This window comes from Muscardinus avellanarius (genome assembly GCF_963383645.1).
Source record: "Muscardinus avellanarius genome assembly, chromosome: 8".
In the NCBI taxonomy this organism is placed as follows: domain Eukaryota; kingdom Metazoa; phylum Chordata; class Mammalia; order Rodentia; family Gliridae; genus Muscardinus; species Muscardinus avellanarius.
Window position 1 is genome coordinate 17,631,298 of NC_137794.1, and position 72,089 is coordinate 17,703,386.

At 39.1% G+C, this 72,089-nt stretch overlaps 1 protein-coding gene across 1 annotated transcript; it reads right to left on the reverse strand.

Moving 5' to 3' along the window:
- Positions 1–15,483: 15,483 nt before the first annotated feature.
- On the reverse strand, positions 15,484–58,689 carry LGSN (lengsin, lens protein with glutamine synthetase domain; the record flags this gene model as incomplete). The annotated part of the gene is made up of 4 exons (XM_080699731.1): positions 15,484–16,683; positions 22,626–22,792; positions 37,017–37,149; positions 58,660–58,689. 4 exons carry the CDS (start codon positions 58,687–58,689, stop codon positions 15,484–15,486), a joined length of 1,530 nt encoding a protein of 509 aa, XP_080555857.1.
- Between the last annotated feature and the right edge of the window lie 13,400 nt (positions 58,690–72,089).

Genomic DNA, 72,089 nt, shown 5'->3' on the forward strand with positions numbered 1-72,089 from the left:
CCAGAGGATCTTGTGTTTCTCTATGGTAACAAAACTTTACATTTTATTAATCCACTTTGAATTTCTCGATTAGAAGCCATTCTGGAGCCTGAGCCTTGATTATCTGAACATGGACAGTGGTGAGTGCCATTACTACATGGAAGCCATCAGAAAAGGGTCTCATGGGGGCAAGTGCTGCTCTAGGTCTGTGTGTCACCATGCTTTCTTTGGTAAAAAGATTAAAGGCTTTACTCTCATTAAAAAGTATTAATACAAGCCAGGCGTGGTGACGCACGTTTGTAATCCCCACGCTTGGGAGGCGGAGACAGGAGGACCGCACAGGTTCGAAGCCAGCCTTGCTGGCTTAAGAGACCCTGTTTCCAAATAAAATATAAAATAGGTCTGGGAGCGTAGCCTGGAGGTAGAAGGGTTTCATACCCAATACCACCAAAAAAAAAAAAAAAGTATGAATACCAGCTAATCATGGTAGGTGCACCCTTGTAATATCAGTGCTTGGAAGGCTGAGACAGGAGGTTTGAGGACAGCTTCAATAAAGAATGAGACTCTCATTAACCTAGTTTCAAAATAAAATAAGGCTTATGGTATAGCTCAGAGGTAGAAGGTTTATGGTGTAGCTCGGGTTCAATCCCCAGTGCCACCCACTCAAAAGTATACTTAATACCAAAGTTCATAGTATACATACACCAAATCTGAAAGAGAAAGTGACCTTGTGATCATATTTAGTGTTTGTATTTCAAGATGAGCTGTGCTTCATAAATATTTGGAGATTGTGTGTGCATTGCTTGATTAGTTCACATTTTGTTTTCTCTTTTAAAAAAGTGTGCCCATCATGTTTTGAACGACAAAAACCAACGAAAGCAGTACAAAGTAAATTATTATTCTAGGGATAATTTTTAAGGTCTTGGAGAGAGGAAATGCATCATCTTTGGCAGGATTTTTAAATTTGAAAATTACATTGCAGAAGCTAAAAGATGTATAAAATTGTGTGATGTTTCTTGGTCTAAATGCTATTATTAATTTTTATTTCTTTCTAAATTAAATTATAGATAGTCTTCATTGGGAAAGAATTTTTGTTTAAAAGGTTATCAAAAATCTGTTACTCTTTAGAATGAGCTTACTTCCCTAGAAATCTAATAAAGCAAGCTCTTTTCAGAAGAAACCTCAGTGTCAAACATCATTTTTTGTGTATTTTAGGTTTTTGTCCTTTATATAAATTATTCAAATCTGTCTTTCTTTTAACCCTTCATATTTATTTTATAACTTATCATAAAAGTGTACTTAGTAGTAAGAAACTGAGTGAATAGCCCTGCATTTCAGAGTTTTTTTTTTTCTATTGTTCAAGGAATACATTGTGATTTAGTGTGCTAGTAAGATTTCTTTCAACTTTCCAGGCAGATGAAAATCCAGGCTATATAGCATTCTTCCAGAAAGTTTCATTTCCACATGTTGTCATTTTAATAAATGTATATAGAATATAACTGTGAATAATGATATTCGAAGGACTGTTTGAATCTGATATACCATTATATTCTCTGTCAAAGACTAAATACTTCTAAAATCTATTGGAAGTAATTAAGTACATTTTTAAAAACCACACATACTCAAAACTGTTTCTTATCCTATCCAGAGCAATGAGACAGGAGGATCACACAGGTTCGAAGCAGCCTCACGCGCTGGCTTAGGAGACCCTGTTTCCAAATAAAAAATGTAAAAATAGGTCTGGGAGTGTAGCCCGGAGGTAGAAGGGCTTCCAGGAACCCCACTACCACCAAAAAAAAGAATGGTCCCTAAAGAACTTATTTTCTAAGCTATAACCCCATTTGGGAAGGGCTCGATCTGTATGGATAGGTTAAAGAGAAGTCCATGTTGTCTCTCTTGTCATAAATAGGAATAATTTTGTAATTCACTTGCACATACTTAGTGCATTCTTAACAAATGTCAGATACTATTTCAGTGACTGTTCACGCATTTACTAATTTAATCTTCACATTAACTGTTGCGAGGGGGGGGATGTGCATGGGGAGAAGTAATCCCCCCCCCACCACACAAACAGACAAACAAATAAAAAACCGTGGATTCTTGTCCTAAGCTAAGAATAAGTATTCATCGCTTGGACAGCTGCTGAAGATTTAAAGGAGTTTATTAGAAAGATAGAAATACAGAAAATAGAAATACAGCCCCATGCCAAGATGGCATGAGGGGATGACTCGAATGAGTACACCAAAGGGCTTACACGTGGACTTGGCCTTTTATATCCATGACCTCCATCTTGTTTGCGTGACTCTGAGTAGTGAACACCTCCCCTAGCAAGGTGTGGCAAGGTGTCTCCTTTCATGAAGGGCAAGGTCAAACCCTGCCCCATCCCCCCTAGCTCATCTTGTAGATCTGTCTTTAGAAAGAGGAAGCCCTAGCTTTCCTCTATTGACTTGTTAAGTACTTTGAGCTAGGTTGATTTACATTGGAATAGCTGCCTGTTTTTAGGCCAAAACCAAAACCAAGTTCTATCTTTATCCATGTCTGCCTCCACTTTGACACAACTAATTTTGAAATATACCAATTATTTTCTTTTGAAATATATTAATAATCAGAGTTTTCCCAAATCTTCCTAGGCCATTCCCCATACTGGCACATTAACTTTTGTGGTTTTCTTATAATCCTTGCTGAGCACAGACATTGTTAGAAACCTGCCCCAAGAGCCAGGTACTGTGGTGCACACCTGTAAACCCAGTGCTTGGGAGGCAGAGATCTCAGGATCGCAAATTCACAGCCAGCCTCAACAACTTAGCAAGGCCCTCCACAACTTAGTGAGACACTGTTCCTAAATACAAAATAAAATAGGGTTGGGGATGTAGCTCAGAAGTAGAATGATTTTGTATTCAATCCCCAGAACCACACACACACAAAAATAAAAAAATATCCCTGCCCAAGGAGACAGTAGGAGAGATAGTAAGTTGTGGGGTAAACTAAGCATCTACTTCCAGAGACAAATCTCTAAGACTCTACAACTAGACTTCCTTGATAGGCATAGTGGCTAAACTTATTTCCAAATTGTGCTTTGTGCACGTTTTCATGTACAAGTTTAAACCTATTCTGGATAAATATGTTTCCTTCTCTCCCATTATGTGCATATGTGCATGTGTGTATGGAGGTTGTGTGTGTGTGTGTGTGTGTGTGTGTGTGTGTGTGTGTGTGTGTGTGAATCTAATATAAATAATGCATTTGGGTAATTAGGACAAATACAATGTGTAAAATGTTTTCCTGTTATGAGTACATTTCCAGACCTGTTTGTGTCCTATGAAATCCTGAGCTTATTATAAAGAGAATTAAGAGGCATTTGCTGCCTCCAACCAGTACCAAATAAAACTCACATGACCTCTTGATCATGCAGGAATTTTCCCTCCTGGGACTGTTGGATAGCTCAATAAGGTTAAATGTACTGCCAAAATTCTTTTCTTAAAAATATCCAGAGCCAAAAAAGGTATAAGGCATTCAATCAGAGACCATTTTTTATCATCTCTCTCCTTCCTCAAAGGAGTAAATGATGGAGTGAAGTGAGATCATTCACATGTCAAGAAGCTTTTAACTGTCTTCGCTGCAAACTTGATTAATAGTCATCACAGTGGACCTAATAGCGCTGCAGATAACATGCTTTTTTCAAGCGTGTAAAAAGCCTTCCCTGGGTATTAAAAACCTATCCTAGGTGTGAGAACAGCTGTTTGGCTTCTGTAGTAGTTTAGAATAACAAACGTTAGCCCCAGGGGCATGAGAAACAGGGAGGTATGGCAGTGGCATCTTGGAGTAGCAGAAGCCTTGGAGATTTCTTTCCTTTAGAAGCAAGGCTTATAGAAATCTCTGTGAACTGTTGGACAGGTCTTGATCTTGCAGGACATGCTTCTCAAAAGTGAGCATGCAGGGGAATTGCCTAGAGCACTTGAGAAAACACACACTTCTGGGCCTGAGAGTTTGCATTTCCAAAAAGCTCAGAGGTGACATTTCTGCCACTGCAGGGACCTCCTCTGAGTCACTTTCAACCTCCTTGCAACTACTGCAATTCCTGACACTTGACACTACCTCCCTTTCTCACTAGTCTTTTTTTCTCATGCCAGGAGATGGAAAAACAGCCCTGGAAGACACACACTATGTGAAATCTATTTTTGACTCATGATCAAAAAAGAAGAACTATTGGATCACTGTATAACATATAACATAGTGTTTGCTGGATGAATATGTAAGTATAGGAAATGAGTATCCCTAAAATGGAGCATTCATTTTATCCCATCCTCTCTAAAAGTCTTCAGTGGGGCAGGGAAACTCACCTATTAAATCTTGGATTGTGGCTTCACTCTTTTAAGAGAAGTAAAGTAAATTTGAAGAAGAGTACATGAGGAGTCCAATTTAGATGCTCTCTGAATTTTTCAGTCAAGTGTTTCCACTTGACTTATGCTTCTATTAATCCAACTCACAGAAAAGTTTTCAGTTTAAGTGCTGAATGATTAAATCATTCAATCATTTGCTTTAGCATCTTTTTTAGAAATGTTCAAAGAAATTTAACACAATATATTGGTGAAGCTTCTTAGCAACATGGTCCTTGATGTGTAGCACTTATAGCTAAAAAAAAATAAAAATAATTACTTCAATAGGTTTGCTGCTGTGAAGAAGAATACCCTCATTTTAAATACTTTTACCCACTCATTGTACATCATAATGAGGTTCAAAGTGATACATTCATATATGTATATATCATTTAATACCAAAACTACTGGTGTGCGATGTAGCTGCAGGTACTTGTTCTGAGCTATTTTAGAAAAAGAATAGCCTGAACTCTTCTGCTGTAAACTTAAGTAATTTTATTATTTCAAAGCAGAAAAAAGGAACAGAAATTATATTAAAAAAAAAAAAAAAGCACTGCACCACAGGGGGTTTAGTGGAGTAACTTGAAAATAAGTTACTGAAGTTTTTGGATATAGAACAGTTTTTATGAAGAACTTTAAACCGTATCTTTGCTTAACCAATCATCTTCCTAACCTGACTAGATCCGCCCCTTCTTTTGATGTGGGGATTCACGATCTTACATCCTATCTGACCAAAAGTCTTCTTCCTATAAATGTACACTCAAATCTTTAAGACCCCAAAATATGTTACTTGATTAAAAGTCAGGGATCTCTTGAAGACTTGTGTCATCCTCCCACATCCTAGCCTATCTGCTAGAATTTATTTTCCCTGTAAACCTCTCTTTAAAATGCAAAGGCCCCGGGCTACCTCTATTTTCTTGCTAATCACCCTTGGTGCCTGGAACTCTACTGGGTTCCTTCCCTGTCTGAGTGCCTGCACAACACCCAAGCTCTGACTATTTTCTCATTTTAAATTTAATGCCAAAGCATTTGAAGTCAATACATTTTGAAATTAGTATCAAAGACATTTCTGAAATTAGTTCCCAATACTGACACAGTGTATACTTTCACATATATGGTAGTGAGGTTGGTGGTGATACCTTCCTATATGGACATAACATTATTTGAATTCTTTCCTTCTTTTATCTCTCCCCACATCCTTCCCTGAACCCTTGTACTCTCTTCTACTGGCCTCTTTCTTCATTCATTTGAAATACCTTTTGTTTCCTATTTTCTCTCTAACTTCCACATATGAGAAAACATTAGGGCCCTTGACTTTCTGCTACTGACTCATCTCACTTGGCATAATATTATCTGGTTTCATTTATTTTTGGGAAAAATGGCATCATTTTGTTCTTCTTTATGGCTGAGTAACACTCCATTGTATATACCACAGTTCATTCATCTGTTTACAGACACCTAGCCTTGTTTCATAATCTAACTGTACCAGTATTGGGAATGGCCTAGGAAGATTTGAGAAAGCTCTGATTATTAATAGATATATTTCAAAAATAATTGTGTAAAAATGGCAGACCTGGGGGGAAAGACTTGGTTTCAGTTTTAGTCAGGAAGCAAACAGCTATTGAAACTTAAATTGACTTAGCTAAAAGTAATTAGCAAGTTCACAGGAGAGGGGAGCTAGGACTTCCTCTTTTTAAAGACAGAGCTACATAATAATTGGATGATCTAGTTTGAATGGGAGGAGGGGGATCGACCTTGGAGAAAGGAGAAAAATGGGCGTAAAACTCAGTTCAATGGGAGAAGTACAGGAGCTTCTTATGTGAAACAAGATGGAGGACACCATGTATAAAGTCTGTTCCATGCTTTGTATTTCAGTGATTTCGGTCGAAGCACCCCCTCGTGTTACCCTGGGAAACATGAGGCTGTAACTGTCTTCTGTATTTCTCTCTTTTTAATAAACTTCTTTAAATCTTCGGCAAGAGTCCGGGCTATTGCATATTTATCCTTAGCTCAGGACAAGAGCCCACGCTTTTTGTGGGTTTTTTGGGAAATTATTCCCAGGGGTCTAACAAAGGTTCCTGAGGACAGTTTGCCAAACCATAACATCTTCTTCAAAACCATAACATTAACTATAGTGAATTAGGCTGCTATAAAAAAATGTGATGTGCCCATTTTATAGATAGGGGAACTGAGGCTCAAAATATAGGTTACTTGCCCAAGATTGCAAGTCAAGAGTATAGAGAGTCAGCAGGGCCCCTGTGATTCATAATGTGTTGGGGATGGAGGAAAGACTACAGCAAAGATGCCCAGTGGACCACTTAGGTTGTTCTTTGGATTCAGAATATGACTGAGGCTGAGAGGCCCAATCACTCCATAAAGAGTTAAAGTGGTTCTGAGTCCACAGGAGGAAATGGGATGATGCCCTTGGAGATGAGAAGACACCACATGCCTCACCAGCCCTGCTAGGCTGAAACAATTGATGACAGCAGATAACCAATGACCAGCCAATGACAAGGAAATTCTCCTTGAAAGCCCTATGAAAGTGTAAAGGATAGAAGAGGCCCAAGATATAGATTTATAGTCCTTAATGGTGAGAAATAGATCATCAGGTAAACATTAGATACTATGTTGAGTTCAAGATTACCGTAGGATATCTTTGGGTATATTTTTTAGAAATTGATTAAGCACTTATCTGGTTGAAGATTAAAAAATAAAGGTGTGGAACCTACTACTGTCATCCATTGGCTTTACATGTCATTCCACAAGATGCCCCTGCCTAGCCCATCCATATTGTAATAGAGATAACAGCCATGTTCATACAGGGTGATTTCTCATTGCCCACACTAAAACAAGGAATTTGGAGTCAAAACTAGGAAAATCCATCTTCAGAGAGGTTCCTTGTTGAGGATATAAGATGTATGTTTGGGCTCTTTTTCAGCAGATAATTTCCATCATGCAGAGGAAGAAACTAAGAAAGCTAGTTCACAGGAAGGGAGAAAATAATGATGCTGGCATAAAGAAAAAATAGAGATGAGACCCAGGGAGAAATATACTCTGAATCACCTACAGTGCTTCAGCCCCTGGTTAGAACCATATCCAAAACTTACCTATATCTAAGGTCTTAGGATCCATGAGGGATTTTTTTTTTTTTTTGTCTCTACAAAAAAAAAAATATTCCTTCTGTTTAGTCACACTTGTTTTGAGAGAAGGCAGAAGGATAGATGTAATTAAGAGAGGTTTTCTCTTAGAGTGGGGGGGGGGGTAGGGATGTTATACATTCTGGAACCATGTCAATATGTTTAATTTCTGAAGGGAAAAGAACATCAGGAGGGAGGCATACTGGAGGTACTGTAGAGACAGGGTGTCTGAGAAGGCCAAAGGGTTAGGCCCTGAGAAGACCCGAGGGGCATTTCTTCAGTTGCAGGTGGAAGGAAGGAAGAAATGTGATGAGGTAAAATGCCAATTTACTGGCAGATAATGGAGGACATGGGACATGGCTGCCTGACACAGCGCTGTTAGTGTTAATTTTCTTCTCTTCTTCACCACACTTTCCAAGTCCTGGAGGCATAGGATCTGCTAACCCCTGCTGTTCTAGGGAAATTGTGATGGGAACCAAGGAAATGTGTGATCCAACCAAGGCTTTGGTATTACCTGATTTTGCCCCCTTCTTCCATGAGATCTTGTTCTCCTCGACGCATATACTCAGCACTGCATCCATAGACATTTAGAAATACATCTTATTTTCTCAGTTAAGTTGGAAGCCAATTGTGGAAGATAAATATGTGCTGTCTACTTTTGCAACTTTAGGAGGATTTCCTTGTCATACCTGATCATTGTGCACCTGTTGTTAAACTAGACAAGACATGTTTTCAATAACTTACATATGGCTTTAGAAACAATTACTTAATAAAATGGATAGAATTGCCACTTGGTGCCTAACTTCAATGACAACTTACTGCTGATATGCCTCTTTCACTTCAGAGAGGAAAGTGCCTAATTAGAGTTTATTTTATAAATAGTGAGTTGATATATACGTTTTCTAGTAATCAAAAGAAAAAAATTATCCCTTAATAGAATATATATAATTTGTGGTTGTTTCATAAGCTCATATAATATGATTCATTGAAATGAATCTCTAAATAAGTAATATAGCATACATGTACACATCACTCATTAGGCCTTTCCTCTACCATCTTGTTCCCCATTAAGATGTATGACTACCATGCACCAATAAAAATGAAAAATGAGTAATGTAGCTATATTTTAGCATTATTTTCACAGATTATTAAGCATCAATTTTTTTTTTTTTTTTGTGGTGGCACTAGGGATGGAATCCAGAGGCTTTCTACATCCGGGCTATACTTCCAGACCTGTTGTATATTTTATTTAGAAAGAGGGTCTCACTAAGTTGCTGAGAGCCTCACTAAGTAGCTACGGCTGGCTTCGAACCTGTGCGATCCTTCTGTCTCAGCTTCCCAAGCGCGGGGATTACAAGCGTGCGCCACCACACCCAGCTAGCATTAAACAGTTTTAAAATATATTTTTAAAAACATTTTGTTGGGAAAGGAAAAAAACTTTTTTAATCCTTTTCAGACCTATTTATTCAAAATCCAGGGTACAAACATCCAGATTTAAGAAACCTGAAGTAATGTCAGGCATCTTATAATGCAGCTAATGTTTCCATGGTTTCCTGTGTCTAATGTCTCCTGAATATATACCCTTCTAATGTTCCTGTCTCCTTTCCCCTTGATATTGAGTCTGTATTTAATATCTGTTCACTTAAATATACTCAAATACAAGTTATGTGATTGGTAATGTCTTTATGCTGCTAGCATCCCTAATACATTTTTTCAATTTTCATTCCTTTAAGACCTGGTTACATTCATGTTTAATACTGAGCTCTGTGCTGAGCACGGAGCCAGTCCTGAGGACTTTAGCAGTGTGTTGCTGCCCTCTAGCTTACATTTGAAAGGTTCTCTACAATGTGGCAATTAGTCAGCGCATCTTTTTTCCATGCCCAATAAATTGACAATCATTAGGTTTTAGTTATTGTTACATTACCAGTCCTATAAAAATTAAACTTGTAGGACTATGAGTTGATTTCTTCCCTTTTTAGGTGAAATTAATATGATCAGATGAAAAAATCCTAATTTAAGAACGAGAAGAAAAAACTCTGTCTTCTTATTTTATGAGAGGTCCTCCTCTGATTCTTTATTTCTCTCTCTTAATTTATACTTTTCCATCTCATGTGGGCTATTTTCAAAACTCGATGAGTTTTTTTCTTTTATCCCCTAAGTAGCTACAAAGAAGTGTCCAAGTCCTTATGCTTGCAATGAAGGTGTCAAAGAATACTTCTGATGATGCCACAAAATAGCTCGAATGATGCCAGTTCTGTGGAGATTCCTCTCCGGAACTTGGGAGGGAGAAACCTGAAATGATGGACCCGGACAATTGCCTCTTCTCGTGCAACTGACAAAGTTTATTCTCTAAAACCAAGATCTTTATACCCTTCTCCAGTTAGGTTAATCATCAGATCCTAGTAGAAAAGAGTAAACACCAAAGTACAATAGTGGGGTGTTAAGTGAAGGACATATAAATCACTAAGATACAATCATAAGCAAGACAAAAGGAAGACCTGTGACATCACAGGTCTTGTGATTAAGATCAGCCCCATTGATTATAGGTCTTGTGATTAAGATCAGCCCACTGCCCTCACACGTGGACCTTAGAGGGCAAATTCCAGAAAGGACAGGAGTCACACCCAGAGTTTTGGAGGATTCGACCTTTCATAGAATCTCCTTTACCTCTTTCAGAACCTTTCATTCCTCAGGCTTCGTCCATGTCCTCCGTCAAGTTCAAATACTAGGGACTTTCAGAAATCGCAACAGGTATGATTTGTATGTTTAAAAAAAAACTATAAAATTCATTAAAGCTTGAATTACTGTTCTTCTCTGAGAAAAGTTCCAAAATGACTTTTTGGTGTGATGTTCCTTTGTGATGATATTTTTCTAGCCTGGATACTTACCAAGCAGGTTACAACTTACTTGAACAATTCCACATCTGGCTCACTGAGATTTGTTTGAAGTCTAATATGTTGATGAAAACTCCATGGAAATACTCTAAATTGAACTGCCTATTAACAAAAGAAAAATTATTTAACTATCTCCCTGCATGTGGTATCCAGAGCCAAAATTAAAGCATTAACATGCAGAATAATTTTCAGTGTTATAAACCTCTGAGACTGTGTAGTGCATGGCATTTTGGAATAGTACAGAGACCGGGAGACCAAAAGAGTATAAACCTGGATTTGATATTCAGTTCTCTCAACTCTTTGTTCTCTAAATCTTAAGTATGTAAATTTTAATGTAACATGCATATCTTTCTCATAAAATTGTAGAGACCACCAAAGAAGGCAATGAATGAGAAAGCTCTCACATGATGTATGTTATATTCAAGGAGTGTAATAAATCTTTGTGTCATCTAAATCTAATATTAGCAGTAAGTTGTTCCAGTCTTCTAATTAAGAGGCATCGTGTGCCTTTCTCACTCCTTTTCCTTTGGAAAACTTTCTTGCTTTTTGTATGTCTTCTTTTACACTCTTCCTAAGTCTGTCTTCATCTTGCAAAATTTAGCTACTTTAAGTAGAAAATAAATTTATTAAGAGATATCAGGTAGTTTACAGTACCTGAAAAGATCAGGAATTCTGGTTTGGAATCAAGCTTCGTGTGACTACTTCAGAGCGACCTACAGGCACTGGCCCTGGGCAGCAACATCCTGAGGTGCCATCCCAGGATGCTGACACTGCGACCTCTGTCACTGCTGCCTTCCCCTTTGATGGCAGTGGTTTTACAGCTTGTCTGCAAGAGGAGTTAGAAAAGGAGTTCTCACTTCTGTTCTGGGAGACAGACATCTAGAGGGGAGGAATGCCTCAAACATAAGGAAGTTACTCAAAGGTTCTACATAGCTGAAACCATGCCCACTCCACCCTGCTTCCTGTTTCTATGGTTCCCATCAAGCTAATCAAATTGTTTTGTTCTCAAAAGTTTCTAGAAATAGAGAACCTGAAGAAGTTTACTGACAGGAAGAAATTTTAGGGTTAATTAAAGCCAAAAATATTCATTCTCACAGCTGTGTGCATCTCATTTCTCACTGTCTCTGGACAGATGGATGTGTGTTATAGTACAAGCAGAGTATCATATTATGCTTACACCATATGCACTGATTGATTGACAGTTATTCAATTCTAGAATGCCTGCAAGGAATACAAAGTATAAATACAAATATAATTATGAATCATGCCCTTCATTCTTGGGACTCACATACTTAATAGAAAATGTCATGAAAACCTCTAATTATTGGTACAACACAAAAGTCCTGTAACAAGAGAGTCATTGTGCACATAGGTGTTATTTGGAGATGCAAGTTCTTATATCTCTAACAGAAAATCAAGAAAAAGAAACTGTCTAATAATATCTATATCATAAGCATTTTGGTAAGTTGGCCTTGTTTAAAAAAAGTAACTAGAAGGAAGCCAGTATAATGGTCTGTGTTGCTGACAAGTTTAGACTTTATTGCATACTTTTAGCTCTTATTCATATTAAAGTTTTAAGATCTTCCATTGCCTTAAAAATCATTTCCAGCTTTATTGTTATTCAGACACTGTAAAATAAAATTTTAGATACAAAATGTCCTTGAAAATAGCAACTTCTTACAATGATAATAATGTTTTAGTTTCTGGTCTTAAAACATTATCATTTTTAATTTACATTTCATATGTATACTCATTTAATAACCAACTTTAAATTCAGTAATCACATTTTTCCCTAAGCTTTGATTAGAACAATTATGGTAAATGAAAATAAGAAAGCAATTTCTGTAAAGAGACTCAAAAAGCATCCTTTTCATGCCATAAAGCAGTCTTACAAAAATATACTTTCTGTTCTGCTTAGAATACACAGATTCAAAATTTTTTCATTGTCTACTTGTCATCTTTGTCTTTTTCCCCCTAGAACTACAAAACAGGCTTAGCACACAAAAGGTGTTCAATCAATACTATCGAACTAATGTCTCATGAACCAAGAAGACAGAAACATGAACAGAAAGTATCCTTAACAGGAAGCCTATGAGCATACATTTTTTAAAAAATAGGAGAGCAGGTAACTAAATTTTTACATCTACCTGCCTCAGTTTTGCTTTGGCCCTAATCCCTACCAGCCAATACTCACTTTTGGCTTGCTTTAAAGAACAAAACTATGTGTCTGTGCGCACCTAATTGAAATCTCTGTGGAGGCTCCCATGCCAACTTAAGCTATAAAGTTATTTGTTATATAGAGCTGAATATTTTCTGTTGATTCATTGAGAAACATTTAACTCTAATAATAATATTCTCAAATACATAATTTCCTAACATTGGCATCCTGAGCACCTTGTTTTTTAAAAATTATGCTAATAATGTGTAAGGAAAAGGAAATAACATCTACAAACATTGTGATTAGCAGAGTTTTTGTAGCATTTTTTATCCATTGTGGTAAAACCAAGAAAAGCATTAGACACATTTCATGAAGGCCTATGGACTATGAAGGGGTCTATACAGCCGTAGTAGGGTGAGAATTAATACAATTTTTGCATGACTGAATACCTCTAAGTAACTCAAATACTCCTTTCCAGAAGTAGAAAGATGGCAGAAATAATATTTTTACTGTTTCTTATACCTGTATTTTTTTGTCCTCAAATCCTTCAAATGTCCTACTCACACACACACACACACACACACACACACACACACACACACTCACTCACACACACACACATACACAGGAAAGAATTTTCCTGAAAGTAACAAAGAACCCAAAATCACTGCATCTTAAAGAAGATAGAAGTTTGTTTATCTTCCAGGTAAAAATTAGTCAAGTCAAACTCTGCTCCACAAAGCAGGCTTTTCTCCTGATTCCTCCACCTTCTGGAGGGAATTTCCTGGTCATCTCATCTGTAGGCAAATCAACAGGAAGGGTTGAAGACAAGAAAGGAAAGAGAACATTGAGTCTGTTCTCCAAGGACATCTCCTAGAGCTTTTCTATGATTCAAATTACATCTCTTTGGCCTGAACTGAATAAAGTGGCCATATTCAGGCACAATGGGGGCTCAGAAATGTATTTTTTTCAAAATGTCTTTCCAGCTGACACAATGAGGCTTTATTACTGAGAGTGGAGGGGAGAATGAAAACTTTCACGATTCCCTGAGCATCCTCCTCACCCCTCCCGTGATAGACCATATGGAATTTCATCCTGGGAATTCAAGGTAGATTCATTCCCCTAACACCCTAAGTTTTCTTTCTTTCCTCCCTCCAGCCCATCCACAAACTTTATTCTTATATTTCCAAGCACATTTCCTCTGCTCAAAGGAAGAGGTGAGCAATCAGTGAAGGACAGACTAACTTTCACTATTCAAGCTACTAGGCACTAAGAATCTTAATAGGAGAAACTGAACCAAACTCCAGTGCTTGCTTGTGTGTTTGACATCTAAATTGAGACCACAGTTAGTTTTAATTGAACATAAAATCTCCCATTTGAGCCTAAGCAGTACAATAGTGTTTTCATTTGCTAGTAAGTAGATTTTAGGCTTGTTCCCAAAAGATGCTAAACTTTAGTGATAGTTGCAATATTATCACATTAGAACAAAGGCCTCAAACATTTAATAGTCTCTGGAGAAATATCAACCTCTCTGGGCAGCAAAATTAGTAAATATAAATTTAAGCTGTAAACATAGCTTTGGTTAGCTAGACAATTGTTCCCAAACTCCACAGAGCACAAGAAGCTTCAGAAAGATGTCTAGTTCCAAAGAATGGAACAGAGCCAAGTGTGGCAGTGCACACCTGTAATCTCAGGTCTTGGGAAGCTGAGAAAGGAGGATGAGTGGTTCAAGGCCAGTCTCAGCAGCTTAGCAAGATCCTATTTCACCAAGCTGGGGTGAAGCTGAGATTTAGGATGCCCTGAATTCAGTCTCCAGTACCAAAAAATCAAATAATAAAAAATGTGGAACAGGGCTGGCGAATGTGCATTGGTGGCAAAACATTTGCCTAGTATACATGAAGCACTGAGTTCATTCCCCAGCACTGAAAAAAAAAAGAATGGAAAAAAGTAGATAAATTAGCAACCACATACCTCCCCCCACCTACCTTTCATGCATTTGACTTCTATGTGAGGCATTGTTTAAAGAAAGGCATAGGCCATTTTTAAAATCTGACCTCGCCGGGCGTGGTGGTGCACGCTTGTAATTCCGGAGCTTGGGATACTGAGACAGAAGGATCGCACAGGTTCAAAGCCAGCCTCAGCTATTTAGTGAGGCTCTCACCAACTTAGTGAGACCCTGTTTCCAGAAAAATATATAAAATAGGTCTGGGAGTATAGCCCGGACGGAACTAGAAGGCCTCTGAGTTCCACCCACAGTACCACCAAAAAATAAATTAATTAATTAAATAAAATAAAATCTGACCTCATGGTTTTGGTTCTCAGCCCTAATTCTGTTTTCTATGGATTTGGTTCTTGAGGACATTATAACCTCAAAGTCTCTAAGCCTTTCAAAGGCTAGTGAAGAAGGGCAAAAAGAGAAGAGACATGTAAAAACCTACCGATATATCATCATGACGTATCTTTGCCAAATCTATGTAATCTATTTAGGAAGGTCATAATGATGCTTGTGACTAGAACTTCAATATGTCTTGACTAGTAAATTTATATTAACATATTCAAGTGCGAACTTGAAGTTATTTTCTGTCTTTAGTCATTTAAATTGTTTTTTAATGCTTACATCTTTTTTAATGTGTGAATATATTTATTATCCCAAGCTAGATATTCGTATGTGGGTGAACATTGCAGACACAATGATGACTGACAGACAAGAGCTGGTTTTGTTTGCATATTACAGCTTCACAGCAACTTTATTGCTAATATGTTTTCAGAATCCTCTGAGCAGACCACTTCATCTGCCAAACATTCTACAGGGTGGGCGGGGGGGGGAGAGCAAAAGCATTTGCAATCTTGTTAATTACAAAAATTCAATCTTTTCTTTCGGATAGATTCACTACTTAAGTCAAAATAACATCTCTAAAGGAAGAGTTAAGTCCCATCCTATTCTAAATGAAATACTCTAAGAATTTATTCCTCTCAGCATCTGTTTCCTCATTTTCCAACTCATATTTCTTCATGGCAACAAAATATCGGATGAAGGTTTCCCCCAGAGCCTGTCTCAGACATTGATCTTCCTCCAGTGCCACCAGGGCATCCTGCAGCTTCAGAGGGAGCTCTGAAGGTTTTGATTGATAAAGGTCTGTGCCCTCGTCCGGACCAACCAAGGCGCCATCGCTGTTTTGAAGCCCATCTAAGCCCGCAGCTACGGTCGCAGCCAGCACCAGATAAGGGTTTGCAGTTGCCGAGCCGAGTTTATTTTCTATCCGGGCACCTTTCTCACCGTGACACTTGATGTTGAAGGCGCAGCTGTTATCATTGTAACCCCAAGTCGTAGGCACACTGTCCTTCAGGTCTTTGCTCTCCTTGGAATAACGCTTCCGGCAGCTGACAGCAGGTGCCATCAGGCAGCTGAGCGCTGCGGAGTGCTTCAAAAGGCCTGCCAGCCACTTTTTCCCAGTGACCGTGAGCTGCTCCATGCCAGAGCTGCTACAGAACATGTTTCTCTTCCCACCAACATCCCAGACACTGTGTGACAAAATTCCTGAATTGCAGAAGCTGGTCTCGATGAAAAAGCTGGCGATGTAATTGTATTTTCTAGCCACTTCTTTGACGCCTGCTCTGAGGGTAAACGCATTGTCAGCGGAATTAATGCCAAATTCAGGCAGAAAGCAGATCTCCATCTGGCCAGGCCTAGTGGAAGAGGAAAAGCTCTCGACATTGGCCCCTGTGTGATACAGACCATCCACCAGCTCCTGCATGAAGGGCTGGTCATGATTGTCCAGCAACGTGGAAGCAGGAAAAGAAAGGGTCTTTGAATTGATAACCTCGGGCACGGCAAAGATGCAAAAGTCATAGATGAAGGCCGAGAGCAGGGAGAAGCCGGCGTCCTGCAGCTGCCTCAGCTGCCTCTTGGCGATGTACCTGGGAGAGGTCAGCAGAGGCTCCCCGGTCACCGTGAAGGTGTCGCAAATCACTCGCGCAGTTCTCTCGGCCCAGGGCAGCACTCGGAAGGTGGACAGCTCTGGCATCAAGACGATGTCGCTGTTGAAGCAGGTGGCTCGTATGTGATTCACCTCATTGTCCTTAGGGTTGGGCAGCAACTCAAGGTAGCCTCGGGGCATGAAAACACCGTGGATCACTTTTTCCTACAGAAGAAGGAGGATAAAGTAACCAGATTCCCAAACTTGAAGACAGAAGAAAGTTAAAAGGGAGCCTTGCTAACGAGAAGAAATTTGTGCTTTTAACATGTTGTTTAACGCTAAATCAGTATCAGATAAATTTTAAATGTTTCAGAATAAAGCTCTCAACGGTATTTATAATTCTTAATATTTTCAGCCTTGCAGGCTTTATATGCTCAGAGATGTGAAAAATTACCATTGTGAATATTATAAACATTTATAAATAAATGGTATCATGAAAGAGAAAATCTCTTTTTAATAAAAGACAAAGGTAAAACCTAATGGGAATATTTTAAATTATCTTAATCAAAAGTACTTTATAAAGTACTTTATAAAGTACTTTTTTTTATAAAGTACTTTTTACTTTATGGTATAGTTGTCAAAACTGCAGAGAAGGCCTTGTTTTGGTTCATTCTATTATATTTTATTGTTTCTTGTTATTTTAATTGTACATATTTATGTGATTATTCCATACTTGTATGAATGTATACTACTCAAATCAAGGGTAATTAATGTTTCCATCTCCTTACCATTACTTTATGTTTGGGTCCTTCAAGCACATCTACTCCAATTATTTATAAGATACATAGTAGGCTATTAAAAACTATAATCTTCCTTCATGTTGTCAAACACTAGAACTTATAACTACTGTTTGTGTTTTGATGCCCATTATCCAACCTCTCTTCATCCCCACTTTCTTCAATTTTCCTAGCTTCTAGTAATTTGATCAATCTATATCATTTAGACCAACTTTTTAGTATCTGCATAAGACAGAAAGTATCCTTTCTGAGTCTGAACTAGTTCACTTAACATAATGTCCTCCAGTTCCATCCCTTTTGTTGCAAATGATAGGATATGATTCCTTTTATGACTGAATAATATTTCATTGTGTAAATATACCACCTTTTTATCTATCCATGCATTGATGGGAATCTGGGTTAATTCTAAGTCTTAGCTATTGTGAATTGTGCAGCAATAAATAGTTCTACCATATAATTCAGCTATCTCACTTCTGGGTACATCTGCAAAGGAAATGATTAGCATATCAAAAAGATGCCATGTCTAGGGCATATTCTATTGAAATTCCCTAAGTTTACTCACACTCAAAATTCTACAGTAAAGAATCCTCAGTGTTCCTCTGAGAGTAAAACATTGTCAGACCTGTAGTACACAAGACTGCTATCCAAGGCTAGAGGAGCCAAGCCACCTGACAGTTTCACTTCTCTCTTTATTCATTTTTACAACCCACTTAAGGATTAACTACCTCACTGTCATACAGGGTCCCAGAAACCTTGGCTGAGAACGTGGGCCTTTATCTCCAAAGCTAGTTTCCTAATTGCAGCTAAAAGTGCACATGAACTGGGTCTCAGCAGATCTGACCCCTAGTCACATCTTATATTAATTACTGCTGTGACGTTAACCAAGTCCCTGCGCAGGGTGCCTCAGCCTCCACCCGCTCAGACAAAAGTGCTCGACAGGATGATTGTTGAGGCACTTGCTAGCCATGTGACTCAGGGGTTTGATGGGTCTGGCTATTTATTTAACTTCTGCTATATGCCAGGCAAAAGTGAAATGATGAGGTTATAAAGCTGAACAGAAATAATAAAAATTTATGGAAACTGTGTAGAAATATCAACAAGGCTTCCTATGTCGAAGGTTACTTTAAAGGGTGGAGAAAAGACCCTAACTATAGTATGTGATTTCCATGAAATTAAATGAGTATTGTGAGGTTGAAAAAAAAAAACAACCTCCTATTATTTTGCAAATCAGACTCTATGTTATTCTCAAGTCTCAAAGAGCATGGCTAGCGAGGAGGGCCGTGCTAGCAGAGGTGACCTATTGGTCCACTCTTCTCCTGTGCCCAAGAGCTACTGCCCTTTCCCTTCTCCCCAAGTCTTCACATATTCTCAAATGCTGTTTTAATACATTTATTTATTTGTTTGTTTGTTTGTTTACTTGATTTAAACTTAAGAGCATTCTACCACTGAGCTACACTCTAAGTCCTTCTATTTTTTTTGAAACAGAGTCTGAGAGTCCAAGTAACTGAAGCTGGTCTTGAACCTGTGATCCTCCTGTCTCAGCTTCCCTAGACTGTGATCACAGGGATGTGCTACCACTCCCAGCTTCAATGTCATTTGATTTGGCCAATTCAAACCCTCTTTTACTAGCAATAATGTTGAGTGAACTAAACACTTTTGGGTACCTATTTAAATTTCCAAATAATTCCAAGACTTGTACACAAAATTTAGACATGCATACAGACACACACACACACACACACACACACACACACACACATCCCTTAATCCAAATTTTCACTGCAAGAATAATGATTTTTCCCTTATTTTTACTTTAGCTTGAAAATTTTATAATAGATCTGTGTGTATTTAAAATGAGGGCTAATGCATTTTACTCCTGAAACTTCTAAGAGTGCCTGCAATTTAAATGTAAGTTTGTGTTTATTGTGGACAGTAGAGAACAGCTGGTCACCATTTCACTCTAATTGTCCTTCACAACTTGAAGAACAGTTAAAAAATGTCACATTTTATTCTTCAGACTATTTAATCTATGAGTTCCTGCGCACCCTTTAATAACCATGTCATTTCTTAAATTCTTTTTTGGATATGCTGAATTCAAACTACTCTGAATTAGTTGTGGGAAATTTATAAATACAAATGAACAAATTTTGACAATAAGGCAATAAATTATCTTAAAGTGTGTTTATAGATATAAAGCATTAGGACAACCTCACAGTTGAATATAGATCACTTTAAACTTAATAAAAATCATTGAAGAATGATTCAAAACCCTGTAACAATTGAAATTTGGACCACAGTAAAGGTCACCCTTTGAGATACTCCAAGAATAAGTTCCATAGCAGTATATCATATTTTTACTAGACCAAACATAGAAAGAACCCTCATTATCTGCATACAATTTAAATGAAAATCAGTCATTTGGTAGAACAAAGATGGTTTAAGCTGGTTGCAAGGTTAAAATGAGCTAATTTTTACATGGCATTTACATAAGGCACCTGCAAATGCCCTAAAAAGCACAGACACCATCTTGTCATAGGTTTCCCAGTAAGCCTTTCCTAATTATGTAGCAGGCTTGAGCTCTATTCTTAGTAGATGATTTTTAACTCAATATTTTTATTTTTATAAGAAAGCACAGGTCAGATGGAAAACAAGAGGAGAGGAAATATTAAAATAAGAGGTTAGGTGCTGTAGAAGGAGGAAGTACTGAACACAAAGTGGGCATCACGTGCTCATGCCCCAACTGCCATCGCCTGTCACCATTTTTTTGGGGGGGGGAGTGGGGAAGGAACCCAGGGGTATTGGACCTCCGAGTTACACCCCCTGCCCTATTTTTTATTCTTTATTTTGAAACCAGGTCTCACTGAGTTGCAGAGGGCCTCACTAAGTAGCTGAGGCTGTCCGCGAACCTCGATCCTCTGGTCTCAGCCTTCCGAATGCTGGGATTATAAACGTGCACCACCATGCCCGGCTTGTTGCCATGATTTTTACAGACCTTTTTTTAACTGGTCTTGGTCTCGCTATCTTCATCTACATATTCTAAAAGGATAGATTATATTATCTCTTCTATGTCTTCATGGTCTAACTTAATTTTCAAATTGGTATTTTACCCCAAGAATAGAAAAACAATTTCAAATTAGTCTTATAAAGATCTAAATTACTTTTCACTAAGCCCTGCCTGGGAAGACTTTAACTGACTCCACCCTTTGCCTAATGGGTTTCCCATATAGAATTGGATGGGAAATGTTGTGCTTGTATCTGTGCAAGCTAAGCTAGTCTGTAAAAGGTAATATAATATCTACTCACAATCAATTTTTCAAAACAAGTTATTTAATCTTAAATTATAAATATTCACCAGGCGTGGTGGTGCACGCTTGTAATCGCGGCACTTGGAAGGCGGAGACAGAAGGATCGCGCAGGTTCGAAGCCAGCCTTGCTGGCTTAAGAGACCCTGTTTCCAAATAAAAATATAAAGTAGGTCTGGGAGAGTAGCCCAGAGGTAGAAAGGTTTCCAGAAACCCCAGTACAACCAAAAAAAAAAATTATAAATATTCATGATGCAAATACTTATTATGACATATATTCAAAAGTTTCAAAATGGTTTAACATTTGTAACTAGCACACACTTGTAATTCCAGTGCTTGGGAGGCTGAGACAGGAGAATTGAAGGTTCAAAGCCATCTTCAGCAACTTAGACCCCCAGAAAATTAGCAAGACTTTCAAAATAAATAATAAAATAGGACTGGGGGTGTAGCACTGAAGCAGAATGCCCCTAGGTTCAATCTTAAGTACCAAAAAATTAAAAATAAAGTTCTGAAATGAATTTAAAAATAAAATGGGAAAGTGAGTTATTAGGAAACTGAGGCTAAAAATAAATATATCAATTAAGAGGATATATAATAAGTTGCATCAAAATTTTCCTAACTTTTTTCTAGCTAAACTCCAAGAAAAACATATCTCTGATACATGGACTATTGGACAAGATAACAGAAGCTATTTTAGATAGCAGTTTGAAAAAAAGAGTAGAAATTCTATATTTATGCCAATTACATCCATCTTTGACAAATATATGCAGCATATTAAGTTGCATTTTCATAAAGGTGTTTCATTGAGAAACCAATATTTATTCTAAACATGTATTTTTTAGATGCCATTAGTAGAATAAATGATTAGAATTTGACAAAAGCTCAATAGCAAATGGTTTTATATTGAAGTCTCCGGTAAGTGCTTGAAGTGCCAATTATGCTTTCTTATTGACTGAAAGAGATTTATGTGGAGTATCTTCTGGACCTGTCCATAGTACTTTACATTTTGTTATTTAAATTAACCAACATGTGTTCTTAATTGAATGAAGAAGAAACAACATCTACAGTCAAGTCTAAGTAATTTCTTAAGAGACAAATTTGAACCCACTGGAATTCTTCAAAAAGTGTTTTGAAAATACTATTTTTCCTAACATTAAGCAAATAAGAAAAAGTATAATTTAACAATAAATGATGAAGGTATGACATATTATAAAAATAGTCACGCTTAGAGGATGCATGATTTTTATATTTCTTTCAATACTACTGACTAATGCCCTTCCTAAGAAATTTAATTTTTTAAGTATCACAACAAATTAGTCAATAAAATAAGCATGTTGGGCATATGGAGCACACCTATAATCCTCAGGAGGCTAAAGCAGGAGATTTGAACGTTCAGGGCCAACTATGGCTACTCAACAAGACCCTATCTCAAAATTAAAAACTGAAAAACAGTTGGGGATATAGAACACCCCTGAATTTAATCTCAGTATGGAAGAAAAATTATATGACATAATCAGACAAAAAAACTCTTAGAAGGTTTACAATATTTCTGGATATCACTATTTCTGAGACTTAATATTCATTAAGTCATCCAACCACAGTGGATGGTTCTCTTATCAGAATTATTGAGCTGAAAGGAATATGCTTTTTATCTTACAAATTCTTCCTATTTAATCATTTTTTCCCTTACATATATTTGCTCTTGGGTCTTCTGTTGCAATTTTCTCATGTCAAATAAAATATAATCTTCATAATTGCAATAAGAAGAGAAAAGATAATTCTGTAGAGGGAAATTATTCAAGGCAGAAGGACTAAAATTACCAGTCTTAATTAGTTTTGTATTTCTGTTGGGTAAAGGAATTGTTGTTTGAGAGCTGAGAGTATATGTTCAGCTCCTTGGGGAACAATAATGTGTTTGGATAGGGACAAGGAAAAAACCAAAATAAATTATTGGTTTTCAGCTCAAATTGCTTTTTAGATTACAAGAAAATAAGGACAAGTAATAAGGATCATTTGCTTGCTAATGGTTGTGAAATTACATTCAATCAAAACTGTGCCTAAAACTTACTTGAAAAAAATGTGCAGGGATACTCTTAGACCTGGACACCCCATGCAGGTCTGTTGCTTCAAATCGCACAAACTGGAGGTGATTTCTGGCCATCTCTTGCTTAATGTGTTTCATTCTAGAAGAAAGTTGAGTTGGGGTCAAAATTTGAGTGCTGTCCCTGGTATAATCTGTAAAAATAAAAAATGGTTCTAAATCATCCATCACAATGAACTGAGAAGCTAAAAAAGATTTCAGAGGAGCAATTAGTCATGAGATTATTAACAAAAGTACAACATATCTTACCAATTATGCTTGTGCTTAAAGGTCTTCCTTTCTGACACTGCCTTTACTATCACCCCAAGAACATTGTGTCTAAACAGTAGACTAAAATTGCTTGTCGGTTATGACTAGGTTAAATTAACATAATTTGCATAAGGATATAGCAATATCATATATAGGTACTTACTAAAAATCCCTTTGCTTATGGAAATTAGAACATATTTGCATAACTGGCCAGCATGAGTACCATAAAATATGTATATTAGATGAAGATCATTGAAAAAAGTTTGAGCTTCTTGAACTGTTAATACCTAAATTAAAAATTCCATATATGCCAGGTATGGTGATGCAGGCCTGTAATATAATCCCATTAGTTGGGAGTACCACAGGTTCAAGATCAGCCTCAGTAATTTAACAAGAACCTGTTTCAAAATAAAAAGTAAATATGACTGGTGATGAAGCTCTGAGGTAGAATGTCCATGAGTTCAATCTCCAGTGCCAAAAAAGAAAAAGAAAAGGAGAAAAGAAAAGAAGAGAAGAAAAGAAAAAGTTTCTGTATGATTAAAGATAAAATTGTAAAATTGTTTATTTTCTGTGGTTTTGATTCATGCGATTTGGGTTTTTGTTTTCATTGTTCTTTGTTTTGGTTTTGGTTTTGCCATTATAGGTTTATAATGGCACCTGAATCTACATATCTGTCATAATTTGAGTAAGCAGGCAAAAGCATTTAAAGAATGAGAATGTAGACAAAAAGTTTGGACTGCAGATTCATTTTTTAAAGGTTTTTTGGGGTTTTTTTTGTTTGTTTGTTGTTTTCTTTTATGGTACCAGGGATAGTCTATCTCCAGCCCTTATTTTACTTTTTGTTTTGAAATAGAGTCTTACTAGGTTTCTGACTGTCTGCTAAATCTAAAACCTGTGATCCTCCTGTCTCTGCCTCCCAACTATTGAGATAACAGACAGAAACATAAAGTGATTTTTCAAGTCTATTAAAATAGTCTGCAAATTCTAAAACTGTAGAGCTGGAGATAGATGGCTGGAGTTGCATCTGCTCATCTAGCCAATTCATTCACTTGAGTCCCAGAGAGAAACCATGAATGAGGGAACCCCAGTCACATGCTCAGAGGACCGCCAGAATGGAATCTAGAGTTTGGGCTTAACGCCTGGTGGGCGGCTCATTACCACAAAGTGAATGAGTAGATCTATAGCACATGGAGGGTCACACTCTTGGTGCACATGCTGAGTGTAGTTACTGTCAAAACTTAGAAGAGGCAAGGGTGCCGTGATTCAGCTCAAAACACTGAAGCCCACCTGCCACCTTTCAAGTGCTGCCTTTGCCTGACAACCTTTGCATTCCCTCTGAGCCTCTGCTTGCTTGTTGATAAAATATTGCCCTCTTCATAGGCTTGTTATAAGGTTTAAGCAAGTTATTTAACAGTTACTGGCAGACAGTAAGCACCATGTACGTGCTACTTAATGCATGAAGTGAGAACAATTACTCCAACCCTAGTAAATGGTACCCTGATCATGCCTACATTTGAACATCCGTCAATCTGTCCCATCACTGACATTGAAAGGCTATAATTCAAAGTGATGCCTGAGTATTCTTTTTAAAGACATAATTAGGCTTTAAAAAATAAGCATAAGAATTGATAGTTTAAAAAACATAGATTAAGTAGATTTTAAATACATGAAGCATGAGGAAAACAAATTACTGGTTCCACCTATGCAAATATATTAGCGATAATGTCCTGTCACTGATATGTTTGGCTACTCTGAGACTCCTGGGGCTTTATAACTACCTTCCATTTAACACAAACGATTAAGCCACAGCAATTAAAATGTTTCATGCTAAATTAGCAGTTGCTGTGTTCTAAGCCAATTCTGAAATATTGGGTGTTCAGCCCAAGTTGAATAATGCTCCTTAAATAAGATCAAATTTATAAGCATTTTAAAATATGGAAATTTTCAAATGATCAGTATTCTAAGAATAACAAGCAATTATACATAGGCTATAAAGAAAGTGTCTCATAAAAAGAAAAGGTAATTGAATTGGCTTACCAGCAATAGAATGACACGTAATCCTATTAGTTATTTGCCTTATCTGTATCTTGTAAATTTTTTATAATAAATACATTTTTTCTGAGACACAGAGGTTTATTTAGGAAAGTAGGAAATAGAGATTCAAGGGAGAATGCAGGCCACTGGAGAATGCAGGCCACTCCAAAAGCAAGAAAAGTCCAAATTTTTAAAAAATTCACCTACTCAAAATTGAAACCAGAACACAATACTAATGCATGCATATCTATGTTTATAGCTGCACAATTCATGATTGCCAAACTATGGAACCAGCTGAGATGTCCATCCACCAATGAATGGATTAGAAAATCATGAGATATGTACACAATGGAATTCTACTTAGCCATAAAAAAGAACCAAAAAAACTGGAGAATATTATACTAAGTGAGTTTAGTCAGTTACAAAAAGTGAAAGGTCAGATGTTCTCATATGTGAAAGCTAATAAGCTGGGATACAGGAGGGACTCCCAGCAAAGGAGGAGAAACCTTAGTGGAGTGAAAGAGGGGACCTAACTGAGGGAGATGGGAGAGGGGAGGAAGAGTTGAAGAGAAAAACTCCTCAATAGACATGATGCACATACACACACTTATCAAAGCCTATCAGTATTTTGAGCACAGGAAGGTGGGGTGGGAGAGGTAGTAGAGTAGGAACTGGGGAAGGGCTCAACAAATACTATGTATTTATATGCCTCTATCACCCTGAACTTCATCAAGATGTGTAATTACAATTTACCAATAAAAAATAAATTAAAAGAAGAAGCTGGGTGTAGTGGCACACCCTTCTAATACCCTTGTAGTACTTAGGAGGCTGAGACACAGGTTTAAAGGCAACCTCAGCAAGTAGTAAGACTCTAATCAACCTAGAAAGACACTGTTTCAAAATAAAAATAAAATCGGGCTGGGGTGTATCTCAGAGGTAGGATGCCCCTGGGTTCAACCACCAGTGCAAAAAAAAAAAAAAAAGATTATTTTTATCACCATGTGTGTGCGTGCACACGTGTGTGTGTGTGTGTGTGTGTGTGTGTGTGTGTTACTTGAAATTAAAACCAGGAGAATTCTACCCTCAAGCTACACCCCCAACTCTCATCAAATACTCCTTGTGTGTGTGTGTGTGTGTGTGTGTGTGTGTGTACTGGAAATTGAACCCAGCGGCATTCTACCTCTGAGATACACCCCAGTCCTATTTTATTCTTTATTTTGAAATAGGGTCTCACTGAGTTGAAAAAGGGCCTCACTAAGTAGCTGAGGCTGTCCTCAAACCATGATCTTCCTTTCTCAGCCTCTAAAATGCTGGGATTACAAGCATGTGCCACCATGCCTGGCTTTATTTTTTATTTTGAAATAGTATCTTGCTACATTGCTGAGATTAGTCTTGAACCTGTATTCCTCCAGTCCTAGCCTCCCACGTTCTAAGATTCTAGGCATGCACCACCACACCTGGCCCAAATATTCCTTTAATGAACATATGAGGGAATTAATGTACAAATGAATCCTGCATTGTTTGATCTTGCCTAATTAATAATCAAAACTTGACATCACATATTTTAGTCTTTAGCCTCAGTATAAAATTTTTCATATAAAAGTGCCATCCTTTTATCAAATATGACAAGGCTATCCAGTCTGATTCCATTCTCCAGGCATGGATTAATCTTGCTGTATCATTGTCTGAATGTCTTTCCTTCACATAAATCATGCTTGTTACTTACAATTAAATCTTTGGGTCAGCCTTTTCCAGCTGCACGTGACAAATAGCAGGCAGATAATTGCTGGTTCAAGGGCTCATTTGTTTTTCTTACAGTGAGATTCCTGGGAGGTGCTCTCCTATCCTGTCCCCTCGGAGGACTAATAAATTAAACCAATGTACTTTTACAGGGGAAGTTTTACTGCTGTGAGTGTTTAGGGGAAAAAACATTAAAAACGCAAAGCTCTATAGCAACTAGAAGGCCTTGGAGAAATGTTGTCCGTGTTCACGACAATGAGACTATATTTCAGCTATAGAAAACAAGACATGGCCACTTATAAAAAGTAGATTGAGAAGGCAGTTGGTCTTTCAGAAATATCAATTCAAAAGAAGAAAAAAGTACATTTGATTGTGTCCTCTGCAATACATTCAACGTATCATACAACCAGAATGCCACATTCCTCTCCAAGGGCCTGATGTCCTTCTTACACAAGGCTATGGTAAGGCCGCCCCGTTAGTGTAAATGTGACCCCACCCTGACACATCATGTTAGCTGGACAGTGTCAGGAAGTATAGTTGGCACAATAACTAGGTACATTGCATGAATAAAAACACAATCAAGCCAGCAATGGTGGCACATGCCTATATTCCCAGTATTTGGGAGGCTGAGAGAGGAGGATTGCAAGTTGGAAGCCAGCCCAACAATTTAGCAAAATACTCAGCAACTTAATGAGACCCTGTTTCAAAATTTTAAAAACAGGTCATTTGGGGGTGTAGTTCAGAGGTAGATGCCCTGGGTTCAATCTCTAGTATTAAAAACAGGCAGTGGAAATAAAGGCTTACCTTTTAAAAATACACCATTTTTAGGAAATTTAAATAATTATAATTACCACAAAAAAGAAAAGACCTAATCAAAATTTCTTAAACTCATTTTGGGGGTTGATGTGTGTGTGTGTGTGTGTGTGTGTGTGTGTGTGTGTGTGTGTGATTTACTAGAAATTGAACCCAAGGATATTGTATTCCAAGCTATACCTATCCCTATAACCTCAAACCTGTGATCCTCTTGTCTCAACCCCCCAACTACTGGGATTACAGGTGTGTGCCACCTTACTCAGCTTGGGAATTGATTTTTATATTTCTCTTAAAATAGGTCATTGGGAGCAGGGCATGATGGCACATGATTGTAATCCCAATACCTGGGAGGCCGAGACAGGAGAATCACAGGTTTGAGAACAGCCTCCAGAACTTGTGAGACTTTAATCAAGTTAGCAAAATCCTGTTTCAAAATAAAAATAAAATAGGGCTGGGATGTGGCTTGGAGGTAGAATATTCCTGGGCTCAATCCCCAGTACTTAAAAATATATAAAATCGTATATTGGAGGTTTGTTTGGAATTATAAGCCATATGATATTTAAGACCTGAAGAGAAATTGATCCAGATAAAGTGGGAGCTTCCAGACTAACACAGTAGACCCAGTGATGGTACCTACAATCAGAGCATGGTTGATGGTGCAGAGCTCTTGTGGCACAAGCTCTATACCCAGATTCAAATTACAATTAATAGATGATAAATTATATCTTTATTTTGTGGCTGAAATTAAAATATATACACAAAGATCATACATTGTTTGTGTAAAAGTCAATGTGGCCAGCAAATGTCTGATTAATCTAATAGTTAGAAAACTTTATTTTTATTTATTTATTTATGTTGGTGCTAGGGATTGAACCTAGGGACATTCTACCTCTGAGTTACACACCCAGGCCGATTTTATGCTTAATTCTGAAACAGGGTCTCATAAATTGTAGAGAGCCTCACTAAGTTGCAGAGGGTGGCCACGAACCTGTAGATTGAACCCAGGACTATTCTACCTCTAAACAACTCTATTTTATTTTATTTTATTTTTGAAACACAGTTTCACTGAGTTGCTAGGGTCCTTACTAAATTGCTAAGACTGGCCTCAAACTTGTGCCCCTCCTGTCTCAGTCTCCCAAGTAGTGGCATTACAGATGTGTGGAGAATACTCCCAGAAACAGGCTAACGTCTGCTTTGGAAAGGTCAAAGGGTCATAGGAAGCCATGGTTAGGCTGATGAACTTGCTGAAAGCAGCCTGTTGCTCCAAGGTAAACATTCCTGGGTCTCTTGCTGGCACCATTTATTTCTTAAATATCCCATTTGTCAAACATTGCCTCAAAAATCTTCTGCATGGGCGACCGAGAAAAGCGGGGCTTAAGAGCCCCGCTAACAACCAATCTCCATTACCACAAAATCAGCGCCTTTCATAGCCAGAAAACACCATCACCAGAGAAACAAAAAAAAATCACCAGGCTCCAGAGAGAAAGCGGACTGAGAACAGAGCTCAGAGCCACAGAGGAGATACACCGGCCTCATGCCCGAGGACGCGGCAGCAGCGCCATACTGCCGGCGGCAGCGGCGACTTCACAGGACAGCTACAGCAAGCCGAGGTGAGCCGCTGCGGAACAGCCAGGCATGATCTTTCGGCGCAGGGAGCATCTAAAGCTCCCAGTGGCTGAGCTCAGCACACGCTGCAGGGACTCAGAGTGGAACTCAAAACCAGAGAAGAAAAAATACACCAGCCTCACGGCCGAGGGCGTAGCAGAGGCGCCATATTGCCACCGGCAACAGCAGCAGTGAATTCACCAAGTCCAGTACAGCTACATCTGCGTACTCAAGAACAGTGAGTCAAATTGTGGGCCACAGAGGAGAAATCCCAGTACTGTACTCCCTGGGACTTGACCCAGTGGGGGAGTGGCAGTGGCAGAGATATCACACCATAGGAGAGCGTGCAACCTGGCACCCCCCATAGTCTAAAGCAGCCTCTATCGACTCCCTGGGTCGGAGACTCTGTGATACAACCCAGTAAAGGAGTAGTGGGGTCTGAGATACCACAGACTCGAGATCCAGAGCACCTTAAGCGAAGTCATAGTGACCCAAGGGAAGAACCCAGAGAAGGCACAAACTTCTGAAATCATGGGAAAGAGGAATAACACTGGAGCAATGAATGTCCACAACCCCACAACATCAGAACCCGATAAAACAGAAAATCAGAGATTTCTAGAAGATCAAATCAGGAAAATAACTGTAGAAATAATAGAGGTGCTTCAAAAAGAACTCAGAGAGAGCCAAAAAGAGATAAAGGATGCAATTAATGAAGCAAAGGCCGCAATTCAAAGTACAAAGAACCGATTAGAACACATGGAGAACAGAATCTCACTCTTAGAAGATGAGCAATCCAAAAATGAACGCATAGTTTCTAATCTAGAAAAAAATATCCGACAGCAGGAATCTGACATTGAAGAAATATGGGCCCATTTTAAGAGAGCTAACCTAAGAATAATTGGAATAGAGGAGGGAAAAGAAAGTGAAACCAAAGGGATCAACAATCTCTTCAAGGAAGTAATAGCAGAAAATTTTCCAAACATAGAGCAAGAGGTTGATATACAGGTCCAGGAAACTTATAGAACTCCCTTTAGACAGGATCCGAGAAGAGGATCCCCACGCCACATAATTGTCAAAATGACCAATGTGGAAGCCAAGCAGAGAATCTTAAAGGCAACAAAAACAAAGGGCCAAGTGACATTCAGAGGCAAACCAATTAGAATCACTCCAGACTTCCCAAACCAAGTCATGAGAGCCAGAAGGGCTTGGAGTAACATATTCCAAACTCTGAAAGAAAACAACTTCCAGCCAAAAATTTCCTACCCAGCAAAACTTTCTATCAAATTACATGGAAAAATAAGAAGCTTCCATGACAAACAGAAACTGAAGGAATTTATGTCTTCAAAACCAGCACTAGAGAAAATACTCAAAGAGATTAACTACAAAGAAGAAATAGGTAACACACACCAGAACCAGAGAAACAAGAGTTTCCATCCAACAGACAACTAAGATTGGTTATCTGTGGAGATTCATTATTTATGTTAGTCTTTTACCTATCTCTAAATGGTATTGTTTGCCTTTATTGTTGTTCATTTTTAGGATTTCTAGTTGGAATATTAATATACCTTCAGATATAGCAATTGGAAATATTTTATCCCATTCTATTAGTAACTTTTAACTCTGTTTACATTGTCTTTGGATATACAATATTTTTTTTATTTTTTAGGGAGTTTGTATACTCTTCTGTTGCCTGTGCCATTGAAATCATATCCAAGAAATCACTGCCAATTTCAATGTTGTGAGGTTTTATGACCCAGATTTTCTCCTAAAAGTTTATAGTCTTAAGATTTATATTTAGGTCTTTTATCTATTTTGAGTTAATATTTGTATATGGGATTAGGTAAGGGTCCAATTTTATTCTTTTTTATGTAAGTATTATTTTTCAACAATATTTAGTTAAAAGATTATTATTTCCACCACCAAATGTTCGTGGAAACCTTGTCAAAAATAACTTGACAACATAGGGAAGAATTTAGCTCTAGGCTTTTATTTAACTCCAATGGTTTATATATCTGCCTTTAGAACAGTCCTACACTGTTTCAATTATTGTAGCTTTATATGGTTTGAAATCAGAAAATATATATCTTCTAGCTTTGTTCTTTTTCAAGATCGTTTTGGGTATCTAGAGTCCATATTCCATATTAGGATAGATTTTTTTTCTGAAAAATAAATATATAAATATATGATAGTTTCACCTAAAAAAATAGAAAAAAATATTCTCTGGTAAGAAAGAAAGCAAAAAGAAATATTGAAATGTTATCTTTAAGTCATCAAAATCTTGGTATTAGACAAATGAAACTGTTATGTGAAATTATCATTTTTAATTTTGGATAAATTGCTATAATACTAGATGTCAACCACTAAGCCAAGCATGGGAGGGAGGGATGGGGAGAGAATGGGGTGGGGATTGGGTGGGGGCTGACTGGGCGATGTGTGCATGTATGTCTACAAAAGTTGTATTCCACTATGATATATGAATACAGTGCACCAATAAAAATAAATAAATAAAAAAAATCTTCTGCGCATCCTCAGAAGTTTTATTGCTAACCACTATTTCAAAGACTCTACAGTTGTTCTGCAGTTTGCCTGGTTAGACTTTGCCCCTATCTCTTGCTGCATGTCTACTAGTTAAACACACTCCCTAGACTCTGCATGTATGCAGTAGCATCCATGCCTCAACCTCCCCCCTCAAGAATGAATAAAAGCCAAGGACCAGTGTCTAGCGAGGCCTTCGCCTAAGAGTGAGGTCCCTGGCCAGCCCCTCCACCTGCTCTGTGTCTGCGCCATGCTTCTCCCTCAGGTGCTGCACCAGATGGAGATAGCTTTCTTTATAGATTCCCTCCACAGAATCAAATCACTTGTCTCCAACACTGTTTACCCAATACACTGATGTACCAAAATAGTTGATATCTCTCTCAGTAATTCAGAGACTCAGAATAACAGAATTTTACTTTCAGAAAAGACTTGCAAGGTCTTTCATTGCAAACCCGAACTTACTCAGATGAGCAGCCAAGAGGGTAAAGAAAAATGCAAACTACTTTATAAACAATAGATGTACAAATTCTTTTGTGTTGCAACTCTCAGCCCAACATTTCTCAACCAATATCATGCTATCTCTAATTCAAATCCAAACTTGGTTAGAACAGTATGGCCCTTCATTACAGAATCGTTACCAGTACACCCTTACCAGAGTTTGGGATAAATTCACCAGCAGGAGCACTGGACGATGTTTTAGGTGGTGACTGTCTTATCATGGTTGTTTGATCCTGAGAATCCTTGTCACCCTGTGACAGATGAGACTCAGCAGAGCCAGATCCCACAGTAGGTTTGCTTGAATTGCCCAGTTTGTGACTCATCATCTGGTTTTTTATTCTCTCTGTAAAAATACGGGAAAATATTAAAACATATTGCCATTGTTTTCAACTGTTTCCTAATACAATATGGAGATGAGGATGGAAAGCACTTGCCTGGCAAGCACAGGGCCCTGTATTTGATACCCAGAACCACAGACCAACAGAAAGCAATACCAAGAGGAATACTTGAGAAAGAATGTATTCCTAGGCAGTGACATCCCAAATGAGGGACAGCCCGCACGGTCCTCCCCAGTGGCAGGCTTGTGGGGAGCCATTAAGGGCTTCCCCTTATCTCTACTAAAAGCATACTTCTGACTGTCCTTCTGTCCAGAGTCAACAAGGTTTGGGGTCAAGGAGGCTTCAAAGTAATTAATGCTAATGATGCTATTGTTCGGTCTGAGCTAAGGCTAGGTTTGTGTTGTTTGTGTTGCACCAGGGTATAGTTTGACCTGCCCGGACTTTGGACTTTTTCCCTCCAGGATAACCTAAAGCTAAAAACTATAAATACCACAAGAGAAGAAGCCCCAGCATCGGCCAGTAGAGATATGGACCTGGGAGTGTACTGGCAATCCTTCCATGTTTAGGAATAAATAATATTTGGAATTTAATTCTTAAGAGTTATATTATTTCATCCTTACTCCTCTATTTGAAACCCGTACTTTTGCTGGCTGGCTCCAGCACAGGCTCCACGGGATGGCACTGTATATAGAGACTCTACACAAAGTCTGTCTACGTTTTACTGTGGCCAGATGTTGGCAATCGCTCGTGACCTGCCTTAAGACACTACTGCTCCTCGCAGTGGGTTTGTTATTGTCCAACTGAACTCCCAGTTCCAGCTCTTTGTCATATCTATTTCAGACCTGTTGCAGACTAGTTGGAGGCTAGCTGGGATTTCTACATATGAAGTTCCAATGTATAAAAACTTGTCCCTCACCTTTCCTGCGGCCTCCCAAGTCCTCAGTAAAGAGCTCTGCATTCATCCGTAGGGCAGAAATGTGCTTCTCTTCCTACTTCATTTATTCTTCTGTCTCATCTCTTTTTTTCCTACTATAATCACCCTGGTTATAACACCATCTAAACCCCAAATATTTTGATTGGTTATTGTACTGGTATTGGGACAAGAGTTTAAAAAGTATTAATGTATCAGTCCTGGGAAAGATGTCCAACCTTGAAACATATCGTCTTTACTAAGAAAGCCAGGGTTAGCCAACATGTCCTTGCATTCCTAAGAACAATTTAACACATTGTGGGGGAAAAGACGAAAGGTAAAAGCCTGTGTCTGGAGATAGAGATGCCTCCCTCTCAGGCCATAAATCTGGGCCTGTGTTTGGAGACAGAGATGTCTCCCCCTGTAGGCCATAAATTCGGCTGGAGAGATAACAGAAGCAGAGCCGGGGTTGGAGATAAGGTGTAACATGATCTCCAAAAATCAAAGGGACCTGCTGGACTTAGACAGGATAAAAATTCAGGAAACTGGAATTTGTTGGCATTTTCGTTCGAATTGCCCCCTTGTGCCTTGCTCCGGCACAGGGCTGTAACTATCTCTATATTTCTATCTTTTTAATAAACTTCTTTAAATCTGCAGCAGCTGTCCAAGCAATGAATACTTATTCTTAGCTTAGGACAAGAATCCACGGTCTTTCTGTTTGTCTCTGTGTGTCTGGTGGTGGTGGGGGGTTATTTCACACCACACACCTCCCCCCACCCCAGCCTATCTCCTGCAACATATTTGGCGCCCACGCGGGGCTATCTACAGCTGCAGGTGACTCCAGCCGACGGTGGTTCTAAAGCCACTGCATCTTAAAGGTCAGTAACCTTCCCTAAAATGGGACCAGATCTCAGAGGATGACTGGATTGCCGGCGCCAATGAGCTCTCTGGAACCATGGAGACCCCCCTGCCACGGCTTAGCTACGGCAGAATCTCCCGGGGAAGGGAAAATTTCCCATTAAATAGTGTAGGGGACGATAGAGGACTGAGAACTTCCTCCCGGCCTACTACAAGGCTTAGTGGCGGCGGCCAGTACGCGATCTGAGATCCGTATCCTACGGGGGTAAGATCTTTGCTGCCTATGCCTACGTAGGGGGTGCAGGGCCAGTGCTTGGTCCTTATTGAGGCTTCTCGGAAACCGCTATTGTCTTGTCAGGCCCAATGAGTGCCCATCTATTAGGCCCACATCACGGATGGGACACTGTTAAAATCCCTATACAAAGTTAAATCTAAAAATGCCCATGGCCCACCTTGAGAAAGATCTCCAAACAAGAGACCCAAGCTAGGGGATGGTAGTTTTTTTTGTAATTTGAAACAGATTCTAGGAAGATAAGCTAGCACGTTTGTTTTTAAAGACGGCATCTAGGTAACATTGCCATTGGCAACTGGAGCCACGTGTAATAGTTCTAAATTTCAGAGCATGGAGGGTTAAGTTTTTTTTAAGAGGTCAAAAAGAGGAAAAAAAAGTTTCAGTCAGGCAAGTCTGCTAGGTGACCGCCGCACTCAGCAGGAATTGTTTGACATTCAACCAGCAGGGAAAACTCAATTTGCATGGAAAAGCCCTCTGAGGAAGGAGGCAGTTCAAAGAAAGGCAACGCCCAGCCGCTGGCCAGCGTGGGGATTTTAGGCCTTGAATGAGTGAAGTGAATACAGGAAAACACAGTAGGAAGACCATTTTTTTGGTGAAAAATGGCAGTAGACACCCCATCGGGAAAAGGGGGGCACTGTGAAAGTGCGGGAAATGGAACAGGAGTAAGGGGGCTAAATCTCCATAACCATTTCGGTTGGTGGAAAGTACTGCCCCGTGCTTCTCCACGGACGGGACAGCTGGACGTCCACAGCTGTACCCATGGCTTTAGGACAGGAAGTCTCATCGGACAGAGAACGGGCCAAGCAGCTCGATCGGACAGGGGAATATGGGCAAGGGGAAAGGGTGGCAAAGCCTCTTCCCATTTAAGACCCTCCCGGTGGGCAGCAAAGCGTGGGAAATGAGGCCACCCTCTAGGCCCCCACTTTCACACGGTGCAGGGTCAGAAGGACAACCTTCTGCACACCATATGCTTCTCTGTCGTAAAATGAGATTCCAAGCATGTCCTAAATGCCGGGATTTTCGGTTTGAGTGCACAGCTCTGGGGGAGGAGGGGACGACCTCCGCTCAGACAGGACACTAAACCACACCCTTTTCCCTCTCAGATGGGTTACCAGCACTCCAAGGTGAAATCTGGATCTCCACTCGCATGTGTTCTCCAAAATTGGGAGAAGTGTGACCCTAAGATGCTAAAGAAAAAAGCTCTCATATTTTTTTTTTGCACCCAAATATGGCCGCAGTATGCGCTAGGGGACGAAGACATGTGGCCCCCACAGGGAAGTTTCAATTACAAGATTTTAAGGCAATTGGACCTATTTTGTAGAAAGGAGGGTAAATGGACAGAGATAGCTTATCTTCAATTGTTTTTCTACTTACGGGAACACCCAGAGTTACTTAAAAGGTGCAAGGTTGAGGCTATTGTGGCAGCTTTGGCTAAAACAGAATCTAAAGCACAAACGGGACAGAACAATCAGGAAGAGGGCCTTATAGGAGCCACAGGACCCCCTCTCATGCCCACGGGATCAAACCAGACGAAGGCCCCTCCACCTCAGGGTAGCAACTCTGATAAGCGGGAGACCCAGGGGGTGCCCGAGGCTCAGGGGCAAGGAGGAATGTTTCCTCTTGTAGGAGGGGGGAAAAACGGGTTCAAGTGAGTCCATCAGCCTTTCTCGCTAGCAGAATTGAAAGAAATTAAAAAGGACTTGGGAAATTATACTACTGACCCTGACCATTACATAAAGGCATTCAAATTACTCAGTTCATTGTATGATCTTACTTGGAGAGATGTTAGATTACTTCTTGAACAAACTCTGACATCTATAGAAAGGGATAGGGTGTATAAAGAGGCTAAAGCAGTAGGGGAGGATTATTTCACACCACACACCTTTCCCCACCCAACCTATCCCCTGCAACAGTTATTTTCATATATTTGTATTATAAACTTATGTTTGTCATCTTTTATATCACCTATGTAGTAATAGATTTTATTTTATTGGTTTTTTGCTTCCCCTCACCCCCAAAAAACACAGTACTTGTGAGGAGAATCACAGGTTCAAAACCAGACTCAGCAACTAAGCGAGACCCTATTTCCAAATAAAAAATAAAATAGAAACTGGGTGTAGTGGCACACGCTTGTAATCCCAGCATTTTGGAGGCTGAGACAGGAGGATCGCGGATCAAAGACAGCCTCAGCTACTTAGTGAGGCCTTTGCAACTCAGTGAGACCCTGTTTCAAAATAAAGAATAATAAAGAGGGCTGGGGGTGCCTTTTGGAGACAGAATGCCCCTGGAATCCATTCCCAGTACTGCAAAATAAAATAAGATAAAATGAAATGAAATTGGGTTGAAGTGGAGCTCAGAGGTAGAATGCCCCTGGCTTCAAGCCCCTATACCACACATATAAACATAGAAAATGTTTTTTATAAAAAGAAGCACCAAATAGAGATTGTTTGGACCACGCAGTCTTTGAGATCCCAGTGGCTAGATACCATTTGAATTGGATGTACCCGACTCTCCCACATCAGTGGGACACAGATGTGTCTTGCTGACTTTCTTTCTTGTCCTCCTTAACTTACACATCCCGCTGGCTTCAGTCTCATTACCTTCATCTTTTGTTGTGTCCTGTAATTATTAGAAAACAAAAAAACAAATAACATATCATGCATGGAACTAAGAGTGTCAAAAAATGTCAATTAGAGAGCTGGATTCTAAAATGAGCAGAAAAGAAAAAAATTTATAAAGAGAGCCAGGCGTGGTGGCGCACGCTTGTAATCCCAGCATTCAGTGTTGCGGGGGGGGGGAGGAAATGTGCGTGGTGCGTGGTGTGTGTGTGGGGAGAAGTAATCCCCACCACCACCACCACACAAACAGACAAACAGAAAAACCGTGGATTCTTGTCCTAAGCTAAGAATAAGTATTCATCGCTTGGACAGCTGCTGAAGATTTAAAGGAGTTTATTAGAAAGATAGAAATACAGAAAATAGAAATACAGCCCCATGCCAAGATGGCATGAGGGGATGACTCGAATGAGTACACCCAAGGGCTTACACGTGGACTTGGCCTTTTATACCCATGACCTCCATCTTGTTTGCGTGACTCTGATGTAGTGAACATTCCTGTAAGGTACCTCCCCTAGCAAGGTGTGGTGAGGTGTCTCCTTTCATAAAGGGCAAGGTCAAACCCTGCCCCATCCCCCCTAGATCATGTAGATCTGTCTTTAGAAAGAGGAAGCCCTAGCTCTCCTCTATTGACTTGTTAAGTACTTTGAGCTAGGTTGATTTACACTGGAATAGCTGCCTGTTTTTAGGCAGAAACCAAGTCCTTTCTTTATCCATGTCTGCCTCCATTTTAACACAACTATTTTGAAATATACCAATTATTTTCCTTTGAAATATATTAATAATCAGAGCTTTCCCAAATCTTCCTAGGTCATTCCCAATACTGGCACATTCAGGAGGCTGAGACTGGAGGATCACGGTTCGTGGACAGCCTCAGCTACTTAGTGAGTCCCTCCGCAACTTAGTGAGACCCTGTTTCAAAATAAGGAATAAAAAATAGGGCAGGGGGTGTAGCTTGGAAGTCAAATGACCCTGGGTTCCATCCTCAGATCTGAAGAAAGAAAGAAGAAAGAAAGAAAGGAAGAAAGAAAGAGAGAGAGAGAGAGAGAGAACAAAAGAAAGAAAGAAAGAAAGAAAGAAAGAAAGAAAGAAAGAAAGAAAGAAAGAAAGAAAGAATATATCACTCTCTCATCCATTTGACTAACACAAATGGGCTGGATTTTCTCTATCTCCTTTAATATGGAATATAGATATCATTAAATAAAATCTTATATAACTGCTCAGCATTTCTTTACATATTATTTATTTCTAAGCAATTGTATAAACTCACTTCATTTAATAAGTTTCCTTTTTATGATTTCAATTTTTTTTAGGACTGCTAACCAATTTGAGTTTTTATGGGTTTTTTGGGGGGATTAAGAGTTGTTCCTTTGTATGTTTGTGGTATTGTTGATTGAACCTAGGGGCTCATTACCACTGAATCCAGTCCTTTTTATTTATTTATTTTTTAAACAGAGTTTCAGCAGGGCATGCTGGCTCACAACTATAAACCTAATACTTGGGAGGCTGAGACAGGAAGATCAAAGGCTTGAGGCCAGACTTAGCAACTTATGGAGACTCTGCAACCTCTCTGTTTTAAAACAAAACAAGAAACATTCTAAAGGGTTGAGGGTATAGCTCAGAGATAAAATGTCCCTGCGTTCAATTTTCAGTAGGAAGGAAGGAAGGAAGGAAGGAAGGAAGGAAGGAAGGAAGGAAGGAAGGAAGGAAGGAAGGAAGGGAGGCAGGCTCGCTCCCCAAGTTGCACAGTTACTGAGTCTGGCCACAAACCTGGAATCCTCCTGTCTCCATCTCTCACTTACTGGGATTACAGGTGTGTGCCACTGTGCCTGGCTTTATTTTTATCTTGAGATAGTGTCCTACCAGCCTCGAACTTGTGATCCTCGCACCTCAGCCTCCTGAATAACTGGTATTATGGTTATACACCACCATATCATGCTAGGATGTCTGACCTTTGGACCAAAAGTATAAGTACATGGAAAATTGGATTTTCTTCTCTCTTTTCATTTATCCTCCTTCATCCTTCTTCCATCAATATTTACTTTGCTTCAAAAAAGTATTTTTATTCATATAGTGTTATTTTGTGACTGGTTTTCAATATGTAAAACAAATACCATGCTCAAACTGTTTTGTAGCTTGGGGAAATTGCAGGATTCAGATAAGACAAGATACCTCCAGCTTCAAACTCTAACCAGCTGTTGAATAAACAACAGAATAACAATATACTAAACTTAAGCACATGGTCTGGCACATTTCCTCACATAACCCTAGAGGTAACAGAATCTCAAGGGAGAAAGGTGAGGCCCAGAGTCACTTGCCCAAGGCCATTGAAGGTGCAGTTTCCATTCTGATTCCTAAAAGCCAGAGGCCCAAGCCCAGAGCAGGCCCATTTAAAAACATCCATCTACTCTCATAATAACCAGACCAAAAGGGAAAGTTTCTTTAGACAGAAACAAACACAAAGTATTAACCTGAGAACTTTACCAATAAGAGTCCCCAGACAGAGTTGCAGTATATGCCTCTTATTCATAAAACAGGGACCATGACTCCAAGGCCTTGGTTCCTGACCTGTCACCCATTAAAAAAAAAAAAATGGTATGCAGAAAAGACATGAAAACACCTGCAGCCATAGCCCCTAAAATGCCATTCCTTAAAAATGGCATGAGCTCAGCATGGTGGCAAATGCTTGTAATCCCATTCCTTGGGAGGCTGAGACAGGAGGAATGAGGACTCAAGGACAGCCTCCGCAAGTGGTAAGATTCTCATCAACCTAGTGAGGCCCTGATTTTTTTTTTTTCAAGTCTGGAGATGGAACCCAGGGGCATTGACCTCTGAGCTACACCCCCTACACCCCTTCCCTATTTCTTTTTATTCTTTATTTTGAAGCAGGGTCTCACTAAGTTGTGGAGGGCCTCACAAAATAGATGATGCTATCGACGAACCACAATCCTCTGCTCTCAGCCTCCAGAATGCTTGGGATTATAAGCGTGCGTCATCACGCCTGGTTGTGAGGCCCTAATTTTAAATAAAAATAAAATAGAACTGAGGGTGTACCTCAGAGATAGAATGTCCCTTGGTTCAATCCCCAGTAACACACAAACACACACACACACACACACACACACACACACACACACACACGGCATGCATTTTTTTTCCTTTTCTTTCCTTCTTGCTCACATTTTTCCACAATCTTATTACAAGTCAGGTGTACCATAAAAGCCAGAAAATTGGTATCATAATGTCCCAAGAATAAATTAAATAAGTGCTGATTCATATCTTCTACAAGAAATAAATTTTTCCAAAGAAAAAACTCATTCATGACAAATGGAAAATTCCCAGATCCTAGCCCACTCCAGAAACTCAATAAAAATCTAGTCCTGCCTTTGCTTGAAGTGCAGCTGACTCCGCTCTCATGACTCTATCAGTGCTGGCTCCCCTCTCCTTGAGGTAAGCTGCGAATTAAAGCTTGCCTATGTGCTTGTATTCCCTAGCTTGTTTCATTTCTGTTGATGCCAGGTCAAAAGTTCCAGTCTCCACCATCAATCAGTATAGACATTGTTATAATAACTGCAACAAATTCACTGGATTCTTGGTTTATGCCTGTTCAGTAGAATATTTTTAGTTTCTTTAACCTTTCAGTTGCCCTTAGGTATAATGTGAATTATGTTTTAGTAAAAACTACTTCTAGCCAAGATTCATGAGGTTTGAATTCTAATTCTGCCTTTTCTACTAACAAGCAAGTTCTTCTGGATTCTTAGTATCTCCTCTATAAATACTAACATAAAAGTAGTCACATATAGAAAAAATTTTAACATTTTAAAAGCATCTCATAACCAAGCAATATTTCATCTCTCATTTAATACTTATGACACCACTGCAGAAATATTTATTACTACTTACATTTTACCAAAGCAAAACTACATCTTCAGGGGTTAGGTAATTTGTTCAAGGTCATATGGCCAGCAATAAAGAATGGGAATTCAAATCTAAGCATTTAGTTGGTATTTATCCCATATCATCATAGCCAGACAATTGAACAGAATTTCATGGAATTTCATTTCTATTACATAATAGTATCTCCATAACTTATTTTAATTGCCTAATTATTCTATTTCAATTCCATTCTTCATAATTCTTTTCTATATCTTATCACCAAAAGCTTGACTTCCTCAGTCCAAAGATCACTCTTTGTATGTAACCTACTAAGAATAAAGCAAAGTCAAATGTATAAAAACATATAAAACATAAACCATGATTCACAAGGAATCTAACAGTCTAGTATAAGTAATAAAGTATTTTTATGAAAGACAAAGGCTTTAATAATATAAAGAAGAGACTTAGGTTACCTGAATTCAGGGATAGAAATCTCAAATATCAGGCAGCTAAGAGAGGCACAGTGGGCCAGGTGGGGAGCAGAAGAGCGGACCCTCCCTTCCAGAAGGGAGCCAGCACAGCTCCCTGCAACTGTTGGCCTCGGAGCTGCCAGCTCTACACATCTCCAAGGAATTCCAGAAATTTTATTTTCATTTGAAATTTCATGATGTTTAGGTGTTGATAAGTACATGTTTTACTAATTGTTCAAATTAAAAGATGGAGAGCAAGAGCTGGGTGTGTTGGGAGTGAAGAAGCAAAGAAAGTTTCTCAACTACCAGGCAATCCGATCTTACAACTGTAATGTTGTTCAGGATGTGCAGCGGTTCGAGAGGGTCCAGGGCAGAACTGTGTCCGCAGTGAACACCTACACTTCCCCCAGCAGTGGTGCCTCGTATGACACTTAGAGTTGAGTGATGGTCAAGATATTCAGCTGTTGATACAGCTAATAAAAATTTTAAAAACACATACCTACAATCTGCCAATTCTCTTCCAAATACTTCAGGCATATTATTAATTTATTTGGTCTCAGAGCAATTCCTTGAGATAAACACATTATCAATTCTATTTTAGAGATGTGGGAAACTGAGTCAAAGAAAGACTAGCCCCAAATCACACATTTCATAAGTGATGAGCCTAGGATTAGAGCCCAGCCAACTGGCTCCAGGAACCAAGTATTTAATAAACACTGCCATTGAGAATGTCCCTTACCATTTCTGGGGTCAGTGCTGTGGGAAAGCTGAGGCCAGGTCCCAAGCCTCTTGCAGGGCCAGGTGTTAGCTCTTTAACTCTAGTTAAACACTAGTGGAGAGGTCCCAGAGCCTCAGGATAATAGGACAGGTAAAGAAGCTTTGCTTGTTTGTTTATTCTTGAGGGGAGGGAGGTCCATTAAAGGGCTCTTGTTGGCAGCTGTTTGTCAATTAGTTTAGAAACATTTTGTCATTTCTCAAGCAAATAGTGTTCCCGGCAGTGCCATGATGTTCAGTAGCAGTGCCTAACTCTTGGTAAGTATTAAACAGTTGTAGCCCCAATTATTGTTCCCCAGCACCATGCATTCTTGAGGGTCTCTGTTGGGAAGATGCCTCATTTTGGGTTACCTTCTGGTCTCCTGACCAGACTAGAGGTGGTTCCTATTGGATCAGGCACTAATCTCTTATCTCAGCAGCTCTACATTCTGCGCTAATAAGCTAGCGGGGCCTCCCCGGGAGATAAGGGCATGTGAAGAGGTCTGAAGATTCTCAGGGGGTGATACGATCCACACACTCTGGCTGGGACTGAGCAGCAGGGCTGGTGCAAGGCTTTATAAGTGGATTCTTTTAACAGTTGGGGGAACTAGAACACATTAAAATGGAAAAGGGGACATTTGAGAGGAAGTGTGAGGTAAACCAGGTTTGAAGAACCCTACACGTTAGCAGGCACATGCAATGCCATGGTTACGATGGCATAAACAGGCAAACTTAATTCATCTTAAATTCTTTTTTTTTTTTTTTTTTTTTTTTGTGGTACTGGAGATGAAACTCAGGGACATTCTACCTCTGAACTACACACCCAGCCCTTTTTTTTATTCTTTATTTTGAAACAGGGTCTCACTGAGTTGAAAGGGCCTCACCAAGTAGCTGAGGCTGTCCTTGATCCGTGATCCTCCTGTCTCAGCCTCCCAAATGCTGGGATTACAAGTGTGTGCCACCACACCCAGCTTCATCTTAATTTCAACACTTTCAAAATTCCGCTACAACTGGTTGATTTTTTTTTTTTTTTTTTTTGGTACAGGGGGTAAAACCCAGGGGCCTTCTACCTCCTGGTTGCACTCCCAGACCCCAGACCTATTTTATATGTTATTTGGAAACAGGGTCTCACTAAGTTGCTGAGAGCCACTAAGTAGCTGAGGCTGGCTTTGAACCTGCACGATCCTCCTGTCTCAGTCTCCCAAGTGCAGGGCTTACAAGTGTGCGCCACCATGCCTGGTTTAAAGCTGGTGGATATGATCTCTTTTGACCTTTTCTTCTTTATTTCTTTTGACTTTTTCACCAGAGCAACTTTTCCTACTTCGGAAACATTTTTGCTATCATTTCACCGATGGCTCCTTGTCTCATACACTTGAATGACCATAAAAAGTGCCTTCTATTAATATATAGATTGTTTAAAGAAAGATATAAAACACTTTATTCACTTATTATAATATTGTAAATGTAGAAAATTCTAAGGAACTTAACAGAGATTTACCAGAACTATCAGGTGAGTTTAACAAGGTTGAAGGATACATAATTAACATATAAAAATAAGTTTCATTTGTATTCATTTGAAATAATTAGAAAATAAATTTATAAAAATAATATAGAATAAATAATTAGAAATAATATAGAATATATATAGAATAAATTAGAAAATAAAGCATCATTTATACTGGCATCAGTTATATAAAGTATTTAGAGAAAAATGTATCAAAAGAGCTACAATACCTGTCAACTAAATATTATAATACCTTGCTGAAAGAGTCACTATTGCTATGAAATCGGTGTTCTCCAAAACTTATTTAAAGACTCAAGACAATCACAGCCAAAATCCTGACAGACATGTTTCCAAAAATTTATGAGGTGAGCCGGGCGTGGTGGCGCACACTTGTAATCCCAACATTCAGGAGGCTGAGACCTGAGGATCACGGTTCGCGGACAGCCTCAGCTCATTAGTGAGGCCCTCTGCAACTCAGTGAGACCTGGTTTCAAAATAAAGAATAAAAAATAGGGGAGGGGGTGTAGCTCGGAGGTCAAATGCCCCTGGGTCCCATCCCCAGACCTGCAAAAAAGAAAAAGAAAAAAAAAAGAAAAAAAAATATATATATAAATAGTATGATTAGAATCACCTCATAATTTTTTTTTTTTTGCGAATCTGGGGATGGAACCCAAGGGCATTTGACCTCCGAGCTACACCCCCTCCCCTATTTTTTATTCTTTATTTTGAAACCAGGTCTCACTGAGTTGCAGAGGGCCTCACTAAGTAGCTGAGGCTGTTCGAGAACCGCGATCCTCTGATCTCAGCCTCCCGAATGCTGGGATTACAAGCATGTGGCAGTACATCCAGCTCATACTATTATATTTTTGTAATTAATTTTTCACTTTTATTGGCACATTGTAATCATATATCATGGTGAAGTTCAGAGCAATTGAGACACACGTGCTCCCCCCTTCCTTGTGTAGGATATTGAGACTGGCATTGATAACATTGTGTATGTGCCTTGTGTGGATTGAAATGTTTCTTCATCAGATCTCTGTCCTGCCACCTGCCTCCCTCCCTTAAACCCCTCCATTACTCCACTATGGTTTCTCCTTCTTTATCTGGAGTTCCTTTTTTTTATCCCAGTCTCTCCCTAGCTTCCACAGATGAGGAAAAATATCTGACCCTTCATTTTTGTTTTTTTGTTTTTTGTTTTTTTTTTTAATTTTTTTTAAATTTTTTTTATTGGTGCACTGTATTCATACATCATAGTAGGATACATACTTTTGTAGACATACATGCACACTTTTCCCAGTCAGCCCCCACCCAATCCCCACCCCATTCTCTCCCTATCCCTCCCTCCCATGCTTGGCTTAGTAGTTGACATCTAGTATTATGGCAATTTATCTAAAATTAAAAATGATAATCTCACATAACAGTTTCATTTGTCTGATACCAAGCTTTTGATGACTTAAAGATAACATTTCAGTATTTCTTTTTGCTTTCTTTCTTACCAGAGAATATTTTTTTTCTATTTTTTAGGTGAAACTATCATATATTTATATATTTATTTTTCAGAAAAAAATCTATCCTAATATGGAATATGGACTCTAGGTACCCAAAACGATCTTGAAAAAGAACAAAGCTAGAAGATGTATATTTTCTGATTTCAAACCATATAAAGCTACAATAATTGAAACAGTGTAGTACTATTCTAAAGGCAGATATATAAACCATTGGAATTAAATAAAAGCCTAGAGCTAAATTCTTCCCTATATTGTCAAGTTATTTTTGACAAGGTTTCCACGAACATTTGGTGGTGGGAATAATAATCTTTTAACTAAATATTGTTGAAAAATAATAATTACATGGAAAAGAATAAAGTTGGACCCTTACCTAATCCCATATACAAATATTAACTCAAAATAGATAAAAGACCTAAATATAAATCTTAAGACTATAAACTTTTAGGAGAAAATCTGGGTCATTAAACCTCACAACATTGAAATTGGCAGTGATTTCTTGGTTATGATTTCAATGGCACAGGCAACAGAAGAGTATACAAACTCCCTAAAAAAAAAAATTGTATATGCAAAGACAATGTAAACAGAGTTAACAGTTACTAATAGAATGGGATAAAATATTTCCAAATGCTATATCTGAAGGTATATTAATATTCCAACTAGAAATCCTAAAAATTAACAACAATAAAGGCAAACAATACCCTTTAGAGATAGGTAAAAGAATAACATAAATAATGAATCTCCACAGATAACCAATCTTAGTTGTCTGTTGGATGGAAAATCTTGTTTCTCTAGTTCTGGAGTGTGTTACCTATTTCTTCTTTGTAGTTAATCTCTTTGAGTATTTTCTCTAGTGCTGGTTTTGAAGACATAAATTCTTTCAGTTTCTGTTTGTCATGGAAGCTTCTTATTTCTCCATCTAATTTGATAGAAAGTTTTGCTGGGTAGGAAATGTTTGGCTGGAAGTTGTTTTCTTTCAGAGTTTGGAATATGTTACTCCAAGCCCTTCTGGCTCTCATGACTTGGTTTGGGAAGTCTGGAGTGATTCTAATTGGTTTGCCTCTGAATGTCACTTGGCCCTTTGCTTTTGTTGCCTTTAAGATTCTCTGCTTGGCTTCCACATTGGTTATTTTGACAATTATGTGGCGTGGGGATCCTCTTCTCGGATCCTGTCTAAAGGGAGTTCTATAAGTTTCCTGGACCTGTGTATCAACCTCTTGCTCTATGTTTGGAAAATTTTCTGCTATTACTTCCTTGAAGAGATTGTTGATCCCTTTGGTTTCACTTTCTTTTCCCTCCTCTATTCCAATTATTCTTAGGTTAGCTCTCTTAAAATGGGCCCATATTTCTTCAATATCAGACTCCTGCTGTCGGATATTTTTTTCTAGATTAGAAACTATGAGTTCATTTTTGGATTGCTCATCTTTTAAGAGCGAGATTCTGTTCTCCATGTGTTCTAATCGGTTGTTTGTGCTTTGAATTGAGGCCTTTACTTCATTAATTGCATCCTTTATCTCTTTTTGGCTCTGAGTTCTTTTTGAAGCACCTCTATTATTTCTACAGTTATTTTCCTGATTTGATCTTCTAGAAATCTCTGATTTTCTGTTTTATCAGGTTCTGATGTTGTGGGGTTGTGGCATTAATTGCTCCAGTATTATTCCTCTTTCCCATGATTTCCGATGTTTGTGCCTTCTCTGGGTTCTTCCCTTGGGTCACTATGACTTCCCTTAAGGTGTTCTGGATCTCGAGTCAGTAGTATCTCGGACCCCACTACTCCTTTACTGGGTTTTATCACAGAGTCTCCGACCCAGAGAGTCGATAGAGGCTGCTTTAGACTGTGGGGGGTGCCAGGTTGCACGTTCTCCTATGGTGTGATATCTCGGCCACCGCCCCTCCCCCACTGGGTCAAGTCCCAGGGATTTCTCCTCTGTGGCCCGCAATTTGACTCACTGTTCTTGAGTACGCAGATGTAGCTGTACTGGCCTCGCTGAATTCGCTGCTGCTGCCGCCGGTAGCAATATGTCGCCGCTGCTACGCCCTCGGCTGTGGGGCTGGCGTTTTTCTTCTTGATTTTGATTTCTACTCTGAATCCCTGCAGCGTGTGCTGAGCTCGGCCACTGGGAGCTGTAGATGCTCTCTGCGCAGAGAAATCTCGCCTAGCTGTTCCGCAGTGCCTCACCTCGGCTTGCTGTGGCCGTCTGGTGAATTCGCCGCTGCCGCCAGCAGTATGGCGCTGCTACCGCGTCTGCCGCGTCCTCGGGCGCGAGGCCGGTGTATCTCCTCTGTGGCTCTGTTCTCAGTCCGCTTTCTCTCTGGAGCCTGGTGATTTTTTGTTTCACTGGTGATGGTGTTTTCTGGCTATGAAAGGCGCTGATTTTGTGGTAATGGAGATTTGTTGTTAGCGGGGCTCTTAAGCCCCGCTTTTCTCGGTCGCCATCTTCCCGGAAGTTTTTGATTCACTTTTTTCCTGACCCTTCATTTTTGTGACTGGCTAATCTCTCCTTGTATAATACTTTCTAGTTCATTCCATTTCCCTAAAAATTACAAAATTATGTTCTTCTTTACGATTGAGTAGAATTCCATTGTGTGTATATATCCCATAATTTTGTAACCTCTTCATCTGTTGATGGATACCTAGGCTGTTTCCATAGTTTGCTATTGTGAATTGTGTTGCTATCAACATAGATATGCATATGTATTACTATAATAATCTGGTTTCTATCCCTTTGGAAATACTTCAGAAATGTTCTCAAATATTTCCAAAATATTTTCAGAAGTAGTTCTGCCAACATTTCACCAGGTGGCTCCTTTGCTTCATACACTTGAATGGCCATAAAGAGTGTCTCATATTTTCATAATTTGTATTTTCCTCACCATCATATCTCTTTGTTTATATAGCTTAATATATGTTTGTCATTCTTCCTTTCAACTCAGTGGCTTAATCAAATTAACTGAAAGATATTTAACCTAAAGGAATTCTGTCAAGAATTAAATTTAGACCCTAATTTGACCTAACAAGCTCTCTTCCAATATAGTAACCAGTGTTATTTAGTCTCTAAATATCACTGATCTTATTTATTTAATTTTCCTTAACAGTTACCTTTTTAATATTAATACTTTGAAAACCTTTTTTTTGAACCCTGTATAGTAGCAAGTTTGAAATATGATCATTAATGCATCTATCAAACATTCTGATTTTATTAATGATAAGAGCACATGAAAAAGAAGGCAAACAGAAAAAAAAGATGTCATCAGGTTTTAACCTCTATTACAAATAATGGGAAAAGAATCATTTATTTTCAAATTTATAAAAATATGTCAAAAAAGCTATGCCTTCAGTTATCTTAAAATGTTCTTCAAAGAAAAAGGGAGGGAATGTATTGAAAATGCTTACAGAACAAATATTGGCAAGAGCTCATCAGAACTTGCATCAACTAACCTAAAAATATACATGCCTATTATCCCAATATTTCTACTTCTGGCAACCTGGTCTGATAACTCAAAACATGTTAAGACATGAACGTTGGGTGCCACCTTTATTATAAGGGTGAGAACATGAGAGCAGCGTAGAGAAAAGTGAGAGAAATGAGTTAAATGCACTGTGGTCATTCTTTCCAGGGTTCACCATTTACAAATAAGTGCTTCCTGTCTCTTGTCACCTGTTACCACATCTTTGCCCGTCCTCCTCATATCCAGTGCCATCCTTTTACTCACTCTGCATTCTACTGTGATGGTATTTCTCCAAATCACAATTTTGGTCCTGTTATCTCTTTCCTTTAGGAAAAATTCAAATCAGCAGCCTCATCAATTTCTTCAGCCAGCATATCTAGTGATTCACACACAAGGGCTGCCTCCACGGATCCCAACCAGTTCTATCTTTCCTCCAATGCAGTCAGATTGCTATCTACAATCCTGGACCCAACTAGAAACTCCATGAATGGTTCACTATTTAAAACACACCATTCAATATGATTAATGTTCTGATTGGAGGGGAGAAAGTGGGGAAGTGATGTCCAGGTCTTTTTTTTTTTTTTTTTTTTGGTGGTGGTACTGGGGTTCCTGGAAGCCCTTCTACCTCCGGGCTACACTCCCAGACCTCTTTTTACATTTTATATTTGGAAACAGGGTCTCCTAAGCCAGCGCGCGCGGCTGGCTTCGAACCTGCGTGATCCTCCTGTCTCTGCCTCCCAAGTGCGGGGATTACAAGCGTGCGCCACCACGCCCGGCCAGGTCTTTCTTCTTTTTCAGTTTTAATTGACAAGTAAAAATTGTATATGTTTATCAAGACAACATAATATTTTAAAATATGTATACATTGAGGAATGACTAAATTAAGCTATTTAGCCTATATATTATCTCACATACTTATTGTTTGTGGTAAATACACTTAAAGTCTGCTCTTAGCAATTTTCAAATATCCAATTTTTTTCATTATAAACCCTATGATATACAGTAGCTCTCTTAAAATTATTCCAATTTGAAATATCGTGTTCCTTAAGCCGGGCGTGCTGGCGCACGCTTGTAATCCCCGCACTTGGGAGGCTGAGACAGGAAGATCGCACAGGTTCGAAGCCAGCCTCAGCTACTGAGTGAGGCTCTCAGCAGCTGTTTCCAAATAAAATCGAAAATAGGTCTGGGAGTACAGTCCAGAGGTAGAAAGCCCCTGGGTTCCACCCCCAGTACCACCAAAAAAAAAAAAAAGAGAAGAAAAAAAAAGAAATATCGTATTCCTTGACAAATATTTTCCAAGTGCCTCTACCACCCAGTATCTGGTTACCACAATTTTGCTATTTCCATGAATTAAACATTTTTATTCTCCTCAGTTAAGTGAAAATATGTAGTATTTGTCTTTCTGTGCCTGAATAATTTCACTTAATATAACCTCCAGGTTCATCTATTCTGTTGTGAATGACAAGATTTTCTTCCTTTTAAGGCTAAATAATGTCCCACTGTGTATGTGTACCTATGGCTACTTTTTTTTTTTTTTTTTTTTGCATTGCTACAGATTGAATCCAGGGCCTTTCCCGTGCCATATAAGTACTCTTCAATTGAGCTGAAGCCCCAGAACTATAAGCTTCCCTTTTTTGTGTTTGTTTGTTTGTTTGTTTGTTGTTACCTTCCCTTTTTTTATTCATTCATCAGCTGGTGGTCACTTAGGTTGATTCCATAGGTTAGCTACTGTGACTAATGTGGCATCGACATGGGACTCCAGCTATCTCTTCAATATACAGGTTTCATATCCTTTTGATACATACCCAACAGTGAAGTTGCTGTGTCATCTAGTTGTTCTATTTTAATGTGTAGCTAATGTTTTTAACTAGTCCATGAAAGTAGATCCCTTATTAAATTTTGAGTCCTGTTCAAATAATTCATAAATTTATCCTATTCATTATAACTGATAACTGCATAGATCCCCTTAAAGTTCTCAACTAGTGTTTTTTTTTAAATAACTCTATCAATTAAGTGCATTTCTCTCATCTACACACTTTTGATTCCAAACCCAAAGGCAATAATCAATTTAGCCCAGGCATTATAATTCTATAAGTGCCAAGTATATATTTATGTGCCCTCATAGAATGACTGCAGCTAGGTAAGATACTCTACCCCAAGGAACTACGGAGGTTCCCAACACCCAGTTGGGCAATCTAAAGTTTATATTACATTTAGCAGAAACAAGATAGTAGGAATTAAGAAATTAACATACCTTAGAGCATAAGTGGAGAGGTAGATTTGACAGTTTGGTGACTGAAGTAGACAGAAAGGTCAAAGATGACAGTTAAGTTTCTGATGAGGAAACCCAGAAAGAAAAGGAGACCTGAAAGGAGAGACGCTGGGTTCTGTTTGGGGCATATGGAGGTGAAAGTGACTGTCATTGGGGAGTGTCTAGAAAGTACTAAGCCAGGATCCAAAAGTCAAAGTGGAAGGAAAGAATACATAATCTTGATAGTAGTCGGGATCGTTAAGGGAAAGAGCAGAGGTTAAGAGAATAAGAGGGTTAAGATAAAACTGAGAAGCAATCATAACAAACTAACATAAGAATTTAAGAAAGTAAAGAATAAATAACCAGAACATGAAAGAAGTTAAGATTGTGTAGTTTCACAAATAGCAAGAGAGAAAAGTCTGTGCCAAAAGAAAAAAGCACCCATAGACTCTACTGCTGGAATGACAAGTAGGAGACATTGGTAAGAACATTTTCAAGCCAGGCACCTGTAATCCCAGGACTTGGGAGGCAGAGACAGAAGGATGACAGATTCAAGGCCAGTACACAGGAACTTAGTGAGACTCTGCTTCAAAATGAAAAATAAAGTAAGACTGGGGGCAGAGCTCTGTGGTAGAATGTCCCTAGGTTCAATCCCCAGTGCTGTAAAAAAAAAATACATACATACATACATACATACATACATACATACATACATACTGTTTCAAGCAGAAGCAGGTGAACAGCCTTCAGAATACAGTGAGTTGAAGAGTGGGAGGTGCTCAGCCTAGGATTTACACACACAAGTAAGTATGCCAGAAATAGTGTCGGGTGGAGACAGTCAGAGAACAGCACTGAGGTATGAAGAAGCAGCGGAGGCTGCACTGGAGGAGAGCACAGAGGCTGAGGGAACAACTGTGTTGCTTTTAAGGGAGAAAAGTCTTACACATATTTAAATACCAATGAAAGGAACCCACAAAAAAAGATTTTGAAGACAGGAGAAAAAGAATAAAGTGATAGCCCCTGAAAGGGCAGAAAGGATGAAAACTAGAGTTGAAATGAAGGAGTGAATTCAATATATCTTCTTGTATAAGGAGAGTAAAAAAAGAGAATAGGTTGTTAGAAGAAGCAGTTTTACGAGCTTCAAGTTCATGCTCCCACAAACTTATGTGTTGAAACCCTAATTTCCAATGGGAAAGTATTAGGGGCCAGGGCCTTTAAGAGGTAATTAGGTCAAGAGAATGGCGCCTTCTGTATAGGAATAATTCTCTTGTAAAAAGAAACAAGGTAGAACTTGCTTCCCCTCAGTACTGTCTACCCTGTGAGGGGACAAGAATACGGCCATTTGCAAACAAGGAAGTAGGTCCTCACTAAGCCTCACATCTGCCAGCACTTTGTCTTGGATTCCCAGCGCCCAGCACTGTGAGAAATATGTACCTGCTGTTTAAACCACGGAGTCTATGGCCATTTGTTATAGCAGCTCAAACTGACTAAGATGGGGAAGGAGATGAAGAAAAGGAGAGGAAGAAAATATTTAACATTTAAAGGTTGCTTTTCAAATGAAATAACCAAGCCTCTGGAAGATTAAGTTCACTCAGGAAGAGGCAGAATGCAAATCTAAACCTAATTTTAAACCCTTCGTCTTTCTTATCCATTAAGGTAGACCGGTGGGGAACTTGTGGTTTTCTTTTTAAGGTGTTGGGGAGGAGTATTTAGACAGAGTAATGACTACCAAAATAGGTTTAAGAAGACACAGAGATAGTGGAGAATGAAAAAGAACCAAGACGAAACAAAAATGTGAAGGGTACAATAAGAATCGGAGACTTTAGAGTTGTAGGGCTCCAGTCTTCACAGGTAAGTTATTTTATATATAGAAGGGGGGAGAGAGGGGGGAATACTGGAGATTTTATGAGGGCTAAATTTCAGGAAGATAATGATAAAATAAATTGAAGATATCAGCAAGAGAGAGGCTCAGATAATGACATATAGAGTCCAAGATAACTAGGACAGGAAGTAAAGTCAGGAAAGGCTGACAAGTTAAAGAACTAAGAACTGGATATTCCTAGAAGGTGGTATTCTAGGATCCTTATGGCTAACATACTGACTAACATAAAATTGGAAGTGAGTAAATGTTTTCTAGTAAATTAGTGAAAAAATGAATTAAGGAATGAATGAATGATAACCAGGGGCCATAGTGCTGAAATATGAGAACAGAAAGGACATTTGACTCAGATCTATTCTTCATAAAGGATTTTAAATAAGATTTCTTTAAATGTCTGACAGGATCAAATAGCAATCCAATAGGTTAACATAATCAAAACCACTATTTTGATTAAAATATATATAAACTCTTAAAGTTTTTCTACAAGGGCTTAGAAAAAAAAAGCCACATCCTGATTTTAAAAAAAAAGCTGCTGAACAAAGTGTCTATAAACTTATAAATTTCACCTTTTAGAGTATTTTTTAATTTTTACTATATTTATCCTCAATATCATGCCCTTCCTAAGAGTTATGATTATTCTCTTTAAGACATAAAAATATTATTTCTTATGCTTCTTTTGAGCATAGCTAAACACATTTATATCTCAAATGAATTTCCTAAACATGAAGAAACAACAGAAAATAGCTGGCATGCTTTTAATTCCAGTGCTTGGGAGGCTGAGACAGGAGGATCACAGGTTCAAAGCTAGCTTCAGCAATGCTGCACTCTCACACTTATGAGACCCTATTTCAAAAACAAAAAATTAAAGAGAACCGGGTATGGTGGCGCATGCTTGTAATCCCAGTACTGGGAAGTTGAGACAGGAGGCTCGCAGGTTTGCAGCAGCCTCAACTACCTATTGAGGTCCTCCACAACTTACTGAGACCCTGTTTCAGAATAAAGAATAAAAATAGGGTTGGAGCGTAGCTCAGAGGTAGAATGCCTCTTATGTCTCTACATACAATTCCCAGTACCACAAAATAGAAAATAAAGAAAATTCAGAAACATTTAAAAAATTACAAAACTTACCAAATAAATACCATTACCTATGTCTGTAGGTTCTTACTGGGGACCCTGCCTGCAGTCATCTTTTTTCAGGTTGCCTGGTTTACCAACACTTCATAAACGAGCTTCGTTTGGAGCTTATTTTATAACTTGGAACATTTCCTTTCTGTTTCGGTAAATGATTCATTCCTTCAACCAAGCTATTTCTGCAAAGTCACTTTAGTTTTGCTCTAAATTAGACAGTGCCTGCGCCCATTGTGGATGGAGACCCAGAAGATCACCCTTTTCTGATTCATAGGAAACTGGATTTTTAAGGAAGAGTTTTTACCAGTGAGGCCCCTGGGGCTCAGACACATGCTGCGGCAACTCTCCTGGCTGTGCACCTCAGAGGAGCAGAAGGGGAATCTGGGCACTCGAAACCCTCCTTTCACTTCTCCATACTGGTTGCAGCTTTTAGAGTTTTAAAGCTGGAAACTCAAGAGACGGCCTTTTGAAGAACATGAAATATTGGATAGAGGGGGAGAGTGGGCCCTCCAAGAAAGCTATCCATCCAGAGCGCTGTCAGGCTGGACCCCAAGAGAGGGAGAAAGAGAGCAAGTTCTCCTGAGTCCCACCCCGTGGGCCCCAAGTTCGCGGCTGGCGGGTGTGCGCAGTGAACGCGCCAAGAGAGCTCTGGTAAGAAAGAAAGCAAAAAGAAATATTGAAATGTTATATTTAAGTCATCAAAAGCTTGGTATCAGACAAATGAAACTATTCTGTGAGATTATCATTGTTAATTTTGGATAAATGGCTATAATACTAGATGTCAACCACTAAGCCAAGCATGGGAAGGAGGGATGGGGAGGGAACGGGGTGGGGATCGGGTAGGGGCTAATTGGGCGATGTGTGCATGTATGTCTACAAAAGTTTTTTTTTTTTATCCCATTATGATCTATGAATACAGTGCACCAATAAAAAAATAAATTAAAAAAATAAAATGAAAAATAATGTTTTATCATGAAAAAAATAAAAATAAAAGAGAGCCCTTGAGTCCGGGCACTGGTTCCAAAGGCCCTTGAGTGCCTGGCTCGAGGCGCCAATGCCTGTGTGTGCAGGGCTCTCTCCTCCGTCCTCAGGCCTGGTTTGGGGCCCTCTAGCACACTGGAAGGGCACCCGGGATCTAGCCTTCTTGGGCTTCCCCGGGCCTCCATGCCCTCTGGATGTCGGCCGCCTTCACCTTGACCACTCTGGTGTCTGAGGAGGTGGCGGGCCCTCGTTGACTGGATCCTCCAACCCTTCCTGGAAGAGTTTCTGTTCACTTCTTTTTTCTCATTGGTAGAACAACATTGAAACCCAAGACCCCTCCTGAGGACACTGTCATGGTGGTGGCCCAGAAGATGGAGGACTCTCGCCTCAGCAGAGCTTCAACCTCCATCTCTCCTCCAATGCAGCCCTGCAGCCCAGGGTACTTTTTGGTTTAGTGTGAAGGATCCAAATACATCAAGGTTCTATTCTAGATCAATTTGGGCTTGTACTGAAAGAAATCTAGCAGTATATTTTTCCACATAGATAAGAAATATATTTCTAAAATATGTTTACGGCCCAAATACATTATTGTTAGTTAATGAAGAACATGCATTGGATTAAAGTAAGATGATCAAAATATAGTCTTCATAAGTATGCCAGCTAGGCCAACTCTTCACTCTCCTTTATTGTCTCCTCAACTAAGTTTAGATATCCTTACGTCCAAGAGATGGGACTCTTCTTGGGCATCAGGATAAGGGAAACACACTGTAGTCCAGTAGTCAGAAGCTTCAGCATAAGATTTGAAAAGCCTACACACACTCTATCAAGTTTGGAACTTGTTTCTTTGGCTGTCTTCATTGTAGTATTTTTCTGTTTCATGGGGCTGACAGCTATCAGCCACATGGCAGGAAATTTCAGAACCAAAAATCATAGAGGTCAGCAAAAATGTTTCTTATATATTTTTAATTAAAAATATTTTTTGGTGGTACTGGGGTTGGAACCCAGAGCATTCTACCTCCAGGCTATACCTGAGGCTGGCTTCGAACCTGTGCGATCCTCCTGTCACAGTCTCCCAAGTGCAGGGATTACGAGAGTGTGCCACCACACCTGGCTCTAAAAAAAAATAATATTTTAAGCTGGGTATGGTGATGCACGTTTGTAATACCAGCATTTGGGAGGCGAGACAGGAGGATCATGGTTCCTGGACAGCCTCAGCTACTTAGTAAGGCCCTTTGCAACTCACTGAGACCTTGTTTCAAAATAAAGAATAAAAAATAGAGCTGAAATATTGCTCAGAGGTAGAATGCCCCTGGGTTCCATACCCAATACCGCAAAAAAAAAAAAAAAATATATATATATATATATATATATGTAGATAGATTAGATGATAGATAGCTAGATAGATAGATATAAAATCAAGAAGTGCAACTCTGTAGAGTTGCACAGAAAATGGCATAAAGCATGAAAAGTAAAGCCCATGGGGTAGTGATTCTCCAGCCTCTGAGGCCAGCCCATAGGTCAGCCAGGGACCTGCATAGGATTGCACATGGTACTCTGTCAAACTCAGGCAGAAACGAATAATGTAAATTCTTGGTGTCTACTTATGTCAGTGCTTTCTGTGTGGAGTTATAAACATCGACAGGACACAAACCCAACTGGTCTCACCCAATTCACGTTTTGTGTCACCTGGCTCAATGCATATACAAGGTTCTTGATACATAGATTTTAATTACTGTGATTTGCTACTATTTCTCTCAATTTCACAAACCTATATACCTCTAAGGTTTGCTTAGAAAAGCAAAAAATAATGTGTTTTTTATTCATATTCTGTTCACAGCTCAGAATTTGGCTGAATGAACAGCTTCATGACATTAGGATAGGGAATCTGGGTAAAATAATCTTTAGGGAAGCACCAATTCTAAAATTAGTAACTGTTCACTTTATTGAAGATTCTGACATGGGATATTTTGGGATTGAGGCCGTAAGCACCCTGAAGGACTATCTGCACTCACGCCATCTCCCCTCTGCATCCATGGCACCTCTGTCCAGCTACCTGTTTTTGCAGCTACCTTGATGCACAATTCCTCACTGTACCAGGGCATCTGGTATGAACATAGTAGAATTGTCCTTTTCTAGACACTAGTTAAGTGGAAAGGGAATATCATACACCATCTCTCCCCTCGTCCCATATTTTTTCTCCTCCTGAGATTACAACCCTATGCAGGACAGTATGGAGCGTATTCCATGGAGAGTTGAATCAGGGCTTGCCTTTATTACATCTGTTAAAGATGGTGTTGGTCTCTTTCAGTTAACAAGGACTTTTTTCAAAAGACAAAATTTATCTATTGCCATGAAAGCTGTGTCCCTGCAATCAACGTTTGTTCTACATTGGTCTTGGGGAGAGTGTGGCTCTTAAGGATTTTCACAAAAACTGGGTCAGCTGGAATCCTGGGCTGAAATTAATGTAAGCTGGGGAAGGAAGCACGGTGCTCTCACAGATGCAGGGGCACCAAGGAAAACCCCAAATGAGAAGTTAAATGGGAGAAATAAAAACCTCAAAAAGCTAAGGTCCAGCCAGGTGTGGTGGCACACACTTGTAATCCCAGCACTTAGGAGGCTGAGCCTGGAGGATCACTGTTCGCAGACACCCTAAGCTACTAAGCAAGGCCCTTTGCAACTGAGTGAGACTCTGTTTCGAAATTAGAAAGAATAAAATAATAGGGCTGGGGTGTCGCTCAGAGGTAGAATGCCCCTGGGTTCCATCCCCAGTACCTCAAAAAAAAAAAAAAAGCTAATGCCCTTCATACTAATCACATTCTCTTTATTTTTCAAAGCCCTCATTCATAGCTACAAATTTATCTTCAAATAAATGTTTTCTCATATCTGTAATCTGACACCTATGAAAGTAACCTGACACTACACTTAGCCTTGCTCAACTTTCATGTGGAAAGCAAGTTCACCCTCACCTGCATCCAAGTAAAGCACGTGGCTTGTACTTATGACACATAGCAGTGACCTGCCCTTCCTTCGACGTTAGCTGTCCTCTCCAATGGAGGAGCAGCGAGATCAGATCCGCCCTCTGGATTTCATTATTTCATGCAGCACAGTGCTCTGCTCAGCCACCCTAGTGGACACGCTTCCCAATTATATTTTTTTTACCATCATCTACATTTCAGCCTCTCAGAATGGGTGTGAGAAGTACAAGAGAAGAGGCTGTGCACATACACATCAAGAACTAATGAGAAATGCCACATGTCGACAATTGATTATTTTCATACATTCCAGGCCCAATAAGTGGTTGGCAATATTTAATATGCTATGTGTTTCAAATATAACTTGAAAATAGGTTTTCACCTTTAGTCCTTTAATTGCAAAACAGCTTAATTAGAATGAAACAGAAGCCCCGAGAAAAGCAAAGATTGTTCTCTCAATACCAACGAAAATAGGAATAAACATTTTATAGCACATTTATGCTTCTGAAACTTGGTGACTAATGAAGTTATTTTAAATAATTACTCAAACTAAACAAGCTCTTAGATAAAAATTCTGAACTGCTTCATTTTTACTATAGTTATAGACTCTCTGTGCCTTCAGACATATAACAAATATAATTATGCTGCCCTTATTCCTAGTGCCCCTCAAATAGTTGATATAAAATAACAAAAAGCTTTGCTATCAAGATTTTGATAAGCAATGTTTTAATTATTAGCTTCATACCTCCTGCAGAAGGTCCCCTTCATCACTCATCTCAACACTTTTTATTAAGTCGACTTTGGAAACCACAATATCCACAACAAATGCTTTCACCATGTATTTATATGTATACCTCCAACAAAGGCTGCTGATGATAAATCCCACAGAGGCTCTTTCCAGGCCGATCTAGCAGGTAATAAAAGATAAACATCAGACTCTGATATGTCATGCCCAAGGCACAGTACGCTAGAAATGCTCTGGAAGAGTCCGATGACTAATGCTCATTTATGCCTGACTCCCTGAAAACAAAGGGCATACAAAGCTCAAAATTGTGTTCATTGAATTTTTCCTCCAACATACCAAATTTTTTGTTAAATAACAATTGTATTCTAGAATAAAATCTATTGTTATGCTCAGATGATGAAACATTTATTAAACAACCATCCTATCAAATTCCACAGACAAAAATACAAATGGAAAAATACCCTGTAATTGACCTGGATTTTTACAGGGGCAAACTTCTCCGCATGTGTAATTCCCATTTTTCTTTTTTTTTTTTCTAGGTCCCTCAGGTCCCCGAATTAGTTCTATTCCTTTGTTCTCTATCTGTAGCTATCTTTCTTAGCCCTTCTCATTCTCCGAATATCAGTCTCTGACAAATCCCAGCCTATCCCAGCTGTCCACAATTAACAATCCTAACTGAACCACAAGAAACAAGGAATGCTTCCTCTTCACTATAAAGGGGTGTGAGTGTGTGTGTGTGTGTGTGTGTGTGTGTGTGTGTGTGTGTGTGTGTTTTACTGGGGGTTGAACCCAGGGGCATTCTACCTTCCAAGCTACACCCACAGCTCTATTTTATTTTTATTCTGAAACAAGATCTCGCTAGGTTGATGAGAGTCTCACTACTTGCTGAGGATGCCTTCAAACCTGTGATCCTCCTGTCTCAGCCTCCAAGTATTGGGATTACAATCATGCACCATAACACCCAGCTTTATAAAGGGGGACTTACATGGGAGGCTGAGGCAGGAGGATTACAGATTTGAAGCCAGCCAGCAACTTAGTGAGAATCTAAGCAACCTAGTGACACCATTTCAAAACAAAAAAATGAAAAAGGCTGGGGTTATAGCTCCAATGTAGAATGCCACTGGGTAAATAAATAAATATAAATTGATGGCATTTGAAATTATACTTCTGCTATCCCTATGTAAGTATGAGCAGAGTCAGGGTAGGGGGTAAGGAGAGGGAATTTCTTCTGAACCAAACCAAATGCCCTGTAAGCACATTCCACATATAATTGTACAACCCCCACAGCTGGTCACTTCTCTCCAGAGCATCTGAGCCTGAGGAAGCCTGAGCCATACTCCAGTCAGTCAGTCAGTCCATCCATCCGTCAGGGATCTTGGCCCATTTCCAAGGCCCTATTGTCAAAGGATGGTGACAGTCATTCATATTTCCTTCACATTGGCCCTGTTTCTCTTCCTGGTACCAGCCCTTCTACTCGGTGCTCCTCCTTTGACTTGCAGGTCCTGGGATTAGACCTAGGCTGAGCAGGTGCTCGCATGGGCCTGCATCCTCAACTTGGCTGCTGTGGACGCAGGCCTCCCCAAGGGAAGGGGCCATCCCCACCAGCCCGGGGCCTGACTCGCTCTTCCTGCTTTTTGCCAGCTCTCAACTGGGGTCTTTAATTTTCATGATGCTTCTGCCAGAGTCTCACCCAGGTTTTGTCAGTCCTCTTCTGAGAACTATTTGCGTACACTTGATTCTATTTTTATGATGCAAAATAGGTGCCACTGTTCTATGGGGAAATTTTTTTTTGTTTTGGGAAAAATCCTGAAGTGCCTCTCTACATCAAAGCTAAGAACTGCTTAAGCTGGGTTAATATTGGGACCTGTTAAACAAAATACTTCCTTTATGGCACTATCTCTAATTTTTCTCCTGGGAATCATATTATCATCTAATATCTTATTCCATTTATTTTCCCTACCTTATTTTGATAAGGTAATCTTACCTTAAGATAATCTCATCTTCTCAACATGGATCCATGAGTTTCTTCTACCTTTTTCTGAGCCCTTGATTTCATATCAATGAACAAATACCACAGATACCCATTTCTGTAAAAAATATATCCTACTCTAAACAAATGTACATGTGGTATTTTAAGGGGACACAGCATGGTGTTTTCTTGCTTAAAAGTATTTTTTTCATAATTGCATAGTCATTGTGTTTGTAAAAATCAACTCCACTTTTATTTTTTTGTCTTCTAGCTTACTTATCTTTATCTCTCTATTCTACAAATTTCAGAATCTTCTCAGTTTGTCCTCTAGGCTTTTCTCTCTTTTTTTCTTTCTGTCTCTTTTTCTCTCTTTTTTTCTTTCCTATGTGATATTGTCTTTTTCTAATCAAACCATAATATAGAATTCAGATATATTGTTTGTTAAAATTACTATATTGTTGATGAATTTTATCATATGTTCTTAATTTCAAAACTGTGTATCTAAAAACTTTTCTTTCACAAAACTTAAAGAACTAAATTATGCTAATTCATCCACTGAATTGGAGTTTTCTAATTCATTCAACTCCAAATACTGATTCTCTTTATAAATTTTAATAAGCTATCCATTTATTTTATTTAGTCTAGATGAAGTAAAAACCCCATACCACATGTTTTCAGATAATTTATTCACATAAAGGACATAATTTAAAAGCTGCTACTAATACCACTAGCCCCACCCTCTTTCTCTAACCCCCACAAATAATAATTATTCATAGTTCTAATCTTCAAGATAATAAGATTATCACAAACATGAAGTTTGCCAAGGAAATAAGATAAACAATTATATCTTACTAAGTTGCTAGAACTGATATATTCCTATTTGTAAGTTTTTATATCACACACAAAGCATTCTTATCTTTACAATAAAGCCACATTCTGCTACACAATCTGGAGGGATCTGAATTCTGAGATTCTCATTTCCAGAGATTGCCTTTCCCAAGTCATCTTCCTGATTCTATCACACCCACTGGAGCAGCATCCTGACCTTTAGCTTCTAGAACAAATTATCTTCAGCCCTTCCTAATTAAAATTGGACTCTTTCCTCTCTGTTAACCTCAAGACTCACCATCTTAATGACTACTCCCACTTCTTCTGGTTCAGTTCTTCACTTCCCAAAAGTAAGTCATAATTATTTTCAAAATAAATATGGTTTGTTCATATTGGTTTATTCTAGTTGCACTGGTTATAGAAAATATGTAGTTTAATTAAATGTTATGTAAACCAATATGAACAAAGGTATTTAATATTTCTTTAAAACTAAGCTGAACATCTTGGAAAAACTTGAAAATGATACATGTCTAATAAATTTTTAAATATTATTTGGGAAAACTTAAGAAAATTTATTAAAGCTTATCATTCTCTTTCAGGTTTTATTACAATAATCTTTAAGATCTTGCTTCACAAAAAAAACTTAAAATCTGCTTATATGATATGCTATAATAATGGCTTATACAAAAAAGAAAATAAAGGATTCAAATCATTATATATATATATATATATTAATCAATGCCCTGACTCCAGATTCTATACTCTTAATTACTTGGGGGAAATGGGAAATAATTTATGTTTTTAAAAAATGTAAATAAATGTCATCAAAATGGCCATACTTTCAAAAGTGATCTACAGATTCAACACAATGCCAATTAAATTACCAAGATCATTCCTCACAGACATAGAAAAATCAGTCCTTAAACTTATTTGGAACAACAATAAAACAAAATAGCCAAAGTAGTTCTCATGCAGGAGGACTCACAATACCTGACTTTATACTATAGCCGGGCGTGGTGGCACACACTTGTAATCCCCATGCTTGGGAGCAGAGACAGGAGGATCGTGAAGGTTCAAAGCCAGCCTCGCTGGCTTAAGAGACCCTGTTTCCAAATTTTAAAAAAATTTAAAAAAGAAAGTAAACTATACTATAAAGCCATAGTAATTAAAAAAAAAAAAAAACAGCATGGTACTGGCACAAAAACAGATACATAGACCAATGGAGCAGAATAGAAGACATAGAAAAAAATCCACACACTTACAGCCAATTTATTTTTGACAAAAGGGACAAAAACATACACTGGAAAAAAAAAAAACCCTGATCAACAAATGGTGTTGGCAAAACTGGTTAACCATATGCAGAAAAATGGAAATAAATCCCACTTTCTCACTCTGCACAAGAGTCAATTCAAGATGAATCAGACTTGGAAATTAGACCAGAGACCTTGCTTAAAGAGGGCATGGTCCAACACTGCAACACATAGGCACAGATTAAAACTTTCTCAACAAGACCCCAAAGGCACAAGAAACTAAAAGGTGAATCAATATATAGGATTGCATGAAACTAAAGAGTTTTTGTACAGCAAAGGAAATTGTCAAGAACCTCAATCGAGAGCCAACAGAACGAGAGAAGATTTTTGCAAACTACTCCTCCGATAGAGGACCTAGAATATGCAGAAAACTCAAGAAACTCAGCACTAAGAAAACAAATTACCCAATCAAAAACTGGACAAGTGAATTAAATAGACACTTCACAAAAGAAATTCAAATGGTCAATAAATGCATGAAAAAATGTTCAACATCATTGGCAATCAGAGAGATGCAAATCAAAACTACCCTGAGATTTCACCTAACTCCAACTAGAATGGCAATCATTCAAAACACAAACGACAAATGCTGCCGAGGATGTGGAGAAGTGGGAACTCTAAAACACTGTTGGTGGGATTGCAAATTAGTGCAACCACTTTGGAAAACAGTATGGAGGATCCTCAGAAGAATTGGAATGAACTTACCATTCGATCCAGCAATACCACTTCTGGGTATCTACCCAAAATAAAGGAAACCAAACTACCAAAACAATGCATGTGTATCTATGTTCATAGCTGCACAATTCACCATAGCCAAACTATGGAACCAGCCAAGATGTCCATCAACAGATGAATGGATTACAAAACTATGGGATATGTACACACTGGAATTTTATTCAACCATAAAGAAAAACACAATTACATCATTTACAGGGAAATGGATGGAACTGGAGGACATTATGCTAAGTGAGATTAATCAGTCACAAAAAATAAGAAATCAGATGCTTTCCCTAATATGCTAAAGCTAGGAAGAAGTGGGTAACAGGAGGAGCTCTAGATAAAGAAGAAAATCTTATAGAGGAGCAAATAAGGTGACCTAACTGAGGGAGTTGGAGGGGGGATAGGGAAACTCTCTAAAGCACATGATGTACTTAAACAAACATATCAAAGTCAATCATTAAGCCAAGCATAGGAAGGAGGGATGGGGAGGGAAAGGGGTGGGTGTTGCGCCCACCTCGACCAGCAAGGAAGACACAACACTCAGACTCTTCTTCATGCAGTTTATTCAGGAACCTTGAAAACAATCTTCTGCCCCGGGGAAAGCCAGCCCTCAGCTTAAGAGGTCTCAGTCCAGCCAACCCTGACATGCAACGTGGCAAACGCCGATAGGTCCACACAAGCAGAAGCAGGCCTGATGATCAGCCTTAGCCAAATATGGAGTTGTTTACCAAAGAGAGCTCTTGCTAGAAGGCGGAAACCGGCACCATCTTTGGGGCGCGGCGCCACGGCTCTCCACAGTTCCCCCTTTTTGTTTTACTATTCAGCAGGTGAGAGTAGAGGTCTGATCTCCGATGAAGACACATGGACATTGTACAAGTTCTCCCCTAGGTGTCACCCACCCAAGCGAGTACTAGACCTGTCCAATACCTTTTTCTCAGAGGCGGGATCTGGGGTATCAACCCGCATGCAATCAGACATGCTCTCCTCTGGGCCGCAAAATGCTGTCCCAGAGTGCAGTACTTGGCCTCGCATCCTGAGCATCATAGTCACTTTTTTAGGGTGGCTAACCACACCTGGGGGGACTGTCCTGCTTCAATGGCCGTGAAGGCTTGAACGATCATGGCTGCATTACGACTCTGTGTGGCTCTGATCTTGCAAAGACACCACAAGCATACCAGGGAGACAAGTATAAAAAGACCTGCCAAAGCCCCAATTCCCACCCATTCTTTCAGATGGTCCATGGCGGAGGTTAACCACGATGACAGTCCTGAGGCGAGGGAAAGGTCCACCCTGGTGGAGTTCACATGTACCACCGCCAGCCTCAATTCCTTCAAGGCATCTTCAAATTCAAGCGACCAGTTCTGTAGAAGGAACTTAGAGACCTAGACAAATTTGCAGCTCTTGTATAATTGGCATATTGAACTGACGTAACACACAATCCCTGCAATTTCCACTCACAGCCCAGCTGAGCCAACTGCCAAAGTGTATCCACTTGTTCTTGTACCAGATCGATGCGTTGATTAACGATCATTAATCCTCCCTTTATTTGAGCATTAAGAGATGTCTGTAGATCCAGGGTGTGAGCCACAGTGGATGACAGATTATTTAAGGTGGAGGCAGTCTGGACTGAACTAGTCAGGGCCACTGCAGATACTGTTGCTCCAACAGCCGCAAGAGAGATAGCAGCCACAATGGCAGCAGTGATGCCAAAATCCCTCCTGGGACTGAACAGGGTCAGGCTACTAGGCGCCTCCAGAGGCACTGGCACATAACGAGGCATGCGAGTAACCACCGCTATAGGATGGGTGCTGGCATCCCAGCACAAAGCATAAAAACACAAATTTTTAGTGCTATTCAACCTATTCTCTTCTACACTGCCATTACTAACTATCCATACAAATGGGGGCCATAAACATACAGGAGTGGGGGAAAAGGAAACATTCCTTCCCGGGGTCAATAACTTAACTCCTCCTTCAAAGTTTGATTGATCCCAGGAAAAGCTGGCATTGCCCATACCTCCCCCATGCACCATGGCTAGAGGAGAGAGATCTGAACAGCTACCGTAAAGGAGGCGGCAATACCATATGTTCGCACTGACTCTGCCAGGGATTTTATTATTTTTAAATCTAATGGGTCATGATACCTTTGCCCTTGATCCTCAAAGACTGGGTAAGTCAGGGACAGTTCAGTCCGAACCTGTCTCCATATTTGCGGGCAAAGTGATCTCCCCATACCATTCTGGGTAGGGGGCATCGGAGCCGGGTATGGCGACGGGTCAGTAGGCCCACAGTCCTCCCGTTCCCCTTTCCGGCTATCCGTCTCTACTTCCTTTTTCTTTTCTCCTTTGCAAAGCTTGGTTTTTTTTCAATAATTCGGCAAGAGCATGAAGCTCCTCCTCCAAATCCGTAGACTCCCCCCCCCTTCAATTCTCTAAGATCTGGATATAATCCCTTTTGGTCAACCTCTTCCTTTGTTCCGTCCCCTTTCTCAGATCTTTCCTCCTGTAACTGTTCTAGTGCAGCCTGCCCGCTTTCTACGGCTTCGGTGCACTTTCTGTCCTCAAGACAGCTCCTTACCAGCTTCCATATTGGTCTAACACCTGCCTTGAGCGTTCCCTGATCCCAGGCAAAATCTAAGTCTCTTCCTAACTTCTCCCAAGATGGAACCGTGAGACTTCCGGTAACGGCAAACCAGGGTGCCACAGTGTCACATTCTTCCAGAAATCTTTCTAACGTACTCTTTTTGATTTTTAAGTCCTTCAATCGGAGCAGCTCATCCAGAGCCAGAAAAATTGGGTGTGATTGAGAAGCGCCCATGCTGAGAGCAAACAGTTGTAAATGCTATGCTAACCCTTTCACTTTTTCGCCACACTGCGAACTCCTTCCCGCTCTCTCTTTATCTACAGCAGAGAGCAACTAGCCGCAGTTTCCACGGACTTTATCGTCCCACCTTACCTTGGGAACTTACCAGCGCGCTGCCCTGACTGCATGAAGTTCTGAGCCTTTCTCGAAGAGGGGCAGGAGGTTCCCCGTATGGGCCACCACTTGTTGCGCCCACCTCGACCAGCAAGGAAGACACAACACTCGGACTCTTCTTCATGCAGTTTATTCAGGAACCTTGAAAACAATCTTCTGCCCCGGGGAAAGCCAGCCCTCAGCTTAAGAGGTCTCAGTCCAGCCAACCCTGACATGCAATGTGGCAAACGCCGATAGGTCCACACAAGCGGAAGCAGGCCTGATGATCAACCTTAGCCAAATATGGAGTTGTTTACCAAAGAGAGCGCTTGCTAGAAGGCAGAAACTGGCGCCATCTTTGGGGCGCGGCGCCACGCGGCTCTCCACAGGTGGGGATCTGGTAAGAGCTAATTGGGTGATGTGTGCATGTATACCTCCACATGTCTTTTATCCTATTAAGATATATGACTACAATGCACCGATAAAAAATAAAAAACTGAAAACCCAGACAAAAAAATGTAGTAGCTGGGCGTGATGGTGCATACTTGTAATCCCAGTACTTGGGAGGCTGAGACAGGAGGATCTGGGTTTACAGCCAGCCTCAACTATTTAGTGAGGCCCTCTGCACCTTAGTGAGACCCTGTTCCTAAAATAAAGAATAAAAACTATAGCTGGAGGTATAACTTGGAGATAGAATGCCCCTGGGTTCAATCTCCAGTTCCGCAAAAAAAAAAAAATAAATAAATAAATAAATAATAATAATAATAATAATAATAATAATAATGTAGTACCTAAATCAGGCAGAATGGTGCAGGCTTATAATCCCGGTACTTGGGAGACTGAAGCAGGTCAATGCCCTCAGAAATTTATGAGACCCTGCTTCAAAGTAGAAAATAAAATCAAAATGGTGGTGTAGCTCACAGGCAGAATGCCCCTGTGTTCAATCTCTAGCACCATAAAAGAGAATTTATAAGTCATTAAACTTCACTCAAACTAAAAAGTATTAAAATAAAAACATCCTATTAACACTAAAGTCAATTATTTTATCTGTAAATACGTATGCAGATATACTTCATGTCCTGTTAGAAAGCTCTAGGTGATTACTAGTACAATCACTAGAACTCTATCCCTCGACTCACATTGTCAGTCGAGTATTTTTGTAGCTAAAAGCCATATTATAGGCTCACCATGCAGACGGCTACTATATTCCTCTCTCTTGCTTACTTGGCCATATGGCATATAACTAAATCTATGATATTAGCATGGTATGCTAATGTTATTTTAAATCAGTTTCCCAAAGGAGAAACCAAATTTAGTAAGTAGCTTAGAAGATATATGAAAAAATTGTACATTGTCAATGAGTCAGTATTACAATATTTTTCATTCACAAGCATTGTTCAGTACCTACTGGATTCCAAGAGTCAATCAATCAATCAGAACGACTGCAGCTATTGAGCCGAGAGTGTGAGATTCAAGCTTTTCCCCTAGCACTCTTCAGAGACAACATATGGGAAGTGTGTTCAACTCAAGTACTCCTCATGCCAAAAAGTTGTCTAATTGAATGTATCCAGAAACGAGTGATTAAAACGATTAAAGGAATTATGTGATTCATTTTCTGAAAACAGATTGCAGAAGCTAAAGTTTACTAAGTACCAACAAGGGGAAACGGTATGTTGTGTACCAGGAATTCCTGCCTTCTGATGAATTATTCAACAGTATCAAAGAAGCAAAGTATGCAAATTAGGTAAAGTATTAAATCTATTCTTTCATGGTAGGAGAAACAGTAGGAGGAAATAAAATCACAATGACTGGTTTTGTTGCATGTTTATGTATATGTTACAGTATAATGTATGAAACACATAGTTATTGCTTTCCCAGCACTAACTGCCAAAGAAATGGGCTAAAAGCATGCCTGCTGGGAATAAGGGGATGGTGGATTTGTGAGAATGGTATTTGAATCCAGAAAATGCAAGACACTTGCCCGTCCATTAGGAAAATGTGGCATAGGATCACCATGGGCTGTAACAAGAGAGGCAGAAAGATAAGCCTATCTTTCTTTCTCTTAACTGGTGATTTTCTTGATGTCCATCGGCTCCTCCTTCATCTGTATCCAGTGTGATCCGACAACTGTAAGACAACCATCCCCACACTTGCTGAAGGGAATGTGGCGCCACAATTAGGAGCGATACTAGAGCTCTCCTGGTAGTTCTGAGCTCCCCATCAGAAAAGTCCACACCCATCCCCACTTCTACTTCTGTCCAGAAACAGTTCATTTTTAAAGAAAACTGTAGATCTGTTTAGAGGATTGGGATCTTAAACCTATCATTTAAAAAGATAGTTATTGTGGAATGAGTAAAAGGGCCAGTGGTTTTAAGGGGCAATGGGAACACCCAGATTTTTTCTGTTGTCCTTTACATTTACTGTAGAAAAGAAATATTATCACCTGACTTTTCTTTAAATCTATTTGGGCAATATGTAGAAAGCAATGTTAGTTCCTGATAAAATAAAGTGAATATTATGTAAAATTGGTACAATAAAAAACTAGTTTACAATCATTTTAATTCAGCACTGCCAATAATTTGCACATACTTTTAAGCATTCATATATTTAGCACAGACTTCATAAAGTTAAATGAAATCAGTTTTTAACATAAAGCATGAAATTCTGAACTCAAAGGCACATAAGATGCTTGCAATCATAATACATAATGAGTTAAAATTATTCCGAAACACCCAAGCTATTTTTTTTGGGGGGGAACACCACAGAATGTAGTTCTGTAATACTATTTATTCAGCAGATTTGATAGTCAGTGTTGTCCATGTTTTGTTCTCTTACTAATGACAGCATCTTATTTTTTGCAATGGTGCTTAAAAATTACTGAGAATCCCCAAAGCCTTTTATTTGTGTGGGTCATAGCAATCAGTATTTACCATATTCAGAAGTTTAATAACATATGTAGCACAAGTTAATATAAATGATACATTTTTTCAGAATACCTATATTTCCCAGAACATAAAAAGTGTAATAGAAGTTCGATGCCATTTTATATTGCTGCAAATCCCTTTAATGTCTAGGTAAACAGAAGCCACCGAAATGTCTGCTTTTGCACGCATCCTGTTACAGTGATACATGTCATTCATTCTATAGAAAACTCATGAAAGTATGAGAATGCAAAAGGTAAGTAGTATCTTGATATTATAAAGAAAATAATTGCAGCCTCACAGTCCCCTCAAAGGATCTTGGGATTCCTAGGGATCCCTGGATCACACTTAGAGAACCACGGCTGTAATAAAGCAGCCCTGGGCTTAAAGACCTGAACTCTATAGAAAACCATGCCTCTTAAAGGAAAATCTTGTGATTTTCCCAATCTCGGTTTCCTCATGCACACGATAAGCTTTGGCATGAGACGACCTCTCAGGTTTTTCTCCTCACTCTATGTTACTGCATTGTCATGGGAAAGCACAATAACTTCTGTGCATTCTTGGCCTCCTCGTGTCTCTGAAAGCTGCCCACTGTCTTTTCAAGTTTGCTATCTACCTAAACCAATCAGTCAACTTATGTCACTAAGAACGTCAACTGACGCACAGCATTCATCAAGTCTAGGACTAATTCAGCCCTCCGATATTTAAGTAATGTTATTTTTCAAAAATTTGAAACTCACTATTTACTTATTGCTACATACTAGGTTATTTAAAATAATTTAAAAAGGGTTAATCATAGCTCTTTTTCTGATTCAATAAAAACAATGCACATGACAAGTAGTAAAAGAAGATAGGTTTATGTCTAAAATGGAAATATTATGACTAATACATAAACATATATATGTTGATATATACATGTGTGTGTATTTATTTAATCAACTACTAAGCTTGAGTGTCCAAACTACTAAATAAAAATTTTCTCAATGATTTTAGTATAGTATAATCTATGTGACCAAATAAATGCAATGGAGTATTCTCTTATAGGGAGAAATTTTATTACTTTTTTTTTTTTTTTTTTGCAGTTCTGGGAAAAGAGCATTCTATCTCTGAGCTATACCCCCAGCATTATTTTTTTATTCCTTATTTTGAAAAAGGGTCTCACTGTGTTACAAAGAGTCTCACTAAGTAGCTGAGGCTGTCTGCAAACTACAATCCTCCTGTCTCAGCCTCCCAAATACTGGGATTACAAGCATGTGCCACTACCCCTGGCTTTGATTACTTCTCGAAAAATTACTTTAGAAATAGCAGGATTTTTACCACCATGTTTTGCATAGATCAGAACCACACATTTAGACTCTGATTCAACAACAGACTCCCAATTTCTGACTCAGACCAATATCAGCTTGATTACATGAATTAGCATTAGTCAGTTATTCACCAAACATGTTTCTCATGGTGATATCCTTGGACCATTAACTGTGGTTAATGGAGTTCATCTCCTCTCTCTCCTACATTCTTGGGTTTACTGAGCATGTTTCTGAGTTAAACATTTTTCCTAGTTTAATCAAAACATTGCTCCCTCTCAAACTTATTTGAGATTTTCTCAGATTCACATCTTGGTTTTAATAATGTAATAAGATTTGTTTAATATAAAAAGCTTCAATTTTCTTATGTTTTAATTATAATAACTTGCCTACTCATATCATAGTTAGAAATATAATTTGAACAATGTTAATAGTGATTTCATGCCAATAAAATACTTGACAAAAGTTAGTCTGTAAGCTGACTCATTATGTAAGCTTGCATAATTTTTTAATTAATGCCTATTCACATTTTAACCCAAATCTTCATAAAAGATTAGGCATCCAGTTCATATTCATTATTTACTAGTTATTTTTATAAGTCTGAAATATGAGCTGACATCCAAGAATTCATATCACTTTAAATTTTATGTTTATAAAAACAACAGTGAAAAATGTATAATTTGAACAAATGTGTAATATCAAAAAAGGAATTTCTGTGTGTGTGTGTGTGTGTGCGCGCGCGCGTGCGCACGTGTGTGTGTGTGTGTGTGTGTGTGTGTGTGTGTGGTAGTAGGAATGGAACCCTGGGGCTTTTTACCCCCAGGCTACACTCCCAGACCTATTTTATATTTTATTTGGAAACAGGGTCTCACTAAGTTGTTGAGAACCTCACTAAGTAGCTGAGGATGGCTTTGAACCTGTGTGATCCTCCCGTCTTAACCTCCCAAGTACTGGGATTATAAGTGTGCACCACCACACCCAGCTAAAAACTGAATTTCTTCGCACACAATTCCATGATTGACAAAATGAGCAGCCCTGCCCTACTTTTAGTTATTTCTCTGGTGCTCCATGGTAATCTATAATGGCAACCTGGACTCTGGCAGATGGTCCTGAGCAGGTAAGGGTAGCATTCCCCACTCAAGCAGCAGAGGGGAGCTTTAGACACTCCCAAAACAGGACAGGCTCTTTTGCAAAGAACAAATGGTGACTGTGGTAGGCAGAATACTAAAGATGGATTCTCAGAGATTTCCCACCCACTGGTTATTCAATAGAATCTTTCTCTAGTAACTGCTGTGTGAGAAATTTACTAATGCAATTAAAATCCCAGATCACTGATTTGAAAACACTGAGATTAACTGGGTGGGCCCAGTACAATCCTATGAGCCCTTTCAAAGCAGCAGAAGGGAAACTCAGAGATTGGAAGCCAT